At 40.8% G+C, this 72,089-nt stretch overlaps 2 protein-coding genes across 16 annotated transcripts; one reads left to right on the top strand and one right to left on the bottom strand.

The window, feature by feature from the left end:
* Positions 1–1,667: 1,667 nt before the first annotated feature.
* On the bottom strand, positions 1,668–16,746 carry LOC138349459 (major facilitator superfamily domain-containing protein 9-like). Of its 6 annotated transcripts, none has more exons than XM_069318164.1 (9): positions 16,358–16,746; positions 14,244–14,303; positions 12,834–12,965; positions 9,798–9,927; positions 7,387–7,521; positions 6,706–6,780; positions 5,524–5,774; positions 4,781–5,014; positions 1,668–4,253 (listed from the first exon to the last, which is right to left on the bottom strand). In XM_069318164.1, exons 2-9 carry the CDS (start codon positions 14,289–14,291, stop codon positions 4,068–4,070), a joined length of 1,191 nt encoding a protein of 396 aa, XP_069174265.1. In that variant the 5' UTR covers positions 14,292–14,303; positions 16,358–16,746; the 3' UTR covers positions 1,668–4,067. The 6 variants fall into 6 exon arrangements, with proteins under 6 accessions (XP_069174265.1, XP_069174268.1, XP_069174267.1 ...); XM_069318167.1 differs by having other exon boundaries at positions 16,425–16,746; XM_069318166.1 differs by lacking the exon at positions 16,358–16,746 and adding an exon at positions 15,902–16,351.
* Positions 16,747–20,596: 3,850 nt separating this feature from the next.
* Positions 20,597–66,233, top strand: LOC123773330 (5' nucleotidase B). Of its 10 annotated transcripts, none has more exons than XM_045766963.2 (13): positions 20,597–20,958; positions 23,642–23,773; positions 49,009–49,082; positions 49,770–49,887; positions 52,547–52,642; positions 55,095–55,335; positions 56,471–56,647; positions 58,798–58,969; positions 59,969–60,191; positions 61,331–61,478; positions 63,209–63,298; positions 64,530–64,664; positions 65,040–66,233. In XM_045766963.2, exons 2-13 carry the CDS (start codon positions 23,649–23,651, stop codon positions 65,151–65,153), a joined length of 1,713 nt encoding a protein of 570 aa, XP_045622919.1. In that variant the 5' UTR covers positions 20,597–20,958; positions 23,642–23,648; the 3' UTR covers positions 65,154–66,233. The 10 variants fall into 10 exon arrangements, with proteins under 10 accessions (XP_045622919.1, XP_045622918.1, XP_045622925.1 ...); XM_045766962.2 differs by having other exon boundaries at positions 20,598–21,515; XM_045766969.2 differs by lacking the exon at positions 20,597–20,958 and adding an exon at positions 34,786–35,037.
* The last annotated feature ends 5,856 nt before the right edge of the window (positions 66,234–72,089 follow it).

The following is a 72,089-nucleotide window of genomic DNA, read 5'->3' as shown; positions in this document are numbered from 1 at the left end:
GTTCTTTAATAAATTGGTTCAGAGCTACCTTGTCCAGTTACACTGGGTCAAGTGGGGGAGGGGGGGGGGGGTTGATATTACTCGGTCCCCCAGGCTACTATTCAGACCTTTCAGTATAGTTACCACTGAGGTTGCCCATGTGCCTCTTGTTTAACTTTTTTTCCCTGCACTCCCACCCACTGCAGTCAAATTGTTTATATATAATTCTAGGCAGTCCTTACTAGTAATATGGGCCACTAGGCCCCCAACTCTGACTGCTAGGGATATTAAAGCTCCATAGATTTGGTTACGATGGAGCCCACACCCAGTTAAGTCCTATTTACCCTACTGGACAACCCCCCCCCCACATCCTATGCAGGAGACGCCCTGGCTTTGCTTTCTTTTGGTAATTGCTTGGCAAGGTCAACCTCAGTCTAGTGTCAATTACTTTTCACCTTAAATGACTTTGGGACTACTCCAGGGCCCTGCTTGGCAATGATTCGAATACTTCCTGGATTATAAGTTTACCGTCAGTGTTCGAAAGTAATTGTTTAAAAGGTACCAAGCTGGGAAGGCTATGTAGCGCCATCAAGTGTGCAGGATAATCGGAGGGCGCTAAATATTACTGTAGATGCCAATGAGAACAAATGCACAAGGTGAATGATTTCAAAAGTATCTGGTTCACCTAGAATTCTATAGGGACACGTGACTGCAGGGGACGGTCGGAAAGCAAGACAAATGCTCGTCCTGGAAGTCGGGACATTAAACAAGGATATGCACAACTGTAAGAGGAACAATGCAGTTAGTACAATAAGGAGCAGGACATCGCTCCATTGAGTGTCCGTGAGTTTAGCATGTATGGCCAATACGCGTCGTTGCCAGAGCCATTTTCCACCGCCGGTTACAGTGGCAGGAGGAAGGCCATGGGGACACATTTGAGAGTGCGCAGTTTGTTACCAAATTACAGAAGACCAACAACCCTGCCAACGGGTAAGGATAGAGGAATGAATAACCGAATAAGTCGGAAAAAGGAATGCCCATTTCCCGTAAAGGTATTCATTTTTCCGACTTATCTGGTTATTCGTTCCTCCATCCTTGCCCGTTGGCAGGGTTGTTGTACTGTTGTTGGTAACAAACTGCGAATTCTTAAGCGTTGTCCCCCCCGTGGCCTTCCTCTTGCCACTGTAACCGGCGGTGGGAAAGGGCTCTAGCGCAGTTGCATCTTGGCCATAACTCACGGTCACTTAATGGAGCGCTGCCCAGCTCCTTATTGTCCAAATTGCGTTGTCCCTCTTACCGTCGTGCATATCCTTGTCGAATGTCCCGACTTCAAAGACGAGTGTCTTGCTTTCCGACCGCCCCTTGTGGTCACCTGTCCCTCGATACAATTCTCGGTGACTCGGATACTTTTGATATCGTTCGCCTTATGCGTTTGTTCTCGTATTGGCATCCTTGGTGATATTTAGCACCCTCTAATTATTCCGCACATTTGATGGTGCTACATACCCTTCCCGGTTTGGTGCCTTCTTTTTGATAATTACTTATGATTTTTCAGTTTAATTACACACTACTGCACAATTTAAGAAATTCCTATACTAAATGTGCAGAACCTCAATACTGTACATACAAATGCCTTTCTCACTAATATGCATACAATATTATATTTTTCAGACAATAAAACACTATCACACTGTATATACTGTAATTATATATAACTATGAACATGTTTATGCACTGTTGACATTGTTTATATTTCATAATTAAATGTGAGCATGAGCTGCTGCTGTATGCACAACTCCTGTTTGCTCTTGGTACTGAAGCAACCTCACACCCAGGAAGGAGTGGCCATGATCCATCCTTTCCCTCAAGATGGAACCTGTTTAACAGAGGCCTAAGGAAGCAGGTGTTAACCCATGTACTTGCGGGAACTTCAAATTTTATGTAGTACTAACCCTTAACTATTAACATATGTGTAGCCCAACATTTTTACATGCCATTACTTGTTCTAACATCTTGTTACTTTTTTCTATTGCTTTTTGTAGTACAGTACTGTAATATTAATTGTCCTTTGAGAAATTGATATAAAAACAAGTGTGGAACATTAAAATCCTCAAATATAATAGTTTCACAAAGATGTGCACTATATTTGCTTACAACAATAAAATATTGTTTTTGGTATTACACTGTGTACTTTCATGCACTAAACCGTTCTGGTGGATGTGGTAACGAAATCCAAGGATAGCATAATGCCCCTACACAATACTGTACTGGCAAATGAGACAAAATGCATTATAACAGTAATATGCATAATATAATTCTTTGCACACTGTTGCTATTATCAGCACCCTGATGATGATAGTGTGTAATTTGATCAATTTATATAAAATGTGTAGAACCTTGCTATATTGAAAAATACTGTATGCACCCACTTATCCAAATTCTCCTAAACCAAATACAGTATTTGGGTTATCTGGCCAAAATTACATCAGATAATTTTCTGCCAAACTTTGTCATAATCGGAGACGTTACATAAATTTTCAAGATTTACAGTATCAAATAAGAAGCGACTAAAATTTAAGCTGAAGTTTCTTTTAAATTTTATTCTTTATTTATAGGGTGTGGGGGGGGGAAATTTTAATTGTTGGCTGTAGTATAAAAAATTAGGAATACTATGTGGTCATTTTAGGACTTACCCCGTAAGAATTTTGCTTATCCAGCGAGGGCTCCTTGCCGTATAGTCCAGATAAATGAGCTTAGACAAGATTGATTATACTTGGCAAAAGCATAGTTTTCTTGTTTTGTTATTACACTGCATATACACTTTATATAAAACTACCTCCATTTTTGTGCACTATAACAAACCACTAAGCTAGTCTGACGGACCCCATACAGCAGGGCATCAACACGCTAATCGGCTGATGTGACGCCACCTGACTTGACATGATGCCTCCAATATAACACACCTATCGCTGACTCGAGGCACAATTTTGTTATCTGCATTCTGATCCTGAATCTGACCACATTCTGACAACTAAATCCTGAATATGATCATTTTTCTCATTAATTTTCTATTGGACCGTGAGGTTGTTTTGATAAATGCATCAAACATTGGCAGTGCTATGGTTGTATTTGTCATGCTGTGACGATCATAAATTGCATTGTGGACAACACTTGGGTCATAGTCCTAAGGGCCTGGGTTTGATTCATGACCAAGGCAGAAACAAATGGGCAGATTTTCACCTGATACCCCTATTCACCTAGCAGCTGTAATGCCCAGGTACCTATTTACTGCTATGGGCTGCATGCTGGGGATGTGTGTGTGGAGGGGGGGGGGGGGGGGGTTTAGAGAGAAATAGGGTACACCTGCATGCACAACCCTTGGTTGCTCCAAGTATTACTGGCTTCACACCCAGAAATGGTTTCCCAATTTTGTCAAACTGGTGTCTTTCCTAAAGGTCTAAGAAAGCTGATGTGAGCCCCATGTACCTACAGGACATAAATCTTATACAGCATGGTCTAAAGTATTCCTGTATGACTTGAACAGTGTGGCCAGAAGCATCCCTAATGTGACTCTCTGAAAGGGTTACTACATCCCTGGATGTGACAAGCATTTGAAGGTTAACCCTTCAACTGAGTGACACAACCAGGGATGCTCCCACCATTTATCCATAAACTGATACAATCGGGGATATTTTAAATTACCGCATAAGATTTAAAACTCCCGTCAATACATGAACTCGCATCTGCTTCATCGGGCATCCAATAAATTGGTTAAAAGGTCACATACAGGAATAATGGAATGTACTAAGAATATGGCATTAGGGGGGAGAGTTGTTGGCACCTATTAGGGTACTCGGCATGTTTCATAGTTATATGCAAGTGCTGTACGTAATTACCATTACTTGAGTATTGTTGCATTACATTTGGAAAATGTAATAATCTTGTTTACTATACACATTGATGACTAATATTTAAGACAATTTTTGGTATCTTAGACAAATACTTTTCATATAAAAAGTTTTCTTAAAGAAATACAAACAAATATTTTAATAATTTATCGTTAAAACTAATTATGAAGAAAAACCTAATTACTCTGATTTTAATCTTGTGTTGTGATGCAGGTTCCCAGTAAGCGCAGCTCCCACTCCAGCAGACAGGGCTCCTATCATCCCTGGGCCATATACACTCATCTCCTGAGTCATGCCGGCTACGAGTGGCGTCACCATACGAGCCACAGATGCTATGCTCTGCCCAAACCCAGTCACTGATCCAATCTGCAATGGAGAGGGGGCATGAAATTTATAAAACTGCAAATGCAGTTTAAGAATGTGCATATAAAAATAGGGGGAGAAAAAATGTATAGGCATGAAAGTCCAGTTCTGTACAGTTGTTGTCAAGTGCGGTGTACAAGGGTTATCTTAAGTTGGTTCCAAGGATTAAGGTACCCCACAGCCGTACAATCTGGTCACCCTGGCTATTGGACACAACCTAACATAGGAATCACAACGGGGTTAATCTGGAACATTTGAAGGTGTTTTTAAACTTGCCTCTTTAAAACAATGAAAGAGATTGGTTAATTATACATTTATATTTAGGAGTAGGGTGTTTAAATGCCCTGGGATCTTAGTGACTATTGCATGCCTTCTTTTTAATAGGGCTATTATGCATTTAGCCATACCTCCTGGTTTCATATGGAATCATTTCAGACAGGCACACGGAAAAACTTGTGCCTGTCAGTCAGTAAGCTAAAAAAAAAAAATTGATTTTAAACACATTTCTTTGTACAAGGGAACATTCTCACCTGTGATGATTGGCACCGACTGATAGTGACTGCAGAACCGCTCACTCGTATAATAGCTGTGCTGATGCACAATGGTATTAAACAAAACAAAAGTAAGGTAAGTGAAGGGGCAGCAGTGAGTCCAATTAAAGCCAGAGTTAGCAGAATAGAACCATGATAAAGCTCTTGCTGAGGGTCCCTGTAGAACCTTGATACTTGGCCAGTAAAGAATCCTGCCAAGGCACTGATGATTCCCTGTTGAAATAATTGTGTACTGTAGTAATAATAAGTGTGTATTTGCTGTTAAGTTATACATTTGTTTAAATTCATTTACTGATATTTTTCAATAAGGAACAAGCCTTTCCAATCCCCTGTTGCACCCATGATGTCTACTACTAGCTCCATACCAAAACAAAGTTTTGCTGTAATATCTTAAACTGATGAGGATGCAGTTGTTGATCGCCAGCTACGTATTCACCTGCTTTAGTCTGCTGGCTTGAATGTTACCTTTGCTAATAGCCTTTTTCCCATGTGATTAAAATCCCAGACAACCAGTGTACTTTGCTCTCTTGCCTAGCCACTAGTCTTTTTTTTTTTAATTGTATTTGCTTACTTCATGTGAAGGGAAAAGTACAGATAACATGGGACACATAAGTCTGCCAAAATTATTTTAACTACATTGCTTAACCAATAGTACTTCATATTATATGCATACACATACACATATATATATATATATATAAAGTGTTTATTTTATTTCTTACCTGAAATGAAATGAGATATCCAATAACCCTCGGGCTTGCTCCAAAATTTTGAGCGACCAAGAGTGAAAAGTTAGATCTATATACAAGGGAAGAGAAACTGAGGAAAAATCTGATTAGGAAGATATCTCCAAATATCTTCCAGTCAACATCTTTCATTAATGCTAATAACTGACTGCCACCTTTACTCTCAGATTTTCTTGGTGATTGGAGCTGAACAACCCGCGCATCCGGAATGAACAGCCAGCACAGCACTGAAATTAAATATTACAGGCTAATTATCTCAATTATTGAGCATTAGTTAACACAAAAAAATTCTACTAAAAGATACAGCAACTATAATGGAATAAATATGTGCTTATAATGTTATGTGCAAGATCAAAAAGCTTATTATTGTGCATTTTTAATTAACTGGGAGGAGAAATATTTTGAAGATGTTTCCTGGCACAGTTATACAAAATTAGAAGAGAGTCTCTCAGCTGGTGTAACTATGTCTGTAAACATTGAGCAGAAGGAACCTATAACATTATTCATATGTGCTTCTCACAAGGCTTCCTCGGTTCAAATTGAACAGAATAAGCAGATACTCTCAAATAAGCAAGGATGGCATGTGTGGGTGGTGATGATAGTGTGCATGTGAGTGACCCTGAACATTAGAAAATGCTCTCAGATATCAAAAAACCTATAGTAGTTTGGATTTTTTTTTCATAATTCTAATTATTTTGTTTTATATACAGTATATATACAAGAGTTCTTACATTCTTGTACAGTCACTAGCACGCATAGCGTTTCGGGCAAGTCCTTAATCCTAATTTTCCCCGGAATATTACCTGCCAAATTGTTTAACAACCAGGTACCCATTCACTGATGGGTGAACAGAGGCTACACAGTTAAGGATTGGCGCCCAGTACAATAAATCCTCCCCGGCCAGGATACAAACCTAGGCCAAAGTGCTCGAGAAGCGCCAGATGAGTGTGTTACCACTTCACCACAGGGACTGCAACCACCTAATCAATTAACAAATGTCCCAATATCTGTCTGTTGAATATTTGAGACTTATCTGGGTTCTTTATTCTTAATTTAGGCTTTCAAATACAAAGACTCCATTGTGTTGTGTATAGAAGCTGTTTAAAGACTGGAAAAATTTATTAAAATGTATACTGAATTTACAGATTTCTTACTCACCAAAGTTCACTAGGAAGAAAGAAGCACCCAGGTTGCACACAATGTAAAATCCATCCTCAAACTCAGATATATGACCTAAAAGTAAACAGATTATAACAATAAATATCAGGCTTTGAGTGATTAAGAAAAGATCCTTTCTGAGCAAGACATGCATGCTTGAGACAAGATCCATACTGTTCCCATTGAAAAGGATTATGACTGTCTGGGCCTAGTAACCATCTGTAATGGCAGAACGGGGATTTTTTCAAACATGTCCACTAGATCATATTGGAGTAAGGGAGGCTTTGAAGAAAAAGCTTAGTACAGACCACAGAGACTACAGCCGCTTTATGCTACATTCACTCAAAGCGTGACTTTTTAGCCATTACACTCAAATGTTACCTAAGGCAAGCATGAAATGGAAGTGATGTACAGTACTGTACTATAGAAACAGAAAAAATATTGGGAGAATGTTAATGAACTAGAGTGGGATTAAAAGGAACTTTAAAATCTATATCAGATTTAAAAACTTAAGGCAGCAGTCACATTTAGATTCATAGATAAACAGACTACTCTAAAATTTACTTTTATAAATAAATAAAGTACAGATATTCCCAAAATCATAATGAAAACAATCATAACTGAACTGTATGAGACATGCACACTGCTGCTTCATGAACAGAAGTCTGTGATGGGACTTACCTCCGAGCATGGGACCTATGATGAACCCTATGCTGGATGCAGCATTAAACGTTCCAAAAACCTGTGATCTTTCCTCTGGAGAAGTTATGTCTGCAAGCAGAGCACGGCATATTGTCTGACTGTGCTTGAATATTCCTGAAAATAACACAAAAATCAAGCACTGAATGTAGTGAAATGTCCCATTCTGGTCGGCACTTCAGTAGCTTCTTAGAGCTATTAAACTGTCAGATTGTACCATATCTCTGAAGCTTATGCAGGCCTACCAGAAACCAGAACTACAATAAGGTTTTAAGGAAAGAAAATCCAGACGAAACAGAACTGCTTGCTCATCTTAAGCCTTACTCTATCGGCTTGCCCTGGAACATAACCTGCCAATCAGTTTATAATCCGGTCCCCAATTACTGTTGGATTAAGAGGCATAAATAGTTAAGGATCAGTTATTAACTATACCTTCCAGCCCAGGGTTCAAGCGCAGGATGGTATTACTCACAAGGTATGGTGCTACTGCTGCTGCACCACAGGAATTGAGACTATTGTCTTATGCACTTAAACTTTCACCTTTCTCAAAATAGGAATATATGTTTCAATTTGTTAATAGCCCATATGAATCTTGCATCATGTGTTTATGCAAAGTTATAGGTTTTCCGTAATACTGCACTACAATTTCTAATTAATTTTATGACCCTTCCAATGGTTCTGGCATCCACAACCTTCTTTCATTTCATGTCTAAAATTCCTGCCTATGTTTTTCTATGTGGTAATCATATGGCCTTTTTTCTTTCTCTTTATTAGCTTTGGTATATTTAACACCTCCAGCCACTCCTCACATCATGTCTTTGCACCTTTTCTAATTTAATATGCTTCTTCAAATATGGACACTATACAACTACTGCATATTTTAATTTTACTCTCAAACATTGTGAACAACTTTTTTATTTCTCTCAATTCAGAAGCCATTTTGAAATCTGCTAGAGTAGCACAAGCTCCTCGTTGCACGTGGTATGTATGTATGTCTCAGTATGTCTACTATGTGATCCTCTAGCTCCAGAACAGTGTACAATCTAGAGGCACCCCTAGATCAGTTTCTTTGACCTTATTCTTAAGCATCTTTTCATATCATTTGTAGGATGAGTATGGCCTGTTTTTCCTTATTCCACATTCCATTATGTGGTATTTATCCACATTGAATTCCATCTGCCATTTGAGTACAAAATATTAACAGGGAGTCTGACACATTTGCAATAGCCATTTTTTCTGGCAAAATACTACAGTATAGGGTAAAATGAAATAAGAGGGGCTACCCAGAAAATGTATTTCTTTACTCCTAATGCTCTATTTTAATATTGTTGATGGAAATAAAATAGCTATAAAACCCATCAGTAACAGAAAGACAAGGTCTCTTATAGAAAAACACTGAAATAGAAGAATATTATGTATGATTGTGTTAAAGACAGGTATACAGTACAGTACCTGTACTGTATATTGAACACCTGCTCAAATGGAAAACAATACACTGGAAAGCTAGATGCAATGGAAAGATTAATTACATTAGTGTAGTAGAATTGTTTGTTATGCACATGCCACAATATTACAATAGGGTCAAACAATCAGTCATGGCCTCTGGCTTTAATTTTCTGAAGCATTATAGTAGACTTCCGTACAAAAACAATAATGACAGTGAACAGGACATAACGCCTGAACAATAATGGATGAGGAAAATATTTGAACTGATTTCATTACAGGAAAAGATCAACTACCAGGGAGCCTCGTCGGCTCCCTGTAGCTACTAGACTGATATTAGCTAATATTAGTATGGTTCTTTAGTCATATGGAGTTGTCATGCCTACCGAGGACCACTAGCCAGAACATGGTCCTTTCAGAGAGGTGCAGGGAGCAATGGCCTATGAAACTCACTCATGAAAGTATTCATGTCTGCCATCGACCGGGATTGAGCACCCAGAAACTTCATTACACTGTGCACCAAGCGGTGCATGGTGTGATGACGTTTTGCTTGTTTTTCTTTGGAGGAGTTTCTAGCCTTTGTTCAGTCTCAGATTGCATTATTTCTACCAGGAGGGGTCTGTTTTGAAGCACCTACCTTTCTGGGTGCTCAACCCCGGTCGATGGCAGACATGAATACTTTCATACATGTGAGTTTCATAGGTCATTGCTCCCCCCTCGCCTCTCTGAGGGAACCATGTTCTGGCTAGTGGTCCCCAGTAGGCATGACAACTCCATGTGACTGAAGCCCCGTACTAATATTAGCTAATATCAGTCCAATAGCTCCAGGGAGTCCATGAGGCTCCCCCACAGTAAAACAATGTTGTAGCATTCAATGAGAGGGAAAATCTCTGGATAGAAAGCTATGAAAACTATCATCATAAATAGCTACTCCATATGCATGTACTAACCTGCAATAGCTCTGCCCAAAATGATAATGAAGAGAGAACGAGAAGCCCCCATTACCAAGTAACTGATGGCTGTGGCTACCAGGCACACCAGCATTACAGGTCGCCGGCCCACAATATCACTCCACCGTCCCTGCTCAGTGTTCAATTATAACCTGATTCAGCAACATTTATTACATTATGTAATGGTAATATCTTCTCAAAGACATAGCATAGGAAAAAAACCACACTTATGTATTTGTGAATTTTATGTGAGATACATACAAGAGTTGTTACATTCTTGTACAGCCACTAGTACTCGTAGCATTTCGGGCAGGTCCCTGGAATACGATCCCCGCCGCGAAGAATCGTTGTTACAACCAAGTACACATTTTACTGTTGCGTTAAACAGAGGTTACAATTAAGGATTTGCGCCCAGTAAATCCTCCCCAGCCAGGATACGAACCCATGACAAAGCGCTCACGGAATGCTAGGCGAGTGTCTTACCACTACACCACGGAGACTGTAAATGTAAAATTTTAAATGTAAAAATTTATACTAATTATTAGTTGTTGAGATGCAAGTCTTGTTCTAATGACATATGTACTTTACTCAGACCTTGACAAGGCACTCAGGAGAGCCAAAAGACTTTGTGTACATCTTTAAATAACATTCACAAATACACAAGTGTGGGTTTTTATCCTATAATTTACTATATTTATAATAGAAATACTTTCACTATCTTAAATCAGAAATTTAACATATACAGTACATATAACAAACTTTAAAGTGACTATCGGATATTACTGTACCTTTAACTTTAATGTACAAGTGAATAGCCAACATGCAAGTTATATGAAAAACATAACATTGTATGCAAACTTCAGTGCAGACACAGTTACTAATAACAATAAAGACGAATATTATGCACAAAGCAGATATTATAAATACTCATTAAGATTATAAGACTTTACATGCAAAATATAAGTATCTCACGCAGAAAGACCAAGACAGATCCAAGAGTCAGGAGGTCAGGTGGAAGTACTGTAATCTTTAATATATTACCAAGACTAACTACTGCCCATACAGTACTTTTTACATGTACATTTTGTACTGCTATAGTGTACTGTGACAATTATCTTAATGTTGGTTAGGTACTCATTTTGTGGTGTTAAAAGTCTCCGAATTCTTGTAAAATGTTTGATACAGATACAGTATTTGACTGACATGCACAAACAACATTTTTCTCTGCATGTTGTACTTCCTGCAGGCTTTAAGGTGTGCTCAACTGTAAGGTAGGCATTACACATTTCACTGAGAATGTTGTGTGTTAATCAGATATTTGTGTATGAATTTTATGTAAAAATTAAACAATTTGAAAATAAATACTGAAGTAAAAAATGGTAAAACACTCAGAGATCACTAATTCTCAAACAGCTCGAACAGGTCCAGTCCTAATTAGTTTGCTCAAGCTTGGTTACACTACTGTGGACGCATCCTGTAATGCATAGGTCAGTGCTCTCGCTCATTGCCTTATAACTAAGAAGACCAGGCTTCAAACCTTGGGCATGACGACATGACTGGGCACCACTTCTCCACTTCTTGCCTCTGTGCACCTAGCAGAAATTGGGTACTGGATGTAAAGCAATAAAGTGGATCACGTTCTGGGGAAAGCAAGCCAGGTAAGACTAAGAGATATCTTGGAGCAAAATGGTTCGAAGACTTCTGCTCCTGAACCATCTAATATGTAAAAAAAAAAATTAATGGTAATTATCCTTAAACAGAATAAGAAAATTGACATGAAAGATTTTTGCAACCATTAGAACAAGAATAAGAGATCACAATGCAAACTATTAAAATGTAGTGTAAACTAGATAAAGGAATTTTTTTTTACACAGTGATAGATGGTTAGTGAACACTTATTTCTATACCAAAAAATTTACCTTTACTGTACAGCATCAACTTATCTTTGAGATGTACAATGTAACATAGCACCTAACTGATCATCAGAGAATGTTTAAAACATTATTCAAAAAGCCTGATGCATATCTGCCAAGCAGATAATGACTAAAAACTTGTACCATGCTAAAAAGACTTGAAATTTAACTTGATGTATTTTGTTCCTGGTCGATCAAGGGGTTGACACCAGGATTTTCAAAATGCCTCAATTTTTTTATACCACATTTTTATCGACATTTTCTTTTTATTTAACAGAGATTAGAAAATTCTTAAGTTTCATTTACTGTATAGTTTAAGTCCCTAACAACTGCACAAATAATACAGAAGCAATGCTGAAGAGGTGCTAACTTGCATTTTATGTTTAAATAGTTCTTAAACACACTTACTGTACATTACACTAGTTAAATATCAAAGAAATATAAATCTGAATGCATGTTCAAGAGTAATTCTGGTTACGCCACTTCGAGGGAGGTATCACCTGTCAAAAGAAGTCATATATTGCAATACAAACAATATTATGAACATTCTTAAAAACAGAATTGTCAACCCTTTCTTCAGCACATATATTTAACAATATAGACATATAGAGGAAAATAGAAAATGAATATGGGTAATTATAGTAGCTGTTACCTGATGTTGGTTTTAACAGCACTTTTATTCTCCAAGCCCAGCCTAGACCCAGGATTGTTTGGTGACAACTTGCTCCATTAGCCTGCAGGCTCACATATCTACTACAACCCAGCTGATTCGGCACTTCCCACAGGAATTTGGCCAATTGCCTCTTGAAAACATCCGCTTTTGGTCTGGCAGTATTTGTGAAGGAAGTGTGTGAGTTGGGCTAGCAGGGAGAAAAGATGTGGGAGGGATGTATGCGTGTGTGTATGTGTGGTTGTTGGGTGTGAGTTAGTTGGGTTTGTATAATCTGTGATTTTATTTTATCATAAAAATTATAACCTGCAGTAACAAATACAACACCAGTATAATTTGAACAATTCATTATGAAAGGAAAAATGATAAATTGAGCAAATAAAGATGAAAAATAATGCAAACTTGAGACAGCAGATGAAAGTATGAAGAGAGAAGAACATGTTATGAACATACCATGGCAGGGCTGGAAAATAACTGGATCGCACCGTAAATTGAAGTAACACCGCCAGCAACAAAGTGAGAAGCACCTAAACTCTTTACCATTGGTAAGATCAGGGGCAGGATTAGGCTCACTCCAAGAAGATCCTGAAATATGACCTCAATTGTAAAGCTTTTTCTTAATTACAGCTGACTTTATCAAGTACAGTAATACACATCATACTAACAATACATTAAACTTAAGATGTCAGCTTACTGTTCAAGTTTACCGTAATCAATACAAGAGATGTATTTTTGGAGGCGAAACTGTATATGCCTGTATATATTTCTTGTTTCCTTATAAGAAATTAGATGCATTAGTGATATCTTTGTGCTTGTGAAGCACTGTACACAGTTCAGTATCTCACACATAAATGAATGAAATTAACTTACTCTTAACATTCATATAAGTTTAGCAGCACGTTGCAAGCATTCTGAGGCAAGAGAAATAGCAAAAAAATGACTGGCTTAACTGATAGTGTTAAATCTATGACCAATCTGTTATCAGTACAGTATATCAACTATCTGTTACTGTGTGTCAAATATCTATCACAGATGACATACAGGTAATGTGGCAGATACAAAAATAAAAAAATGATAAATAATTACCACAACAAAATATTTATCATTTTGCAAGGATATTTTATCTGACATGCAATTCAATCATATGTGCAATAAAAAATATTTGTGCACAGTCAAATTACTGACAGCCATCTGGCCCAAGGTGACAATAATATATTAGTCATTCTACTAAAAAGTAATGGAGATGAAAGAAAAAACTCGGAACTAATACACTAAGCATCCCAAATTACAATTCTACCATAAAATTAAACAAGCTAGCCATGAAGACACTAACAGAGAAAAAATGAACAGTAGACAAGAATTGTTTGGCACTCAAGAGTTTACAAAACAATAAATAGCAAAAATATAATACCAAGGCACAGAGAACAAATCTGAACATCAAAATCTTAAAATTGGAAGAATAAATACAGTAGACATTAAATAAAGCCACTGACTGTATATGCAAAGTGTTTTGGGCAAAACTTTGACTAATTCAGCAACAATTTTTGTTATGTATATTGGGGTAAACTTAATTCTAAATGAGAAGTAAGCTAACATATGTGAGATTTGCAGATAATGAGTCACAATAATATGACAGAAGATATGATGACCAAACCACATATCATAAAATGATAATGGATAATGGACTTGATAATGATCCAGGATGGACCGAAATGTCTTCGTTTCTCCATTTTATGATGTGTGGTTTGGTCATCATATGAGAGATGTTCAAGAAATTTAGTAATGATAACCAATATAAACTAACTTGTGCAAGTTCAGCCTGAACAATTAATGTACAATAATTACGAGGGAATTATTACTTACCAAGAAACCCATTATATAGACAAGGCGATGAATTCTGGTTACAGTCATTATTGCTTATCACTGTAAAAAAAATTAACATTAATTTGCTAGTTATGATTACATTTTTAAATTAACCATATACTATCCACAACATAAGATTAGAGTTAAAGGGCAAACTTAGGTACTATACTGTAGATTACAAATAATTATACTATATTTTCATTACAGTACTCTATAAACAGAACTAAGTGAAGAATATTACAGGTAATTAATTACAATTATGCATAAAGAATTATTGTAAATATTATCACAACGTAAAAAATTTTGTTCCTAGATAGTATTATTTTTTTATTGGTTATGCCTTCAAAGGATAGAAAATGGCTATTATTCCCCTCAAACTTTACTTTGACCTTTGTCTTACACAGCGTAGGGAAGAAGCCTTAAAGGTACTTGAAGATTGGTGACTCCTTATCTAGAGCTGTGCCAGTGTGACACTTTGTTTCACAAGTCTGCAGCCTTCAAGTACGCTCAAGATGTCTACGCTAAAGTGTCTTAAGCACAGGTCAAAGCAAAGTTTGAGGGGAATAATAGCCATTTTCTATCCTTTGGAGGCATAAGCAATCAAAAAATAATACCAGGTCTAATAAATAATACTTGTTACTGGGTCTAATAAAATAATACTTGTTACTGGGTCACTTCCACACCTTGTTGACCTTCAATAATACTTAATATACAGCCACCCATAATTCTCTTTCAGTTGCATTTCCTGAAGCAGTAATTCTTATCTTATCAATTGTAATCAGTCACTGGTTGTGGACCTTCTGATAATGTATCAGTATTTTGCTGACAATTAAAAAGTATTGGGGAGGGTAAGTAAAATTTTTCTAGGTAGCACAGTCAAGGGAGTTTAACAACACAAAATATGACATTAGGGAATTCTGCAGAAATAAGAGAACAGTAGTTTCCTAAGTTATTCATAAATTATTTATTTAAAATAGGTTAAGAACATCCTTCGCACTGACAATCCTATTTTTGACAATTAATTGAAGCTACAGAAACAGAACCAAGGCTCATATATATCAATCTCAGGAACTCCATTGCCAGTTCCTACTTACTTCTAAGGACTACTATCACCACCCCACACTATTCCTTTGGAAGTTCACCATGCACTGATCACCACTGGAGGACCAACTCCTTCTCTAATCTTTCTCCTATCTCCCTTTCTCTCATCCATAAAGGTTGCAGACAGGACCATATTCACAATCTCTGTCCTCAAAGGATATTTTCATGCCCAACACTACTATCAGCATGTTTATAAACATTTCATATTAGGGTTTCCTCCAAGGTCTGATGGGCAATTTAGATAAGGATTAGGACAAGCTAGACAATACACATATTAATACTATTAATTAAAAGGATCTTACGGGATTTACATACATGGGGTGAACTCCTGTTCTCTCATCTATGTCCCATTTAACAATGTGTCAAGAATTGAACAACCCATCAATTAAGAACACAGCAAGTGTCACAGAAATGAGTCAGGCACATAACCTATTAAGAATATAGCAATGGGTCAAGAACATAACCTGTCATAACCACAGTTGCTGCAACCGAAGTGGTGTTGCCCACATGATAACTTGCTGTTAGTAAATTTTTAAGACTGTAAAAAATGTTTTTACCTGAAAAGATTATATGAGATGACTTCTAAAACTACAAGAACTGTGGAGTGAGGCTCTTGAAAAACTGTACTTAAGTCAAACTTGGTTCTTAACACTCTGGCATTGCCTGGGGATGTTATTATTTATGATGTGCGCAACGTGTCTTGATGACTTTGGTGGCAAGGGCTGGATTCTGTATTCATGCTGTTGTTGATTGAGGGACGATGACGATCAAGAGATCGGATGTTGATGGTTTTGGTGGTGAGAACTGGATAATGTGTTGATGGTTTTGGTGGTGAGGGCTAGTTGTTCTTGATGCTTGGTGAAGGATGGATGATGTTATTGGGTTACAGACATGGCTACAGCACAAGGCGTTATGTACACCGTGTCAGCAAAGAACTATTAATAATCACAAACATCCTTTTGAAACTGGAAACACAATTGGGCATAATGACAAAACTTTCCCATGTTAGTCACCGTATCCCCACCCGAAGAGCCAACCGGAAAACAGTGAGGTGAGATGAGGGGGATTCTTATCAACTACCCTGTGGCCTCAGACGATAAGGTTGTCAGGCGTCGTAACTGCAGCTCGTCGAAGAGGTATGCCTAACGACTGTATCGAGACCCAATAGGCAAAATCGCGTTAAGTGTTCCGGCAGTTCCCGGGTGTCAAGACGTTCGCTCGGCGTCAAGATTGTCGGCGAGCGACGGATGTTGTGTTGATGGCGTCAGCTGACCTCTACTCTTTCCTTGTTACAAGGTTTACGTTTTCTATGGTTGGCTGTTTGTGTAGTTTAAATTGAATGAATAGATGTCAAATGCTACTTGTGTAAAGGAGGAAATGTGTATGTTTATCTCTCAGAATGTTCGGTAATATGTTTATTGTTTGTGATGTGTGTCTATGTATGTATTAACACGATGTACTGAACGGGGTGAGAATAGCTTGAGCTACCTCATCCCTTTGTGTGTATTTTACCTCAATAAACTTATTTCAATTTCAATTTCAATGTCAAATGCATCCCAATTTGGTATTTTATATAAAATTAAACCTTTCATATATGCATAGCTGAAACAGTGTTTTAGTTTAGTTCATTTATTATGCACCCCATACCCATCTTGTGGGCGGTAGTGGAAAGGGTTACAGAGGCACATAATGAGTTCACAATTCATTTAGCTAAGAAAATTACAATCTTGATGAGCTAGTTACAAAATTCAATGCACATTGTGACGATAATCTCTTTCAAGAGAGATTGAGCCTGCTCTTCCCTCCAAAGTACGTCCCATTAACAAATAATATAGAAGATATATCCAACAAGTATCTCCAAAACGTTTTGCCCAGAGAGCAAAACGTATCCAGCACCGGCGCACCTGCTCGCCCCCGCCACCGTTAACCGGCAAACTGCTTGTCCATCGCCTGCCGGTCGCTGATTGGCTGGTGCCCAGTCGCAACTGCCCCACCACCCTCCGCCACGAGTTGATGTCTGGGCTACAGCGACCTGGAGAAGGCAGAATATCTCAGTGCTCCACACAGTTGACACGTCTCATTGGTAGACTAAGCCTTGGCTTACGTGTACTAAGGGAGGTGGCAGCTTGAAGCCAATATTCCTGCACTAATATTTATTTTGCTATTATTCACTTGTCTTAACGTAACTTTTCATTTGCCAGTGATTATTCTTATTATTTTGTTTGTTGATTTGTCTGTTACATTTTTTACTCAATTTTATTCATGTCTTGCTTTTCTAACGTAATTAAAATTTTCTGACCAGGGGGAGAAAGATACTGGCAGTATGGGGCGTTAAAGTTTATTGAAGATTAAATTCTGCAGAACATGTAAATATATAAAGTTCACATAAAGTAAGTAATTATATAAAGTTTATATTAAACATTATTTATATATTATTTATATATATTATTTTGCGAGGGCAGCGGCGAGGGCAGGCGGAGTGAGGCGGAGCCCCGTTGTGCGCCCGTATTTATACGGCCCCAAACTGCCCGCGCAACGCCGCGGGACGCGCTGCGCAAATGTTTCTTTCTCCCCCGCCAGAAACATCCCCGCTTGTGATGCAAGCAGTGACCATTTCATTGTTAAATTTACTTGTATTTTGTGTGTCTTCCCATTACCTTACCACAGACGAAAGTTCCAGCTTTTCTCTTTTTAGATTCAGATTCAGATTCAGATGTTTATTCAGGTAAGGTATATACATACAAGTGATGTTACATTAATGGATTGATATATAGATAGAGCTAGTACATACAATGCCTAAAGCCACTATTACGCAATGCGTTTCGGGCAAGAAAAACATTAATATCTAGAACTTAATACTAATTGAGCATAAAGAATAAAAGATGTTGAGAACAAATACAAATAAAGATAAAAAAAAAAGGGGGAACATGACTGAAAAAGCAGCACAAATACAATAGGTTGACAAACAGTGTTGATTACAAAAAAGAAAAAAAAAAGAAAATAACAGACATGGGTTGACAATAGAGGAGTGAGGTAGATTACAGGGAATTTATTAGGTAGTGTTTAGTTTTTATCTTAAACTGGTTGAGAGAGGGACTGTCTTTAACATGGTTGGGAAGGTCATTCCACATTCTGGGCCCCTTGATTTGCAGAGCATTTCTAGTTTGATTAAGACGTACTCTAGGAATATCAAAACTGTATTTATTTCTGGTGTGGTGCTCATGGGTTCTGTTACAACCTTCTATGAAGCTTTTAAGATCAGGATTGGCATTATAGTTTAGCGTTTTATATATGTATAATACACATGAGAGAATGTGCAGTGACTTAATATCTAACATATTAAGAGATTTGAGTAGGGGTACCGAGTGATGTCTGGGGCCAGAGTTGGATATTGTTCTAATAGCGGCTTTGTGTTGGGTAATTAGAGGACGTAAGTGATTTTGGGTAGTAGAACCCCAAGCACAAATACCATAGTTGAGATAAGGATAGATAAGGGAGTAATAGAGAGTCACCAGAGCAGGGCGTGGTACATAATATCTGATCTTAGAAAGAATGCCCACAGTTTTTGAAACTTTTTTTGATATATTTAGAATGTGTCCCTGGAAATTCAGCTTGTTGTCAATGAGAATGCCAAGGAATTTGCCATCTAATTTGTTACAAATTTGGGTATTGTTTATTTTGAGATTTATAAGACTAGAGGATTTATTGCCAAACAGAATATAGAAGGTTTTGTCAATGTTAAGGGTGAGTTTGTTGGCAGTTAGCCAATGATGGACTTTATTTAGCTCAGTATTTACTGTGGCATTTAGAGCAAGAGGGTCAGGACTGGAGTAAATGAAGGTTGTGTCGTCAGCAAATAGAATTGGTTTGAGGTGTTGGGAGGCATTTGGAAGGTCATTAATGTAGATGAGAAAGAGGAGAGGGCCAAGTATGCTGCCCTGAGGAACACCAATGTTGATGGGTAGGGTGGGAGAAATTGTATTATTCACAGAAACATATTGGAGCCTGTCAGTAAGGTAGGACTCGAGGTATTGTAGGGAGTGCCCTCTGACTCCATAATGATGTAATTTAAGAAGAAGGTTATGGTGGTTGACAGTATCAAAAGCTTTACGCAGGTCCACAAATAACCCAACAGGGAGCTCCTTTTTTTTTCTTTATGTGACGAGGCCATGCCCCTAGCTTTTGAAACAGCCGAACACCAACGCGTTACCGTCACAACATCCTCACATCAACAATGGGCTCGAGACCGACCACAGGTACAGTTTCTAAATTAAGCAACTGACATGTGCTAACATTCCCCCAATATATGTGCCTAAGACACACAACTTCACTATTGTAATCACTGCTATCATTTTATATCATGATTGTTGTGTTGAACGCGAACTTTACTACAATGTACCTAGAATTAATCCTTAAATTATGGTACAATGTACCTGTTGATAGTTCTCAAATTTTACTATAATGTACCTATTAATTTTCTTCAAATTTTCTTACAATGTACTTGTTAACATTCTTCAATTTTTTCTACAAATTACCTACTTAAAATTATCTGTTAGATTAAGGACCTGCTCGAGGGGCAACAACTCCAAGTTCAACAAGCCACAATGTGGAACAGAAAACAGGAGATACTTTTTTACATATCTATACCATGAGAGAATGTCTGTCTATCTGTGTAAAGTTGGAGGCCAGACGCTTGGGGCTAGCCTTACCCAAATTTGCAGGGGAAATGGTCTGGGGTACGGTACGGACATAGGTTAAGATTTAGATTTAGATTTTTTATTCAGGTAAAGGTACATACATTGAGTTACATACATAATGTTGGATTTAAAGATAGAGATAGTACATACAATACCTAAATCCACTAATACGCATAGCCTTTCGGGCTTGACCTAGGTTAAGCGATTAAATAAATATTAGTAATTAATGACACTCTCCGTCCAATTCTCACGGATTCAATTCTGATCGAATGTGAAATATTGGTTGAAATACCCTAAGAATTTCTCGTCGTCAGAACAAAATTCCTTAATATCACACAGTAGTTTCATTACGCCCCAATATTATATTTTATGAAAGGGGAAGAAGGGCTAAGCAAGGGGAGGGACCACGGGGTGAAGCTGTGGGGAATGAAATGCAAAGGTGTAATTTGATAATCAAACATGAGGTATTTATAAACAACAACAGTAGCAAGCAGACAACACAATAGGGTGTATCAGCCAGCAGACAAAAAAATACAGCGGGGGTGTAGCAATCATCAGACTATAGACTAGGTGCAGCAGCCAGCAGAGAACATGGTATGGTGCAGCAGCCAGGAGACAACACAGTAGGGTGCAGTAGACAACACAGTAGGATGCAGCAGGTGACACAATACGCTTGACCAGCCAGCAGACAATACAGTGGAGTACAACAGACGACACAACATGGTGCAGCAGACGACACAATAGGTGCAGCACCCCAGCAGACGACACAACGAGGTGCAGCACCCCAGCAGACGACACAACTTGGTGCAGCAGCACCCCAGCAGACGATGCAGTAGGGGTACAGCAGACAACACGGGAGACGGGAGTGACGCGCCGAACCCTCTCCAAGAAGCAACTTACTCTCGTGTAATTTATCCGTAAGAAGCCTGAGCGTGGTATTGATTTTGGTAACAAATGCCGGTCCGGAGTGTACAATAGTGGTGTGACATAGAGCCTGCAGAAGGTGGTGGCTCAAGGGAAGAGAGGCTCTGTGCCGATACCTCTGTGCTTCCTTCCCTGGGGTCGCCATCAGGGATCTGTGTCACCCTCTAGGGGTCTGTGGCTCCGAACTGTGTCACCCTCTGGGGTCTGTGCCACCCTCTGGGGTCTGTCTGGACTGTGTCACCCTCTGGGGTCTGTGCCACCCTCTGGGGTCTGTCTGGACTGTGTCACCCTCTGGGGTCTGTCTGGACTGTGTCACCCTCTGGGGTCTGTGCCTCTGGACTGTTGTTACCCTCTGGGGTCTGTACCTCTGGACTGTGCCACCCTCTGGGGGTCTGTACCTCTGAACTGGGGTCTGTGCCTGTGGACTGTTGTCACCCTCTGGGGTCTGTGCCTCTGGACCGTATCATCCACAGGGTCTGGGGTCTGCCACTGGTCTGGGAGACCTTCAACAACCCACCCGACCAACATTCTTGCCGACATCTTGCAAAACGTAAGAACATGATCGCGTTTTGTGTTCTTGTTACAAGTCAAGGCTATTTTGACACATAATTATATGGAACTAACACAGGAAGGTCCTAGTTTGAATAGGCCTAGGCCAAAGCAGCAATCTCTAAGGAGGAGGAGGAGAATAGGTTAGTTTAGTCAGCAGGTTTCTGTATAGCAGGCTCCACCAGTCACCCCAACTCATCCTGTAGGCCTGTGTACAAATATAGCAGCACACTAAAGTCTTGTCTCTAATTTTACAGTGCCCTCATGCATCTTTATCCAATTTTACAATGTCCAGTGCATCTTTATCCAATTTTACAGTGGCCCCCTGCATCTTTATCCAATTTTACAGTGGCCCAGGCATCTTTATCCAATTTTACAGTGGCCCAGGCATCTTTATCCAATTTTACAGTGGCCCAGGCATCTTTATCCAATTTTACAGTGGCCCAGGCATCTTTATCCAATTTTACAGTGGCCCAGGCATCTTTATCCAATTTTACAGTGGCCCCCCTGCATCTTTATCCAATTTTACAGTGGCCCAGGCATCTTTATCCAATTTTACAGTGGCCCAGGCATCTTTATCCAATTTTACAGTGGCCCCCCTGCATCTTTATCCAATTTTACAGTGGCCCCCCTGCATCTTTATGCAATAAGCACAGCACCCTGCATTCCTGTATCTGAATGATAGGAAGGCAGTTTACTGTACAGAACATATACAACACTGGTACCCCACATTGGCCTGTAGCCTATCCAATTTATTTAGAATACTGTACTTATGTAAGAGTTCTCAAGGTTTAAATGCTTTTGATTTGTGCCCCGAGTTATGGAATTGGATACTGTATCCTCATTGTGGTCCACTCCAAGCAACAGCCTCTTGGAGGACCAAGTTATCACACATCAAACCTGGCCCCAGACTGGGCTTTGGGAGTAGAAGAACTGAAATCCTTCCCAGGTGAACTCCAGTAATGTATTATACATTATATAGTACTATAGTTTTGTAAAGCAAACAATATTGCTTCAATATTTGCAGTGTGTGCGATATTTGGAGAATGGCATCAAATATTCTTGTAGGGTTCAATAAGTTGTTTCTTGGGACTATGTGTGGTTCTTCTGCCCCTTGATGGCCTAGTCCCTCTTGTTCATTAGCACTCTGGCTGTTGCTGCTTGGTTGCCCCTGTTCTGTTCTGCTGTTCTGCAGTAAAGGTCTTTTGGTAAATTTTGTTTTCTTTAGTCACTGTTGTTCATGGTTTGATTCGGGCTCTCGGCCTCGAGCTTTGTGAGCCTGCTTCCACTTTGCTCCAGTTGTAGTGACATCTTGTTTCAATCCTAGCTGTTCTCCTGGTTTTAAGCCAAAGTGTTGATAGAAAGGCAGTTTAAATCTTTAATATTGAAATGAAGGTGTTGTTTTAAATAAATGTGTAATTTTCTAGGTGTATAATGCTTATGAATTGAATTTGCTTTGGAAAGATTTTCCATCAGAAACACTGGTAAGTAGATTAGAGGAAAATATGCCAGACCATAGGGTTGGCAAAAAAATAAATGTATAGTTTACATTGGCAAAAAAATAAATGTATAGTATATAAAAAATTTTATACTAAAATAATTAGTATAGCTATAATGCTATACTAATGGTTTATCCCATGCAGATGGCATACATTAAAAAATATGGCTGTTGGTAAAGCTGCCAAAACAATATACAGGTAATTAATAACTGCCTTGACTGATTTTCTGAACTCTATTGCCTCTCCAAAAATGCTTGGTACAAAATACAGTACATCAACTTTGTACTTTCCTTTGATAATTACTTGGTACAATACACTTACGCTATACATATATCTTTCTTAGTTGATAAAGTGCTTAGATTAGATTACACCAAGTGAAGATAGGGGAAGTAAGTAATTATCAAGAGAAGGCTCCAAGCCAGGGAGATTAGAAGATAGTGGAAGATGCAATCCTCATGGGGAGAAATTGTAAAACAGTTCAGCAAGGATAAAGGAAGGCAAATCAATTACAGAATTAGATTTTAGAGCAAAATAAAGAACATTGATATGTATATATAGTATACTGTTTGCATTTTTTATACTGTATATATACTGTGTTCATTTTTTTATGATATTTTGAACTATTCAGGACCAAGATGAGTGAGGAGTGTGACATAGTAACACCACTAGAGCCACTCACCCCTTCTTCCTGTGGTGGCATCTCGGCCTCCTCCTCTTCAGAGTTCTCCCACCGCAAGTTCCACCGCCAGGTCCCACACAGGTTAGTACTGTACTTCATGGTGTTATTGTCGGACTGAATTCAGGTAAGTACAATACCTGTCTATTGCTATTGCTTCTGTTCTGCTAAGTGCTGAAGCTGCAGTACAATTGTAATGTACAGTTGTAATGTAATGTGAAATGTACAATACAGTACAATTTGCTATGCTGGTTAATACAGTACAATACCTCTCTGGTGCTACTACTAGGTCTGATATACAAGCATCCTCCTAAGGTTTCCCAACATCAAGAAAACGGTCAAATTAAAAGTGTCCTTATCCTAACCTACCAGAGGACCCAAAACAGAAAACAGAACAGTACATCTCTTTTGGGAGCTGCTTCCATTTTCTAGTACGACAATGTTTGGCCTTATGTAACACCTATGAGCGAAATGTGACTTCTTTGTAAGAGGACAGGTTGGATATAAATACAGTACAGTACTATGTATGTCAGTATCTCCCGTGGACAGATGCTAGGTCCATCACAAGTTACTACTACAAGTACTACAGTACTTCCAAGTTCAAAATAGGTTAGTATCGCCCTATATTACTATTAGATCTTTTATAGTTTAATACATACTTAGTACTACTGCCAGGTCTCAAAAGTTTGTTCCCTCTCAGTACTACAGTACTGCCATGTTCCACACAAGTTAGCATCTCCATAAAACTATTACTAGATACCACATGCTAGGTGAGTGTACCTGTCGGGGAGTGGGGGTCTAGTTAGTAATGCGAGGCGTGTATGTACCTGTTGGGAAGTGGGGGTCTAGTTAATAATGTGAGGTGTGTGTACGTGTGTTCACCTAGTTGTGTTTTGCGGGGGTCCTCTTTTCTCTTTCGGCCCGCCTCTCAACTGTCAATCAACTGTTTTTTACTAACTTTTTTTTCCACACCACACACACCCCAGGAAGCAGCCCATGACAGCTGACTAACTCCCAGGTACCTATTTACTGCTAGGTAACAAGGGCATTCAGGGTGAAAGAAACTTTGCCCATTTGTTTCTGCCTGGTGCGGGAATCGAACCTGCGTCACAGAATTACGAGTCATGCACGCTATCCACCAGGCTACCAGGCCCCTAACACACACACACACACACACACACACACACACACACACACACACACACGTGTGTGTGTACGTGTATGGGTACCTGTTGGGATTGGGGATCTAGTTAGTAATGTGAGGTGTGTATGTACCTGTTGGGGAGCGAGGTCAAGTTAGTAATGTGAGGGGTGTATTCCTGTAGGGGGGAGGGGTTCGAGTTAGTATTGTGAGGTGTGTGTTCCTGTAGGGTGGAGGGTGGTCAAGATAGTTATGTGGGGTGTGTGTTCCAGAAAGGGAGAGGGGTCGAGATAGTATTGTGAGGTGTGTTCCTATGGTGGAGGGGACAGTTTTGGAAGCTATCGTTTATGTCTATTAATTAATGTATCCATGAAAGGGTCTTCACATTAAATTCATGACTGTAATACCAGTTTTATCATTTGCATAAATGTGTACAGTATTTTATATATACCATTCCATCTACGTATATAAAAGAGAACATCTGTCTGCTTGTCTGAGGCTGGATGCCAAATGCTTGCAGTTAGGTTTGCAAAATTTAACATGGGGGTTGTGTGTGTGTGTGTGTACTCACCTAATTGTGCTTGTGGAGGTTGAGCTTTGGCTTTTTGGTTCTGCCTCTCACCAGTCACTCTACTGGTGTACAGATTCCCGAGCTTCTCGAGCTCCATCATATCTTCATTTGAAACTGAGTATGGAATCAGCCTCCACCACATCACCTAATGCATTCCATTTACTAACTACTCTGACACTGAAAAAGTTTTTCTAACGTCTCTGTGGCTCATTTGGGTACTCGGCTTCTACCTGTGTCCTCTTGTGCATGTACCACCTGTGTTAAATAATCCATCATTGTCTGCACTGTCACTGTCAGTTCCCCTGAGAATTTTGTATGTGGTGATCATGTCTCCCCGAGCTCTTTTGTCTTCCAGCGATGTGAGGTGCAGTGTGGTTCACACAGCCTTTCCTCATAACTCATGCCTCTTAGTTCTGGGACTAATCTAGTGGTATTCCTCTGAACTTTTTCCAGCTTCATCTTGTGCTTGACAAGGTACAGGGTTCATGCTGTGGCTGTATGCTGCAGGATTGGCCTTACATATGTGGTATACAAGGTTCTGAAGGATTCCTTACACAGGTTTCTGAAGGCAGTTCTGATGTTAGCCAGCCTCACACACGCCCCTGATGTTATTCTTTTGATATGGGCTTCAGGAGACAGGTTTGGCGTGATATCAACTCCTAGATCTTTCTCTCTGTCCGTTTCATGAAGGACTTCATCTCCCATTCGGTATCAAGTGTCTGGCCTCCTATTTCCTCTGCCTAGTTTCATCACCTTACATTTACTTGGGTTGAACTTTAGTAGCCATTTGTTGGACCATTCTCTCATTTTGTCTAGGTCATCTTATAGCCTCATACTATTTTCTTCTGTCTTAATCCTCCTCACAATTTTTCCATCATCAAAAAAATAGGGCTGGGTACCTTATCTAGTACCGTATATAAACACTCTTGTTAGGCATTCTGTTGAACAGTGGTCATTGCAATGAATTCACAACTGAAAGGCTCTGGGTTCTATTCCCACTGCAGAACAGAAACGTCTGGGCACGTTTCATTTCACCTGATGCCTGTGTTCACCTAGCAGTTAGTGGGTACCCCAGGAGTTGGACACCTTTTTATGGGCTGGCCCCAAAAAACAGTAGTTGAATATTGAGACCTTGATAAGCATAACAGGATTCCTGTCTCCTGAAAGGACTGGATTGTTATAGAAGTTCTAATTCTATTTTCTTGTTGGCAAATTCAAGAAATGTAATAATCCTGAATCTTGAGAGGGGGGAGGTGATGACCCCGATCGACATCTTAAACTTTTAATGGTTAATAGCATTTCTCCAAACATGTCCTGATGTGAAGTGATTCTCCAGTTGGTGTACTGTACACATTTGTACAGTACAAATATATATAGTTTCTCTCTCTCGCTCTCCCTCTCTCTCTCGCTCTCTCTTTCTTTCTTTCCCCCTACAGCCACTTTGATGTGTTATACTTAGATCCAATTTCAGGATTCCTTCAAATTATGAAGGGGGAAGGAAGGAGCGAGTGAGGGAGGGGTAGGACAGGAGTGGGGTAGAGTGTGAGGTGGGGAGACCAGGTATGGTGTAAAGAGTTGAGGGAGTGAGATGACAGGTGTGTGGTGGAGAGGGAGTGGACCCGTGTGATAGAAAGTGAGGGAGCGTACAGGTGTAGTCGAGAGTGGGAGGTCAGGTGTTGGGGGAATGCTGTTGAGTGACCACATGTGAATGTGGTTACGTGGTTGTGGCTTCACAAACCAGTTCTGCTATTATTTTTTGTTTTTGTTTTTTTGACTGGGCGTAGGACGTGCGTCACTCCGTCCACCCTGCCACACGCTGGCCTGCCTAGTGTGTCACGCTGAGGCGCGCGCTCGCCTGGCTAGTATGTATAATGCCTAGGCGCACTCGCACCTAGCTAATGTGTCACATTGAGGCGCGCGCGTCATGCCTGACCAGTGCGTCAGTTTTGGGAGCACGCGTACCGGGTTAATGTGTCATAGTGTTGTGCGCGCGCGCACCTGGCTTATGCGTCAGTGTGATGCGCACACGCGCCTGGTTAATGTGTCTCAGTGTGGTGCGTACGCGCACCTGGCTTATGCGAAAGTGTGGTGCGCACGCGCACACCTGGCTTATGCGTCAGAGGTGCGCACGTGGCTAATGCATCAGTGTGGTGCGCACGCGCGCCTGGTTAATGCGTCAGTGTGGTGCGCGCGCGCGCTCCTGGCTAATGCGTCACATTGCAACCTGCCCTCTTACAAGGCACGTCGCTTTTCGCTCGTATGCGTTACATAAGCCCAAAAATTGTCGTACTAGAAAATGGAAGCGACTGGCGAAAGTGACGTACTGTCCCGTTTTCTGTTTTGGGTTCTCTGGCAGGTTAGGATAAGGGCACCTTACATTGACCGTTTTCTTGACCTTAGGAGGACGGGCTGCTTCATTGAGGTGCGCACTCGACAAAGGAGAGCGAGGTTGAGTCAGGTGGGGTGTGGGGGTGGAGGTTGACTGAGGTGGGGGGGGGTGGAGGTTGAGTGAGATGTGGGGGTGGAGGTTTAATAAGGTGTTGGGGGGGGGGTTGGCACACCCCTCCACCACCACGACACAACCTATGTTAAACTATTGCTAGAATATATATAATCGGCCTAAAATCCGCACCTTGGCAAGCAAAAAAAAAATATTGAAAATGTAGATTTTCATAGATTTGCTAGATAGAATAGATTTCATTCATAGATTTCTATTTGATAGAATAGATTTTATTTATAGATTTCTATTTGATAGAATAGATTTCATTCATAGATTTCATAGATTTGCAGCAAGATTACCGGCTTGGTGGCTTCTTTTGGTAATTACTTATTTGCGATAAGATTAGTGCCAAACCTAAGAGGGTAGATTAACTAACTCTTCCAACCCAAGAGGAGAGAAGAAACAGAGGGAGTATGATCTTAAGATACTGAGAGGAATAAACAAGGTGGGTCAAGGACATATTCTTTAAACTGAGAAAAGCAAGTGGAAGCTGGAAACACAACCGAGTCTAAGAAATGTAAGGAAATACTCGTAGAGTGTAATGGTAGTCAGTAAGTGAAATGCAATGGTGGAAGTCGTGGAAGCCACCTCCACCCGTAACTCTAAGGCCATAGGGACAAAGAATTGGAATACCATGAGAGTAAATTATATCGCCAACAGATGCAAGAGAGTTAGGAGGCGATGCAGAAGGCGGTAGAGCTCACCTTCCCGTAGTCAGGGTCAGATGAACACTACTTTCCTCGCCACATTAATCTCTCCTCGTCACGTTAATTGATCAGTTGGCGGAGATGTGGCAACTGGTGGGAGGGGGGGGTCTATATAAGCGTGTTGGTTACCACTCGCCTCATAGCGCGAGTGTGAATCACAGCTTCTCGCTGACATAGAGTTGCGTTCGTGGAACCCACAAGTTGGTAGTAAAGTGGGCGTGGTGTCTGTGCAGTGACCTTCATCCCGAGTGTTGACGCAATGTGGTGTACTGATATAGATCCTAGCAGAGAGGTGTATGGTGCGAGTTGCCTCACAGATATACACCCAACCTATTTCCTGTCCACGTTCCCGAGAGATGTGTCTCGCGCGTTTCACAAGTCCTAACACCTGTTAGTCTCTGTACACAGACACCTGTGGCCTGTGTACACCGACACCTGTGGCCTGTGTACACCGACACCTGTAGTGTACACCGACACCTGTAGTGTACACCGACACCTGTAGTCTATGGCATGGATATGGGCAATCTGATGAATGGGGTAACCATGGTAACGGGGACTGGCAAAGGGAAAACAGAGTTTATCTTTCGATGGTTCCAAGGATCACCGTGTCCGCGGCCCGGTCTCTAACCAGGCCTCCTGGCTGGTGGTGTGGTCAACTAGAGGACAGTGGGGGATATACGGAGACAGATAAAGCAGATCACACGGGAATATAAAGGTTAACAACACCCCGAATTCAACGAGAAGGACCAGCGATAAACATGATCACTGAAGCGAACGTATAAATTCTAATTTAGCACAATACAAATGGGGGAATATACGCGGATTTTGTAATGCCGCTGTAGAGCCTCGCGCCACAACCTCAGATAGTCTTCTCTGAGATGAGAGACAGAGAGAGGTCCTGTCAGGCGGGTCCCGGCTTCCATCCCCGTGTGGGTGAGTGTCAGACGCGTGCCCTGCTTGCTTTTAACGCCTAACAGTGACCACGAGCAGGGGGTCCAGCTCTTTATGCCCCCGTCTCCTAACCCTGTTGCTGCGTCGCTGTTACTGTGTCACTGTTGCTACGTCGTTCTTGCGTCACTGTTGCTACGTCGTTGTTCTTGCGTCACTGTTGCTACGTCGTTGTTCTTGCGTCACTGTTGCTACGTCGTTGTTCTTGCGTCACTGTTGCTACGTCGTTGTTCTTGCGTCACTGTTGCTACGTCGTTGTTCTTGCGTCACTGTTGCTACGTCGTTGTTACTGCGTCACTGTTGCTACGTCGTTTGTTACTGCGTCACTGTGGGTGCGTCCGGGCGCGCGCGCGCGTGAGCCAGGGTTGGCTGGTCCCTTGGGTCACTAGCAGTGTAGTTTAGTTCATTTATTTGCACCTCACGCCCATCCTGTGGGGCGGGCGGCGGGTAGTAGACCGGCAGAGGTAAAAAAAAATGGTCACAGTGGGAACCACTGTTAACTCCACATGTCCTAATTATAGGCTGCCCAACCGGTCATACCCGGCCTTCCTATCCAGCCAACCTGCCTAGCCTACTCAACCTATCCTACCTATACCTACCCCTACATAGCCTTACCATCTTAAAAAAAGCTTATCAAATCTACCTACGCAACTCAGGCTATATGCCATACCCAGTCTACCCTTTCTACTTACCCTAACGAGCCTGCCTACGTAGCCAACCTACTCAACCTAGTTGACCTAATCAAGCCTATCTATCTGATACAATCCAGTCAACCTAACATTGCCAATCAACCACCAGTCGTGTCTTCAGCATATAAAACTCGTGCTCAGTTGAATTCAGCTCGGGTGATTAACTTTGCCAGTCAAGAACATTGTTTGCTTTTAACTGGCCAAGAACAAGCCAAGAGAAGGTGTGTTTGTCCCTGTGCAGGCGATGAGTCACAATAACGTGGCAAAAGTATGTTGACCAGACCACACACTAGAAGGTGAAGGGACGACGGCGTTTCGGTCCGTCCTGGACCATTCTCAAGTCGATTGTCGACTTGAGAATGGTCCAGGACGGACCGAAACGTCGTCGTCCCTTCACCTTCTAGTGTGTGTGGTCTGGTCGACGTGTTTGTCCCTGAACAACTCTTTGGGAAGCTTTAGCGGTGTTTGGAGGTCATTGTCATGCTGCATGGTGATAAGCGCCCTTCACTGACGTTTGGTTGGATGTGAGCAGACGCCGTGTTTCTGCACACTTGACAATTCATCCTGCTGCTGCTGCTGCCATCAGCAGTCACACGAGCCAGTGCTCACAGATGAGGTGATAGGCTTTGAATCATGAGCAATTGCTCATCATCTCCGCACGTTCGTCTTTTCATGACTATTATATAGCCGTTGTGTTCGCGAGACTAAATGGTTAGCATCTGGTGTTGAACCCTCTGAGGTCATGTTGGCCTTGTCCTTATAGTAGTCTACAACGCCTCTATGCCTGGAGGCGCGTGCTCTTAATCTGCTCCACAACTTAAAACTTGGTTTACTTTGCAGTTGTTAGTATTCTTCGATCATCCGCTATAGTGTTTTTTCCGTGTTCTGCCTGGCCGTTTGCTATTGCTGAGCTCGCCAGCTGAGCCGCGAGAAACTGTGTGTGGGGGGGGGGGGGGGGCGATCGCGTTATTGTGCTTGCGATGGGGGGGGGGGGGGGGGTTACGCGATTGCGTAATCGTGCTTGCTGGGGATAAGCTTCAGCTTTGGTCCCGCCTCTCAACTGTCAATCGACTGATGTACAGGTTTCTGAACAAATCTACATTAGAAACTGTGTATGAAGTCTGCCTCCACCACTTCACTGCCTAATATCCACTCCATTTGAACAATTATTTATATTTCCTTAGCTCATTTGGATACTCGGTTTCCACCTTGTGCAAGTATCACCCATGCTACATACCTGTCTTTATCTTCTTCTATCAATTCCAGTGAGAATTTTCTATGTGATAATCATGTCTCTCCTACGTCTTCTGTCTTTCAGCGACGAAGTTCAATTCACGCAGCCTTTCCTCATAACACATACCTCGTGGTTCTCGAACTAGTCTCGTAGCATACCTTTGACCATTCTTCAATTTTGCCTTGTACTTAACTAGGTATGGACTCCACACTAGATCCGCACGCCAGCATTGGTCTGACATGTGGTATACAAAATTCTAAATGCTTCCTTAAACAAATTTCTAAAGGCAGCTCCGATGTTAGCCAGCCTCACATATGCTGCTAATGATATCCTTTTGATGTGTGCTTCAGGGTAAGGTTCGGTGTGTATGTGTGTGTATGTACTTGTCTAGTTGTGCTTGCTGGGGTTGAGTTTTAGCTCTTTGGTCCCACCTCTCAACCGTCAATCTACTGGTTTGTGTGTACTTCTTTGTATCTGTCTATCCCGTGTCTGGCAGTGTGTACATACTAAACAAAAATGAACCCGAGCGTAAAAATCTGTACACATAGGGTACCGTTAATTAGCAAACTCAACAGTTAAATACTGTAACGCACCCGAGTACATGCTGTGGAATGCTGCACTAATAACGCTTTATCAGTGTGTAGTTAGTGTAGTTAGATAGGGTAGGTTTATGTTAGTTCTTCCCTGAGGGGTTTGAAGCAGGAGTCGAGCAGAACAGCCGTCACAGAGACAAAACTACAGGTACAAGCCAGGTAAGTTATTATGTCATCTAGGTGTTTGGGTTATCAGTGCTGGCATCATTTCTGATTAACTGATTAAGTATTCTAAGCAACTATTGGTTATTAAAATCGCCAGCAATAACTGTGTTGTTTAGAATTAGTTTATCTTTGAAAAATAGCTTCATGTGCTTGACTTTGGCAGGGAAGCCTATACACAGCTTCAGACCCAAATTTAGCATGACATTAAGAGCGATATATGGGAAGCTGTAAGTTTCCACATCTTACTTTTGAATCTTTAAACGTATCTTTTTATGCTAAACATCTACCTCGTTCTTGTAGACGCGTAGCGAGCATTGGTGTTGTGGACATTTTTCTGGGAAGTGTTAGGATTGTGATGCGCGCGCACACATCCATATTACATTCCTCTGGGTTGAGTCTAATATTTCAGGCGTCTGACTAGAGGACCTGGACACTGTCTTGCGAGTGTGTGTTCAGACAGGTTGATGTCCCACAAGGATGGGGGGGGAGGGGTTCCTATTTTGAACAATTGGTGTCAATCAATCCCTTCTTATCCCCCCTCCCAATGCCTCCCTGAACCTGTTCTCCTTAGCTCTAATTGAATTTGTCGTTCTCCTAGGCTAGAGATGTTCTGGAACTTGCCGTTCAGCTAGGCTAGGCTTCTTCGAGCAGCCGTAATCATAGGATGGTGTGATAGTGTGGTGTGTAGGCTCTTGGTGGTGTGATGGTGTGAGAGTGGCGTGTAGGCTTTTGGTGGCGTGTAGGCTCTTGGTGGTGTGATGGTGTGATAGTGTGGCGTGTAGGCTCTTGGTGGTGTGATAGTGTGGCGTGTAGGCTCTTGGTGGTGTGATAGTGTGGCGTGTAGGCTCTTGGTGGTGTGAGAGTGTGGCGTGTAGGCTCTTAGTGGTGTGAGAGTGTGGCGTGTAGGCTCTTGGTGGTGTGAGAGTGTGGCGTGTAGGCTCTTGGTGGTGTGAGAGTGTGGCGTGTAGGCTCTTGGTGGTGTGAGAGTGTGGCGTGTAGGCTCTTGGTGGTGTGAGAGTGTGGCGTGTAGGCTCTTTGTGATGTGATGGTGTGAGAGTGTGGCGTGTAGGCTCTTGGTGGTGTGAGAGTGTGGCGTGTAGGCTCTTGGTGGTGTGAGAGTGTGGCGTGTAGGCTCTTTGTGATGTGAGAGTGTGGCGTGTAGGCTCTTGGTGGTGTGAGAGTGTGGCGTGTAGGCTCTTGGTGGTGTGAGAGTGTAGCGTGTAGGCTCTTGGTGATGTGATGGTGTAAGAGTGTGTTGTGTAGGCTCTTGGTGGTGTGATGGTGTGAGAGTGTGGCGTGTAGGCTCTTGGTGGTGTGAGAGTGTGGCGTGTAGGCTCCTTGCTGGCATATCTGGCCCAGCTGACGTTATCAGCTTACTCAGAGTACCTCTCACCTTATCACACACTTCACACCACCACCACCACCTTACGTAAACTGCAGTTAACATTATCGTGACTGTGCACACGTCATCCAGATGGATCTGTGTACATATGTGATTTGCGGTTTAATACATAAATAAAATAAATAAATATATTCCCGTTCCTGGGAATATATATATGTCGTACCTGATAGCCAGAGTTGCCTAACAAGCCGAATTTTCTTGAAATATTTAATTTTTCAAACAAAAAAAGTCTTGTGAATTTATAGTTCATATTATCTTATATATGATTGCAGTTATATGTTATATGAGTCAAATCTAGCATATAAATGTTATCAAACCCTAACCTACCTAATGTATCCAAATCTATCCTAACCTACCTATCTAACCTAACCTATTTATCAAACCCTAACCTACCTAATGTATCCAAATCTATCCTAACCTAAAATAACTCGGAAATTCATGTTCCTAATATAACTGGTTCTTTTTCTAGCAAAAATAATCTATATATGGTAAGAAATATTTGAGAATAACGAAAATTATTCTCCCTGTTAGGCATATCGTACCTTGCATACTAGGCCAAGAAGTGCGGTTCTGGCTATTAGGCATGACATGTGTGTGTAATATATATAAATATATATATATATATATATATATATATATATATATAATATATATATATATATATATATATATATATATATATAATATATATATATATATATATATATATATATATATATATATATATATTCCGGTCTTGTTCTTACTCTCATGGTGGGTAGAGTGAATAGTTCAGTTATTTGGATATTTATTGTATTATTTGCCGTTCACGTACGTGGAACAAGCAAGAATAAATACCCAAATAATGGAACTATTCACTCTAGCCACCACGAGAGGAAGAACCAGACCTGAACGCGAAGATGCCAACATTGACAACTCAAAACAAAACTTGAATATTCTAGAACATTACTACTATATACAATATATTTCATGGTGTGTAATACAGGGGTACAGAGGGAGCAGCCACGGTCTGTGTTCCATGGTGTATATAACATACAGCCAGGTACTGTATTTCGTTGTATAACAATATTCCTTGCAATTAAAAAAAAAAAGATCGTCAAATTATTGCAGTAGTTGCTTGATACTCTTATCACCAATTTGCTGCAGGTCTGACACACACAAGGAGCGAACAAAGTAGTTACTTGATGCGCCATAACCCATTTGCCACAAGACTGACACACACATACGGAGAAAAAGTAATTGGAGAGTGCGCGCATTATTGGGGCAGTTAGTGATTGTTTAGTGAGCCCCCGGGGCAGTGAGAAGTGGGCGGCCCTCGCCTCCTGCCGGCCCTACACTACGAGTCCCCGCCATGTCTGGCTCCTGCTTACGCCAGGACCACCATGTCCCTATTGAGCGGTGAGTACCTCCTCCTCCTTGTATCCTCACTACTCTCTTGTCTACCCTCTCTCCTATACTCTCTACCCCCCCCCCTCCCATACTCTCTCTACCCCTCCCTCCCATACTCTCTCTACCCCCCACCCCCCACAACAGTAAAAATAACCCATTCTCTTCCCCCTCACTACGGTAAAAATAACCCATTCTCTCCCACCTCAATACAGAATAACAACTCATTCTCTCCCCTCATTACAGTATAACCCATTCTCTCCCCTCATTACAAAATAACTCATTCTCCTTCACTACAGTATAACAAGCCATTCTCTCCCTCATTAATAACAAATCATTCCCCCCTCCTTCCTCCCCCACTAGCCAGTATCAAGTGGAATGTATAACAAATATTGTTTAAGAACATAAATGTGGAGGTGAAGAAACTGGCTAAAGGAGAATGTGGGGAACTGCCTGGTGGGATGAAGAGGTCCCAAGACGGACTGGTAATAGGTGAACGAGTGCAGCTTTTGGGCACAAAGTGAATGAGAGAGGCAAGCAAGAATATGGTGAGAATGAAAGCCGTATGAACAAATATTTGATCTTAAACCCAAAGGAATGAAGGAACACAGCAGTTCCCGTGGCGTAGTGGTAAGACCCTCGTCTGGCGTTTCGCAAGCACTTTGGCCTGGGTTCGTATCCTGGTCGGGGAGGATTTACTAGCCGCCAATCCCTAATTGTTGCCTCTGGTTACTCCAACAGTAAAATAGGTACCTGATTGTTAAACAATTTGGCGGGTCGTGTTCCCTGGAATATTAGGATTAAGGACTAAAATAAGAGTAAATATGGGGAAAATTGAATTAAAATTATAGGAAATTTTGAGAGAGAGTTTTGGAAAGTAAGTAAGTCCGACGGGGAGACTGAAGGAAAGGTAATTGTTAAAGTTAATGACAAACTTTGACGAATGTTAAATTATGAAAATGAGAACAGTAGAAGAGGGAGAGAATACTTGGAGAGTCTAATTTGCGAAGTGATTTGGGAGGTTTTAATGTAAGCATGATTGTATGAAAGATTGTATGAGGTTGTATGCTAGATTGTATGACAGCTATGGAAAGATGTGAGTACATCAGTGAAGCTGAAATGTGGCAGAACTGGGCTTTAGTATGTATTTTTTTGTATTAATACACGAGGTACAGCTGCATTAGTGCAGCTACCCTAGACTATATGAAGTGGAGTACAGTGTGTCAAAAAAGCTAACTAGGTGATGCTAAAAAATCCCCATCACACAGGATGGTTAGTCATACAGAGGCATGTGATAGGCAGTCTGCATTGGCAGACTATGTATACTTCACCAGTTTGCGAACATAATCTACGGGTTTACACTACCACCGGTGTCAATATGTATACCCAAGATGCTGTGGTTGACCAATAGCGCGAGGGGGGCTTCCCTGTATTCAAGTGCATAAACTGGTTGGGCAGAGTGTGACGTTCTTACTTAATTGTACTCACCTAATTGTGCTTGTGGGGGTTGAGTTTTGGCTCTGGTCCCGCCTCTCGACTGTCAATCAACTGGTGTACAGTATCCTGAACCTACTGGGCTCTATCATATCTACATTTGAAACTGTGTATGGAGTCAGCCTCCACCACATCATTTCCTAAGGCATTCCATTTGCTAACTACTCTGATGTTGAAACAGATCTTTCTAATGTCTCTGTGGCACATTTGGGTACTCAATTTCCATCTGTGTCCCCTTGTGCGAGTTCAACTCGTGTTAAATAATCGGTATTATCTACCCCTGTCAATTCTCCTGAGAATTTTGAATGTGGTTATCATATCTCCCTGAACTCTTCTGTCTTCCAGCGCCATGAGGTGCAATTCACACAGCCTTTCCCCTTGCAACTCATACCTCTTAGTTCTGGTACTAGTCTACTGGCACACCTTTGAACCTTGTCTAAATTCGTCATATGTTTAACAAGTGACCAGTGTCCTCGGAGGGGAATGTGTAGACCGGGTTATTGTGAGTGTGCCTTACACAGGTATAAATCACCAGTGTACATTTGGATCTATGCATGTCCAAATGAAGGTTTTATATGAGTGGGACCTGTCTTCCGCGGAAGGAGAATTCAGGTCACCTACAATAGCTCACTGGACAACTATGCACGAAGTAATCACGTTCTGAACAGAGTTCAAGTGTGAATTAAACTCTACATATACAGAATAGTGAGATAAACCTCTCGGCTTTTATATATGTATATATAATATATATAATATATGATATATATATAACGTGAGACGAAGATTCCAGAAAGCAGGATATATGGTAATTATTGAGGTTTTTGGCAACTATAGAGAGAGGAGGTATATATAAAGGTCGGCGAGGCAAGCAAGGCTCCTCAAGTTGAGCACCACCTGTAACTGTGAACTATTTGTCCTGCTAGATATTCGTTAATTGGTTACTCGGGTTGTGGAACAGAATTATTACCTAGAATAGTTAACCTGGAATATAGTGGATGAAAGTGGAAGCTGGTGCACTGATTCACAAAGTGGAGAGTTTGGATTACTGTGTTGTTTAGAGATCTTCGTAGTTCCTCCTCCATCACCACCACCACTGTACTCGCCACCACCACCCGTCGCCACCACCACCATCTCCACCACCACCATCTCCACCACCACCATCTCCACCACCACCATCTCCACCATAGCCTCAGCCAGTCGTGTCACCGAGCTAAGAGATAATGCAGGACACGTTTATCCAGCCCTTCAACAGCAAGATTCGCGCCCCACACAAGCGGCTGCTGGTCCACCGGTATTGTATTGCTCCCACAGGGGAGGCTAGTGGGGAGGAGGGGGGGGGGGTATTGCTCCCACAGGGTACGCTGGCGGGGAGGGTGGGGGGGGATGTTCCCACAAGGGAGGCTGGTGGAGGGGTAAGATCCTATCTTTAGCAATTACTCAACCACTGTGACAAATCAAGGCAGCATTGAAAGAAAAACAGAATGCAGCTGTAAACACACACTTTGCAAAGGCATTTGATAAGTGTGACCATGGAGTGCTTGCCTATAAAATGAGATCAGTAGGGATAACAGGTAAAGTAGGGTGATGAATTTAACATTTTCTCTCAAACAGACTGCAAAGAGCAACAGAAAATTAAATAAAATAAAGTCCAAGCACAGTGAAGAGCCCTGTACCCCAGGGCACAGTCCTTGCACCACTGCACTTTCTCATTCTTATCTCGCATATAGACAAAAATACTAGTCACAGCTTCGTGTCATCTTTTGCAGATGATACAAAAATCAGCATGAAATCTTCCTCTGTAGAAGACAGTGACAAACTACAAGCCGAGATTAATGAAGTCTTTCATTAGGTAACGGAAAGTAACATGATGTTTAACAGTGCCAAGTTCCAGGTACTCAAGTATGGTGGAAATGATGAACTTAAACGAAATACAGGGTACACGACACAGACTTACTCATAGAAGGAAAACACCACGTACATGATCTGGGAATTATGATGTCTAACGATCAGACGTAGTGTAAACTATTGCGTCAGCCAAGAACGTGATTGGATGAATTATGAGAACGTTCAAATCCAGGGATCTGGTCACAGTGCTAATACTATTTAAATAATTGATGCTGTCCCGTCTTGATTAGTGCTCTGTACTCGCTTCTAATTTCAGAGCAGGAGAGATCTCCGAAATAAAGGAGGCGAGAGAGAGGTACCAACTTCTATATAGATAGAAGATACTGGAAGACCAGGTCCCAAATATCCACAGTAGAATAACAAGGTACTGGGGCGAAAGATACGGAAAAAATGCAGAATAGAACCAGTGAGGAGTGGAGGTGCCATAGGCACAATCAGAGAGCATTGCCTGAACAATTAGAGGTCCACGGCTATTCAATATCCTACCAGCAAGCATTAGAAATATTGCCGGAACAAAGGTGGATGTCTTTAAGATGCATTTAGACGAGTTCCTGCAAGAAGTGCCTGACCAACTGAGTTGTGGTCTGGATATGTGGGCCTGCCGGCTACTCCAAGCTACAGCCTGTTGGATCAAGTTAACAGACGACAAGCCTGGCGCCAGGCTAGGCTTGGTGAGTATAATTCCCAGAACCCTCTCTAGGTATGCTCCCACAAGGGAGGCTGGTGGGGTTACTGCTCCCACAAGGGAGGCAGAGAGTGGCCGGTGTTTGGGAGAGGTAATACCAGAGTAGCTATGTGTACTCACGTAGTTGTGCCTGTAGAATCGAGCATTAGCTCTTGGACCTGCTTTTCTAGTCGCAGTTGTTTAAAAAAATGTTTCCTGTCATATTTCCCTATCACATTTTCTTATAAAACTATGAATCAAGTTTGCTTCCACGTCTTGGAAGTTCATTCCATTTTCGAGTGTCAAGCTTCCACCCATGTCTCCTTGTTCTGGTGATGTTCATTGTGAACATTTAATCTATTTCCACTGTAACGTCCCCTAAATATTTTAGACGTTTCTATCATGTCTCCAAGCCCGTTTTTTTCCTAGTGACGTCAGGTTTAGTTGCTTCAGTCACTCCTCATACCCTCATCCCTCTCTCTTCTTGGACGAGCCTCGTAGCAGATTTGTGAACATTTTACAGTTTCCTTACGTGTTTCTTCAGGTGGGGGGTGGGGGGGGGGCTCCATGATGGGGCTGCATACTCTTAAGACTGGTCTCGCGTAGGGGGATGTGAAGCACTCCTTACATACGTTCTTGAATGTTGTTCTAACGTTTGTTAACGTAGAGTACGTTGCTGACTATCTTATTTATGTATGCCTCCGCAATTAGATTTGGTGTTATGTCCACTGCTTGATCTTTTTTTTTTAACGAGTCGTCACGGGTAGTTTCCTTTCATTGTGTACTGTGTGTGTGTGTGTGTGTGTGTGTGTGTGTACTCACCTAGTTGTGCTTGCGGGGGTTGAGGGGGTCCCGCCTCTCGACAGTCAATCTACTGGTGTACAGATTTCTGAGCTTCTCGAGCTCTTATCATATCTATATTTGAAACTGTGTATGGAGTCAGCCTCCACCACATCACTTCCTCTGTGTGTGTCTCTGTCTGTCTGTCTCTCTCTCACTCTCACTCTCTCACTCTCACTCTCACTCTCACTCTCTCTCTCTCTCTCTCACACACACACACACACACACACACACACACACACACACACACACACACACACACACACACACACACACACACACACACACACAAGGGGCCTTGTAGCCTGGTGGATAGCGCGCAGGACTCGTAATTCTGTGGCGCGGGTTCGATTCCCGCACCAGGCAGAAACAAATGGGCAAAGTTTCTTTCACTCTGAATGCCCCCTGTTACCTAGCAGTAAATAGGTACCTGGAAGTTAGTCAGCTGTCACGGGCTGCTTCCTGGTGTGTGTGTGTGTGGGGGGGGGGGGGAAGTAGTTACTAAACAGTTGATTGACAGTTGAGAGGCGGGCCGAAAGAGCAAAGCTCAACCCCCGCAAACACAACTAGGTGAATACACATACACACACACACACACACACACACACGAACAGGGGTGAAAGGGAAGGTACTCCATTGGATAAGGGAGTACCCAAGCAACAGAAGACAGCAAGTCACTGTGAGGGGTGAGGTCTCGATTGGCGAGGCGTCACCAGTAGAGTCCCGCAGGGTTCAGTCCTTGGACCTTTACTTTTTCTGATAAATGTAAATGATCTCCCAGAGGGTATAGAATCATTCCTCTCAGTGTTTGCTGACGATGCAAAAATTATGAGGAGGATTAAAACAGAAAGTGAGTAGGAGGCTACAAGATGACTTACACTGAATGAATGGTCCAACAGATGGCTACTAAAGTTCAACCCGAGTAAATGTAAGGTAATGAAACTAGGCGGTGGAAACAGGAATCCAGACACAGGATACAGAATAGGAGATGAGGTACTTCATGAAACGGACAGAGAGAAAGATCTAAGAGTTGATATCACACCAAACCTGTCTCTTAAAGCCCACATAAAAAGAATAACGTCTGCGGCATATGCGAGGCTGGCTAACATTAGAACAGCCTTCAGGAACCTGTGCAAGGAATCATTCACAACCTTGTATACCACATATGTAAGACCAATCCTGGAGTATGCGGCCCTAGCATGGAGCCCATACCTTGTCAAACACAAGATGAAGCTTGAAAAAGTTCAGAGGTATACCACTAGGCTAGTCCCAGAACTATGAGGCATGAGTTACGAGGAAAGGCTGCGTGAAATGTACCTCACGACACTTTAAGACAGAAGAATAAGGGGAGACATGATCACTACCTACACAATTTTCAGAGGAATTGACAGGGTAGATAAGGATAAACTGTTTAACATGGATGGTACGCGAACAAGGGGACACAGGTGGAGACTGAGTAACCAAATTAGCCACAGAGGCATTAGAAAGAACTTTTTCGGTGTCAGAGTAGTTAACAAATGGAATGCATTAAGCAGTGATATAGTGGAGGCTGACTCCATACTGTTTCAAATGTAGATATGATAGAGCCCAGTAGGCTGAAGAAACTGTACACCAGTTGATTGACAGTCGAGAGGCGGGACCAAAGAGCCAAAGCTGAACTCCCGCAAGCACAATTAGGTGAGTACAACTAGGTGGGTGTACACACACACACACACACACACACACACACACACACACACACACACACACACACACACACACACACACACACGGGAGCCGGTGGCCGAGCGGACAGCACGCTGGACACGTGATCCTGTGGTCCCGGGTTCGATCCCGGGCGCCGGTGAGAAACGATGGGCAGTTTCTTTTACCCTATGCCCCTGTTACCTAGCAGTAAATAGGTACCTGGGAGTTAGTCAGCTGTCACGGGCTGCTTCCTGGTGTGTGTGTGTGTGTGGTGTGTGAAAAAAATAGTAGTAGTAGTAGAAACAATTGATTGACAGTTGAGAGGCGGGCCGAAAGAGCAGAGCTCAACCCTCGCAAGCACAACTTGGTGAATACAACTAGGTGAATACACACACATAGGGAATTGAATTGGGTAGAGGAATTGATAGAGTAGATAAAGACAGGATATTTACCACAAGGGCCACACGCACTAGGGGACACAGGTGGAAATTTAGTTGGCACCCAAATGAACCATAGAGACGTTAGAAAGAGTTTTTCCAGTGTCAGAGTAGTAGACAAATGGAATGCATTAGGAAGTGATGTGGTGGAGGCTGACTCCATACACAGCTTCAAGTGTAGATATGATAGAGCCCAGTAGGCTCAGGAACCTGTACATTAGTTGACTGACGGTTGAGAGGCGGGACCAAAGAGCCGGAGCTCAACCCCCCCGCAAGCCCCACTAGGCCAGTACCCCCCACACAGTGTGACGCACTTGGTGAAGGTTTATCAAGTGAGGTGCGCCAACACCTCCCCGGCCTCTCTTGGCTCTCACAGATAACTTTCTCCGCTGGTGTTGTTATATTTCTTGGTCCAAGGCCGCCTGGTGTGGCAGTGCCGCTCACCTGTCTTGTCATACTGGTGCTCCTCTATGGCAACTTTCATCTCGGCCCTGGTGCCAAACATGGTGCCGCTGTATGCCAACTTATCCCGTTGTCGCATCAAGGTAATCGTGAAAAGAATGTTGTTGGGAACAGTTGTGTGTGGACCTTGTTTTATTTAATAATATATCAACGTGTGAATATTGTTCAAATCATGGCGACATTATGGCAGCTTTTGCGTTCTAACTGGTAATGCAGCTTGTTCTACTAGGACTCACGGTGACTGTATGGCAGCATGTTCCTCTATGACTCACGGTGACTGTGTATGGCAGCATGTTCCTCTATGACTCACGGTGACTGTGTATGGCAGCATGTTCCTCTATGACTCACGGTGACTGTGTATGGCAGCATGTTCTACTATGACTCACGGTGACTGTGTATGGCAGCATGTTCCTCTATGACTCACGGTGACTGTGTATGGCAGCATGTTCCTCTATGACTCACGGTGACTGTGTATGGCAGCATGTTCCTCTATGACTCACGGTGACTGTGTATGGCAGCATGTTCTACTATGACTCACGGTGACTGTGTATGGCAGCATGTTCTACTATGACTCACGGTGACTGTGTATGGCAGCATGTTCCTCTATGACTCACGGTGACTGTGTATGGCAGCATGTTCCTCTATGACTCACGGTGACTGTGTATGGCAGCATGTTCTACTATGACTCATGGTGACTGTGTATGGCAGCATGTGCCACTATGACTCACGGTGACTGTGTATGGCAGCATGTTCCTCTTAGTGTTATGATCCATGGTGACCTTGTATGGAATATTGTCCCCAGCGTGGGCGCACCTATAGGCCGCCGTGACCAGAATATATAGAGTACATAGTTATAGAATCGTCTATACACACACATACGCACGTTAGCGTTGGTGCCGAGTCGTGGCCAGGTGCTGGCTCTACTCTAGCAACATCTGCGATTAATTAGTGCTGTTGCCTGTGTCAGCTGTAGGCGAAGCTGACATGGTACTCGTATATGGGGGAGGTATGGTCTATAGCAAGGGTTGGTTGCCCACTCAATCCCTCCCCTCCCCCCCCCCCCCTCCCCCCCCTTCCGTAGTGTACCTTGGAATACCTTCACATGTTGGCAAGGATTATATATTCTCTCAACCCGGAGAATGCATGAACTCTGTGACGGCCCAACTTCTCGCCAAAAGGGCCTGTGGTTCTGATAATATGAATATGTACTTGTGTATATATAAGTACATATAAGGTAGAAGTATGTACTTTTACCTAAATAATTATTATTATTACTGTTATTGGATGTGAAGACAGTAAGACAGTGCCAAAGACTAAGTCGATCAACCGGAGAAAGATATATATATATCTTAATTTGCTTGGATATTTGTTAACCAATTGAGGGGGGGGGGGAGAGGAAGGAAGGGAGGAATTATCAGGGGGGAAAGCGCCAAGCTAGGACGACTATATAGCACTTGGAAGGGGTCAGGATAAGGATTTGCGGTGGGACGGGCGGGAAGGAATGGTGCCCAACCACTTGGACGATCGGGGATTGAACGCTGACCAGCATGAAGGGAGACAGTCGCTCTACCGTCCTGGGTGGGGGGGGGGAGGAGGGTTACAAGCAAGTTGAGATACTCCGGCAATTCAGCCTTCAACTGAGTTATACACTAATTCATGGTGGAGTCATATTTACCATAAACCAGACCCACACTCTGGAAATTGTAAAGTAATGGTGCACCTGTGGCTTTTATGTACATTGACTCGTCGCGGTACTGTTCCAATAAGTTGTTGGTGCATCCCACGGTACATAAATGTATACATTTAACATAGTATCTTTGCTCACATAAATACAGCAACACACGCACTGGTTCTGACCATGCCACTGTGGAGTTCATATTCATTAATTAAGGCATTACAACCATTATTTTCAAAATCTGTATTAAAAAAAAGCTACCTTTTGAATTGAAAAAAAATCTGAAAATGGGTTTATAAATGAGTCACTGACTATTGTGAACAAAATGCGGCAACTAGTATATATACATTGGTTAAAATTTTAGTAAACTTGCATATGTCTTAAAGGCTAAATACCTAGTAAATAAAAATATGAAAACATCGTTTGTACTTTATATAAATAAGTATTCATGACATATCCAAACTGTCAAATTCATTTTTTAACCAATTCATCGTTACTCATTACTAGACCTGTATATGCATCCTTTTTCTCGATCATGGCGGCTCTGTTTATATCCACTAAGCATTGTATGAGCTCGGAAGTATTACGAGGATTTTTATAACAATAAATGACCTTGGATTTAAAAGTTTGGTACTCGTAAACTGGTAGATAGTTTACAAGGCCTCCATGATTGAGGACAAATGGTCAGGTTGCGTAAGTGGTTACGTCAATTGCTTGATGGATCCTTGTCCAGGTTGACAGCCTACACCCCTCTTACACCTCTGATAACATCACACGACCTCCACTCAGCGAGCGCTGCTTTTTTTTTTTTTTTTTTTGTACAGTATATGTTGACAAATATACTCTGTCATATGATAAAATGCCAAGCTCATCTTATATTGTCGAGGCAAACTGGGTATGGTGGGTAGGTGGAGCACTAAACTGGGTATGGTGGGTAGGTGGAGCACTAAACTGGGTATGGTGGGTAGGTGGAGCACTAAACTGGGTATGGTGGGTAGGTGGTGCACTAAACTGGGTATGGTGGGTAGGTGGTGCACTAAACTGGGTATGGTGGGTAGGTGGTGCACTAAACTGGGTATGGTGGGTAGGTGGAGCACTAAACTGGGTATGGTGGGTAGGTGGTGCACTAAACTGGGTATGGTGGGTAGGTGGTGCACTAAACTGGGTATGGTGGGTAGGTGGTGCACTAAACTGGGTATGGTGGGTAGGTGGAGCACTAAACTGGGTATGGTGGGTAGGTGGTGCACTAAACTGGGCATGGTGGGTAGGTGGAGCACTAAACTGGGCATGGTGGGTAGGTGGAGCACTAAACTGGGTATGGTGGGTAGGTGGAGCACTAAACTGGGTATGGTGGGTAGGTGGAGCACTAAACTGGGCATAGTGGGTAGGTGGAGCACTAAACTGGGCATAGTGGGTAGGTGGAGCACTAAACTGGGCATAGTGGGTAGGTGGAGCACTAAACTGGGCATAGTGGGTAGGTGGAGCACTAAACTGGGCATAGTGGGTAGGTGGAGCACTAAACTGGGCATAGTGGGTAGGTGGAGCACTAAACTGGGCATAGTGGGTAGGTGGAGCACTAAACTGGGCATAGTGGGTAGGTGGAGCACTAAACTGGGCATAGTGGGTAGGTGGAGCACTAAACTGGGCATAGTGGGTAGGTGGAGCACTAAACTGGGCATAGTGGGTGGGTGGAGCACTAAACTGGGCATTATGGGTAGGTGGAGCACTAAACTGGGCATAGTGGGTAGGTGGAGCACTAAACTGTATACATTGGGTAGGTGGAGCACTAAACTGGGCATAGAGGGTAGGTGGATCACTAAACTGGGCATAGTGGGTAGGTGGAGCACTGAACTGGGTATATGGGTATAGGTGGAATCAAATTCGGGGCTATAAAAATAATAATACTAATTTGAATAATTCATTGTGTTGGTGGACATGAAGCCAGAGTGTATTCATACACGTTAGGCTTATATTGAGGTTCCCTCCCCTCTTCCCCCAGGTCCAATTACTGACCCTGCCCAGGATGCAACCCCCACAACAAGCTGACTAAACTCCTGAGTACATACTGCTACGTCAACAAGGGCATTAAACGATTAGAAAATGTGCCCAACAATTATGTCCCGCCGGGATTCGAACCCGGAATTCTCGATTGCGATTTGAGAAAGAACCCGACTTTACTACTAGGACCTTAATAATAATAATAATAATAATACAGTACTGTAATAATAATAATAATAATAATACAGTACTGTAATAATAATAATAATAATAATAATAATTTTTTTTACCCAAGTGCATATGCATATATATATATATATATATGTACATAAGGATGTTGATCTGGACAACTTCTTCAAAAGGTCAGATGTAACACAAACAAGGTGTAACAGTTTCAAGCTCAACAAGCCACAGTGTAGGACTGAAAACAAGAAATGTTTTTCCACTCACAGGGGTTATAATTCCATGGAACCACCTACCCGCCAAAGCCGTAAATGCCAAAACTGCTGAACTTTAAAATTCAGCTTGAAAAATGGCCTGACCATTGACAAGCTGTCGGCTTCCTGTCTTCATAGAGGCCAATAGAGTGTTAGTGGCCCTGAGGTAAATGAAGTATTATAACATAGGTAAGACAAGTACATTGCATAAAGCTACTAATACGCAGTGCGAGTTTCGGTACAATTTAAGGTAAAAAAGTTGAATTGTTTACAGGTTTGATGAGGTAGACAATACCAACCAAAGCAGGCTAACATAAAAAAAATTCAAGACATTCTGCAAATGATATACAGCTTTTAAGGAGGGTATAAGAAAAAAAGCAAAAAATGAATAGGCATTATTATAAAATATGTAACATTAAGGGAGATATGGGAATATTATTGAATTGTTGAAAGTTTTGAAAATAATTGACAATTATGGTACTGTATACTGGAATGGTAGTACTGTACAGTATTTCCTAACGGCAAATGAGGTAATTGATAAATAATGTTCACAATAACAACACACAGGTTGACATGAAAGATAATTATAGATAGTATATATTATAGATTTTATAGATGATTATAGATTAGGATGGTTCTGACAGTTGACGCTGGGTGGCGATCACTTCCTATTGTTAACTGTTGGGTTCTTTTTTGTCTCCCAACTGGGAATCCCAGGTTCGAATCCCGAGCAGGACAGAAATAGTTGGGCACATTTCCTTTCACCTAATGCTGCTGTTCATCTAGCAGTAAATAGGTACACCTGGTAGTTAGTCACCTGTTGTGGACTTTCTTCCTGGGGAAAGGTCAGTAGTTCGACCTTGGTGAGAGTGGGAGTGGGGGGGGGGGAACTTGATATAAGCCTAATGTGTATGTACATAAACTAGCAGCCTGTCCCCCAACAAAACCAATTATATACAGTACAGGTCATCATGGAAGGATCATCTCTTTTTGTTTTCATTATTCGTTGTTATAAACGGTGAACTCTGTGAAACTTCTAAGATCACAGTCGTTGTACAGTAGTTATGATTGACTACATGGTAGTTGAATTTACACTTGAGCATCCAGCATTACCTCAGCATAGACAGTGTCACAGGGGCTAGGTCTCTGGTTCAATTCCCATTGCAGGGCAGAAGCATTTGGGGGCATACTCATGCATGAAACACAACCACATAAATAGGTGCTCACACCCTAATGTTCAAGAATGAACCATGTTGCATATCTTTAGATCTTGTTCTGTTTTGTTGTTTTCCTGTGTGAACTCATGCTTATGAGTAGGTCTCACATAGGTTGTATATAGGACTAAGAAAGGTTCCCTTGTCCAAAATCTTTAAAGCTATGTGGACCTTGGTCAGTTTGGCATATGTCAATGAAGTTTCCCTGCTATTGTGTGCCTTTGGCATTAGCTTTGAGTTTGTCTAATTTTTGGTTATTCTGCTTTTCTGATGCAGAAATCTGTCTTCCCTTTATTCTGTATTGCTGTATGGGTTTTCTCACTCCTCTCCTCAAAATTTTGCATTTATCCAACCCATCCTCCTGTTTAGATACAGTAGTACTGTACATTGTGATTGTACTATTGTGACGTCCGTCAGTAGTCGTGAATTCGTACGTACTTAGTTTTTATATAGTAGTATACTGACCCGTAAGGAATTCTTTAATAAAAAATGAAGCAAAAAACACAAAATCTTACATATTCCTAGGCCTAGTACAGCACATAGCACACCTACCTTACCTTGAGAAGTTTCGAGGCTTAGCGTCCCCGCGGCCCGGTCGTCGACCAGACCTCCTCGTTGCTGGACTTGTCAACCAGGCTGTTGGACGCGGCTGCTCACAGCCTGACATATGAGTCACAGCCTGGTTGATCAGGTATCCTTTGGAGGTGCTTGTCAAGTTCTCTTTTGAAGACTGTGAGTGGTCGGTATCTCATACTGTAACCCTATGCTTCCTCCCCAAGATTTATTCCCTCATTCACTTTAGGACTCCTCAAGATGAAGTAACCTGTTTATCTAACATAAGTAGAAGTCTCATATGTGAAGCACTACCAAATATATTCTTTAACAATCGAGGAATATGCAGTCTGCTCATCCTTCTCTCGTGATTGATTTCTATGTTTTAGAGATAGAAAGAAATGGGTAATTCAGACCAGTTTAAAAATACTGTTAATAATAATATAAATATTTACACTGATATACAATTTATTATGAAATGTTGGAATACTATTAATTAAGATGTTCTGGCTTGCAAGTGTTCATACTAAATGTAATCCTTTCTCCCCAGAGTGCTCATCAGTAATGTGTTCCCCTCTCCCCCAGGATATTCATCATTAAATTACTCCTCTCTCCTCAGAGTGTTCGTCAACCGCAGTCTCCACCTTGAGAAAATCCGATTCTATGGCTTCGACATGGACTACACGATCGCAGGTGCACTCTTGTGAAACCCTCTACCTCTGTTGTGCCCCATACCCCTACCTTTGTCATGCCCCACACCCTGTATCTACGGTACTGCACACCTTGCCTCTGTCTTGTCTCACAGCCTGTATGTGTCATACCCTCACACCCTGCCTCTGTTCTGCCTTTAATTCATTGCTAAGCTAGTTTTTTAGAGATAACAAGTTGCATCACAGGTCTCTCAAAAGTTTTGGAAATGAGGAGGATCAAATTAATATGATTGAGTGAAATCTATCTACTTACTATCAAGCTCCGTTCTATTTAATGTAGATTACAGTACTTGTGCGCTGATCATTTTCACAAAGTTTGAAGTGTTCACGACATGTTAGGTGTTCGGAACTACTACAAGGTGATTGTGTATTCCAAATTACTTTTGATGGTCTATAGATCCAAGTTATATTATCTTATGAATATAAATGCTTAAAGCAAAATGAGAAGGCTTTGGAAATCTGGATTTGTGTGTACGTTCTCTTGGGTTAGGAGAGATCAGCGAATGCTTTTGAGAATGAGTCACATATTGAATATCATGTAATATTACTGGTAAAGTGAGTAACTTTGATAATGATTATTGTATTGAGAATGAATAAGTGGTGAAGCTAGATGAGATAAATTAGTATTGAGTGGTTATGACTTAATAATGGATTACCACCCACTCCTCAGAGTACAAGTCGCCGCAGTATGAGACTCTGGGCTTCAACTTTCTCAAACAGCGACTCATTGTTATGGGGTACCCGGAGGAAATTAAAGAGTTTGAATATGACCCAACCTTTCCAACCAGGTATGTCACCTTCCCTACCAGGTACAGTAGTATGTCACTTTCCTTACCAGGTCCAGAGTGTCACCTTCCCTATCAGGTACAGAATGTCTCCTTTCCCCGCAAGGTATGTCACCACTCCCACCAGGTACGGTGTGTCACCTTTCTCCAGCATGTGTGTTGCCCTAATTTTAGGTATATAACCCTCCCATTAGTTTCACCCTCATCAGGTGTGTTGCCACCAGGCATGGGTCAGGAGCAGTTGTGATAAGTGGTCATGGCTAGTAAATGCAAAACTACCATGCCTCATGATTTGCATAAGCCCACTGAAAACCAGGACCAGAATTACATGTGCTTGTAGAGAAAAGTGGAGCACAGGAATCTTGAGGTTAACCCAAAGCCAAATAATACTGCCCAGAAAGTACAGGTGAAGCAAAACAGTTTTGACTGGTATCAAGCACATCACTACTCCTCTACTAGGACTGACACTGAGCTAAGTGGAGATAATGCTCCTTTGGACTTTGTTGTCCCATGGACAGCCATGCTTAGTATTTATTTTTCATTACACTTGAGGATTGTGTTTAGGCTTTTCATTTTACATGTGTTTAGCTTATGTGACCTTGTTATAGCTTAATGAAAATTTTGTATAGCATGTTTTTCACATTTCCCTACAAGAGTAATCTTGTTTAGGTAGGTGTGCCACTGGTTCCAGATTTGGGAGCTCACAGTATTTCTCCTGTCAGCCCTCTCATGGTCAGCTTCAGAGATGGAGTGGTAAGAAGACATCGGGAGACCTTTTAGTGGTTGTCATCTGAGATGTTTTGCACATTCTACCTCATGTCTTGGAGCCTTTGTTGGGCTTGATCTTATCTATATAGTGCTCCGGCTTCCTTCACAGCCATTTACTTTTTCCCTTTACACTGTATCATTTATGATTTGATGAGCAGGGGAGTATTTTTTTGTTACTTCACCCCTTCGGGTGATGTCTTGGCTGTTTTTCAATCCTAGGTTCATCCTTTCTCTTTCCTTTCTGAATACTGTACTCAGATTTCTTATCCACATTTCTGGATGACCACAATTTCTCAAGTTTGACAAGGTCGTTTTGAGCTGGTCTTGGCTCATTTCTTTGGATCTGCAGAATGCTTTCTGGCATGTTTTGATACACCCACAGTTCAGTAATTGGCTGAGGTTAAAAGTAGGCCACATATGTTACCACCTTGTCTTATGCTTGAGCTAAATTTGGTGCCCAAAATCTTCACCAGACTTGCTCAGATAGTGTTTTGTCACCTCCAGTTCTTGACATCCATGTTTCAGTGTACTTTGATGAATGACTGGTATGGGTTCTCAGTTTACCAGATTTGTCTGCTTGTCAAGGATTTGGTCTTATCCCAATTGGCACAATTTGGATTCCTTGTTGTCAACTGACAAAAGTTTCATTTGACTCCTTCCAGGTGGGGGGAGGGGGGGGGGGGGGGTGATCTGGGACTCTAGTACCATTTCCCATTTTTCCTGTCTCCTCTATGGTCAGCCATGTTGCTTCTGAGGGATCATCTTTAACTTTTGTTACCAATTTCTCACCTTTTTACACTACTACATTTGAATTTATTGCTAACAGATTGCAGCATTTGCTGGTTCCAGGTGCCAGTTTTGGAAGTTAATGGACTTGATTGAACATTACACAACTTTACAAATGAAGGTCACATGTTGAGCAAAGGCCTATTTCATTATATTCAACCACTATCACATTTTGCAGCCCAAGGGTTAAATGTTTGTTATTTGCCTACAGATCTACCACACAATTGCCTCCTAACTCTTACAGCTTATTCATTTATGATTGTTTGCCAAGGCACTGTAAAGTCAAGGATAATCAAATACCATAGTTTAAGGATATCTACAGAATGCCCCACTTGTCATCAACCTCAGAAGAATACTAAAGGCATCTGGGTTGCACCAATTGATTTCTGGTAATTTTCATAGTCGTGCTGTTGCAACTGTTTGTCACAAAGGAGCTTGTCTGCTCAGCTCTTTAAACAGACAGCTGGATAGACAAGCTCAGGTACTGTATGATAAACATCAGGTAAGGTTTTCAGGTAAACTCAGGCAAACATAGATAACCAGTCCCAAGAGCAGAATTTTATGAAATTCACCGAAAATCAAGTAAATATTTTTAATTTGATTCATATCTTACCTTGCGATGATTTCGGGGCTAAACGTCCCCGCGACCCGGTCCTCGATCAGGCATCCATGGTCAAGTCTAGGAGATTTAGGCCATGGCTAGACTCAAGTTAAGGTTGTTCAATACAAAGTACCTAACCCCACATTATAACTTGCACTAAACTACCTTTGGCCATTTTTGCCAAGTAGGTGCTACTCTAGTGATAGCTTCTCATTTTATTGATTTATCTCATCAAGTGTTGAAGAAAATGTGTTTCTTGGGCATAAGGTATACAGTATATCACCTTAGAATATATTAGCTGTATTATGATGTACATTATTTATTCTGGTATATATTTAGTCTTATTATTAATAATACAGTAATTATTAATATGTATGTATTAAGAATTATTAGTTATCTATATGACAGTTTTTGGTAAATATACATACTATATTTGCCAATGTATAAAACATTAAAGTATGTGTGAAGATTGGGCTCTAATGCTTTTATCTTGTCCTGCATTACTAGAGGCCTGTGGTTTGATCGGCTCTATGGCAATCTTCTCAAAGTAGATGGTTTTGGCAACATTCTGGTGTGTGTTCATGGATTCAAGTTCTTCAAACCGTAAGTTATACTATAGAGTTAATTTCATGTAGATAATATCTATCTTTACTAATCCATAACATGTTTGTTGACTATTGAAAATTGCATTACCCTTGTGCTGCTCATGGCAGATGCTATTAATGTGGTTTTTCAGTAAGTATAAAGCTTAGGGACTGGCAGAAGAGGAACTGGAAGAAGAATATGCCTCCTACTACTAAAATTACTTTTCACAAAATCCCTTGACTAAAATATAGTCCGCTAGATTAGAAATATGCAAATGCCACCTATATTTAAAAAAAAAGGCAGAAAGAGCTTAGGGGAAAATTACCGTCCAATCAGCTTGACATCAAACATCTGCAAGCTCATGGAGAGAATCTTTCAGTGAACAATCTTGTAAAATTGACGCAGCATGGGTTTGTGAAAATGAATCCCGCCTTACAAACTTGCTCACATTTTTGGAATGATAACCAGCTACTCAAAGAACTTCCAGTTGTTGTTGTACACATGGATTTTGCAAAACCTTTGATAAGGTACTGTATCACATGAAAGACTGGCAAGGAAATTACTGGCACATGGAATAAATGGAAGAATACTAAAATTGATAAAACAATGGTTTAAAAAATAAAAAAATAAAAAAAAGAGTTGTGCTAAATGGGAATGAATCCGATTGGAAAAATGTGGTAAGTTTAGTACCACAAGGGGTCCATCTTCGGCCCAACCCTTTTTGTCATATACATCAATGACATAGATGAGAATATTACAAAACACATCATCAATTTTGCAGATGACACAAAGATTTATGGTAAAGTGGAAAATGATAATGATGTTGAAACCTTGCAAAAAGATTACATGAACTACACAGATGGTCAGATGACAGGCAAATGCTTTTTAATATTGATAAATGCAAGACCCCTGCATGTGGGGCATAACAGCCCATGCCACATCTACCAAATAAATGGCATTACATTACAGCAGATTGATAAAGAAAAGGATCTTGGAGTCAAAATCCACCACTCAATGAAAGTTTCACAGCAGGTATGGGCAGCAGTCCAAAAAGCTAAACAAACACTTGGAATAATCGAGTGCACCCTTGACTTTAAGGAAAAGAAGGTAGTGATTCAATTGTATACATCTCTGGAGTGTCCCCATTTGGATTACTGTATAGAAGTGTGGAGACCACAACTTCACAAGGACATAGCTGCTCTGGAACAAGTGCAACACTGAGCAACAAAAATCATTCCAGAGCCAAGTCAACTCTCATACGAGGAATGGTTGAGGGCCACAGGGCAAACAACACTGCAAACCTGGCATGAGAGGGCAGATCTCATTGAAACTTATAAAATACTGAACAATTTGGAGGATGTTGATCTGGAAAATTTCTTCCAAAGGTCAGATTTAACAAACAAGGAGCAACGGTTTCAAGCTCAGCAAGCCACACTGTATAGGACTGAGAACAGGTGATGTTTCTTCACCCGCAGGGTTATAAACCCATGGAACTGCCTATCTTGGTGGTGGAGGCCAAAAACTGCTTGGTGGTAGAGGCCAAAACCATCAGTAATTTCAAAGCGTTATATGACAAATAGTGCTGGGAAGATGGGACACCACGAGCGTAGCGCTCATCCTGTAACTGCGCTTAAGTAATTATCCGCCAAAGCTATAAATGACGAAACTCGATTAATGTTTAAAGTACAGCTGGAAAAGATCATGAGGCAAATGGGTGGGGAGGGGGGAAGCCTTTGTCAAGCCATGGTTTCCTGTTCTCGTCGAGGCTACTAGTGTTAGTGGCACTTTGGTAAACTCTTCTCTCTGTTCCCCTCTGCTGGAATATCCAAATCCCCCTCCCTCCCCCAGGGGGGTAATTCTACCCTGCTTGGGAACTGTTGGTTATAGGCAATCCCCATCTTACGAATGGGATGCATTCTGAAAAGGCATTCATAAGTCTGCCATTTGTAGACTTATGAATAAACCAAAAGCAGATTTTTCATAAGCATAGTTATGTTAATAGGGAATACATTTTCAGAAAACACTGAATGATATGGGGTCGCCCTGCTTGTCTAATACATTGCTTTTTGAAGAAAAAAGAGGTCTGATTAATAGAGGTGCTGGTGGTGGTAAGCAGAAATGATGATACCATCAGCACACCTTATTAGCCATTATAATGGAACTTTTCATAAATTTATAGCTGGAATTGTTTGCTTTTGTGTGTGTGTATGTGCACTTTTATTTCTCTCATTCTCTTAGTTAAATCAAGATCACACTAGTAGATAAGGAAGTTTGACTAAACAAAAAAATTAAGTACTTTGTTCTGAGTAGTTATGGGGTAGGGAGGGGTACTTCCTCTTGTAATGTCTCTTACATGCATTTACTGTATTATGTTTTGTGCCCACTCGTTAGTTTTCTGTAGAAGTTTTAACTCTGGAGACGAGTATTGTTCAGCTGGTAATACTGATCTTTCTCATTTTCTCTCCCACAGATCAGAGGTTTATGAATTATATCCTAACAAATTTATCCAGCTGGACGAGTCGAGGATCTATGTGATGAACACACTGTTTAACTTGCCGGAGATATACATGATCGCGTGCCTCATTGACTTCTTTAGTAATTCTCCACAGTATGTTAAGATGTCTGAAGGCATCAAATCTGGAGATCTATATATGAGCTTCAAAAGCATTTTCCAGGATATAAGAACAGCTGTTGACTGGGTTCATATGAAGGTATGAAGCGGCAATAGTACTGTGTTACAGTACTATATGTATATATATGTGTGATTCATGTATTCTGTGCAGTATGTGAAACTTTTTTTGCTTTCTGCAATTATAGCAAGGTAATGCCATAAAAATTAGCATTTTCTTCTGATTAGCTTGTAAAAATAAATGATTTAATTATGAAATTAATTAATTTTGGTTTACACAAAGATTATACTTTTAAAAGTGTAGGTATATATATATATCTATTTATTCATGAATTTTATCTAAATATTTCAAATGATTATGGACCATTTTTAATGAAACTTTGCACACTGACTGCAGTTTAAGACAGAATTATAAATATTAAATATTTTTTACTTCAAAGAGACCTATATCAATGCCAGCAAGCAACGTCAAGGTCACAGCATTATATCAAAATAAGCGTACCAACTAAACCATGCTTCATTACCCACTGCTGCCATAAAAAGATTGTTTTAGTGTACAATAAATTACAGTACATAATGTGATGTGTCTGAAAAATATTGAAGCAATGTGTATAGAACTCTAGTCTGTGGACATCCAAGACTCGCACACCCCTGTCTAGCAGTGCGTACAACTTCTGTTTGAGATACTTTTAAGCAGAAGTAGACACTGTTTAATACTTAGGGTCCCAGTAGTACAGTCGGGTTCGATCTCGATACACAATCGAGATTTCCGGGTTTGAATCCCGGGCAGGACAGAAATGGTTGGGCACAGTTTCTTTCACCTAAGGGCTCTGTTCACCTAGCAGTAAGTAGATACTCAAGAGTTAGTTAGCTTCTTGTGGGGTTCCATCCTGGGTGGGGTCAGTAATTTGACCTTTGAGGGGGGGGGGAGGAACCTCGATATAAGCCTAACTTGTATGAATACACTCTGGCTTTCTGTCCCCCGACACAATGAATTATTCAATTATTATTATAAGCTCATCAAGGTTCAGTGAGTAGTGTGTGTGTGTGTGTGTGTGTCTGGAATGTCCAGGGACACGAGTTCTATCCCACCAGAATACCTCAATAGTTTCTCATTGTTCTAGTTAAAAACAATCTCTAACATTGGTGCTGCTTAGTTGTCACTTCACAGTATGCTGTCTGAAGGTCACATTTGTGTTGTTTATTCTGATCAATAGGGAGACCTGAAGAAGAAGACTGTGGAATGTGTAGATGAATATGTTCACAAGGATGAGCGTCTACCACTCCTCCTGGACAGACTGAGGGATTCTGGAGCAAAGGTCTTCCTCCTCACCAATTCAGAATACTGGTATACAAATGCCATCATGGAGTACCTTCTCAATTTTTCAGACAAGGTAAATAATACAGATACTTGGTACATCTGAAGCAAGTTGCCCCATTATGCATGTTGCATTCTTCACCTCAATGAATGGTAGACTATTATCTACTCGTTACAGTACTTATTCTTGCTTGCGAGATGGCTATTATAAAATTGCAGCCCAGGAAACTCTTCACAGCAGTCCAAAAAACCTCCTCTCAGCCATCCAGGAAAACTCATCGTGGTAGTTCGAGGAGCTCCATGTCACAGTGCAGGATACATTTACTCAGCATACCAGGGTACTCATATGGCAGACTGGTTCTTTGGTCCAGATCTGTGTATTCTTAAAGGCAGATAGTTATGTGCACTTGCATCTAAATGCATGGTTTCTAATAAGGAATGAGATTCCTGACTTCTTCAGAGATATTGAAACTTGGATTGTGTATCCCAAATTACAGTACAATTTTCCCCTTTTATCTGGTCACTACCCTGCATATTTATGTCCTGGCTTCTCACCATTTATGATTGTAGTCCCTGTTTCTTTACTCACATCATGGTCCCCTGTATTAAAGCCCATCTCTCCCAGGTTCTTTGCAGACTGGTTAAGCTAAGTTAACTTAAGGTTTATTTTCAACCTCATGATCTCAGTACGTTTGCCACCTTCAATCTATTCTTCTCTTTAGTGACTTGTCTACATCCAAGCTCAGAGGTTTCATAGGTCAGATTGTACCTACACCATCCATTATATGCCAAGGCTTTTCCAAATCCACCAGTGTTTAGTTCTAGGCTGATCTGAGCCATGAATCTAAGGTTCCTGTGCTCTCACCACATTGGCACAGCTTCATTAGATTTTCTGGGGACCTCCAGGATTCTTTAGGCACTGTGCTGCAGTTCAGGCAGGGCTTCACTTTATTAGTGTTTGTAGTTTGATTCACCTTTCATATCAAATACTGTACTCATCTTTAGGGGTGACCGAGGGGATTAGTTCAAAATACAGTACAGTACCAGTCTCCATGGTGTAGTGGTAAGACACTCGCCTGGTGTTCCACGAGCGCTTTGTCATGGGTTCGTATCCTGGCTGGGGAGGATTTACTGGGCACAAATCCTTAACTGTAGCCTCCGTTTAACTCGACAGTAAAATGAGTACTTGGTTGTAAAAACGATTCTTCGTGGTGGGGATCGTATTCCAGGAACTTGCCCGAAACGCTACACGTACTAATGGCTGTACAAGAATGTAACAATTCTTGTATATATCTCAAAAAAAGAAAAAAAAGGCTTTGAGATGGTATAAAAAAAAAAATCTGAACATACCCTTTTCCCCAGCCACTCAGTCACTCTCCATAGCATTTCCTGCTGACCTTAGTATGAAAGAATCTTTGCATTAAGAAGTGGATGGCTGAGATGCAGTGTTGTAGTGTTGATGCTGCTGCCTGGTTTGTTTAATCTCAAGTGCCTGGGGGGAAATAAGTTCTTACTAAAGTGACTTGTGAGAGTTTTTTTTTGACTGGTCAGGGCCTGAACTTTTAAATTGTGGGTATTAGAACTGACTTGGTATCATTAATACTTGTCAAGAGTAGTTTGGCATTAAATAGTACACTGAAGAAGAAGTATTGTAACGTGGACAAAAAGGCAGTATTAATGTTGAAAAGCAATTGTGCTGGCAGAGGTGTGTTATGCTGGCACTACAGTAGTTTTGGTCCTAACAAAAAAGTACAATTACATTTATAGATTTCAGCATTCATTACCAGGAAAGTGAGTTTTGGTAGCAAAAAAAAAAAAAAAAAAGAGATAGAGAGAAAGTGCTCAGTAGCTTAAATTTTGATGAGTTCAATCCCAACAGTTTACATGAAGAAGTTGGTTCTGTGGTACTAAAAGGTAAGTGCAAACTTAAATTTTATTATAATGTGTGTAATTTTAAAATATATAAATCCTTGTTTGTATTGGTTGAGTGTAAATATGCACAAAAATATGTAATAGGTATTTTTAAAGGAAAAGAACTGATAAAAATAATAAGGACTTCAAAGTTTGGAATTTTTCAAAACCCCAAAAGGATCCAGAACAATATAGTCTGAGTTTTAAGGTAATTATACTGTTGTTAGGACCTTATATGATAACATTCATAGCATCAGATCCTATATTGTACTAATAATGAATATTGACAACTCCACCTTTTCCATTCCTTTACAGAATGGTGATGTTAGAGACTGGAAAACTTTCTTTGATTTCATAGGTGTTGATGCAGGCAAACCGGGTTTCTTTCTTGACGGAACAATCATGAGACAAGTGGACACTACTACTGGGGCGCTCAAACTGGGAACACACACTGGAAAACTAAAGCAAGGACAGGTTTATTCCGGAGGTGTGTTTTTAAATTATTATTTTTATATTTTTTCAGTACAGTATCTTACTGCTATCATCAGTGAGCCTGTGTTAATTTGATACAAATATTAGTGAACCAGAACATAAAATAGTTTTTTCCGAACTATCACACTTTGGTATTTCGTAAGATAAAATCCTTTTAGAGCCTTGGGGGACAGGATCTTGTCGGTAACAACAGGTAGACACACACTGTAATGAAGTCACAGGGAGCATTTCAAACATCTCTACTTCCATAGTGATGTAACTGGAAGGGGGAAAAGAGCAGGGAAAGTGGTCTGAGTACATTCTTCAAAAGTGGAGCATTTTCAAGTTTTTTTTTAAATCTTTAGTTCACTTGTGCAATAAAACTCAAATCACATTTTGTATAAGTATTTTTTATTTTATCACATGGCATTGGAAGAATTTTCTGAACTCCTTCTTTTGTTCAACCAACTTCCCAGTGTTTTGAACTGTGTGCTTAGTCCCCTGTGATGCGGTGATGGCCGCTGAAATCTTGGGAACCAAAACAAACCGCGACATCATAACCACTTCTCTAATGCTGGATAATCCCTTGGAGTTTCATCTTTTTTGTACCACAAGTCAAAACCCCAGATATATACACGTTTCATACATAATGACACTATTACTGAAACATTAAATTAATGAATGTAGAATACAGTTATATAATTAATAATGAAATATCTTGTGTGTGGTAGTAGGCTACTGTCTATTATATATTGCAAAGGCAAGTGTAAGTTGCTTTTTTTAGTGTTTATTATGAGGGTGTTATATCATGATGTACTTTTGATGGTGGTGGGATTATATCGTACAGATTCTTCATGCAGATCATCCATACAGATGAGATGAAATAGAAGAGACAGGTCACAAGCACTTAAATGTATGTGAAGAATTTACATGTGTCACCTTAATTTTTAATGTCGGTAAAAATATACTTTAAATACTGTACTTAGATGTATAACTTCAACCACTTAATTTCCAGGAAGCTGTGATGTCTTCACAGAACTTATTGGGGCCAAAGGGAAAGATGTCCTTTATGTTGGAGACCACATCTTTGGTGATATCTTGAAAAGTAAAAAGATTCGGGGTTGGCGTACCTTTTTGGTAGTTCCAGAGTTGGTTCAGGAACTTCATGTGTGGACTGAAAAATGCTCACTCTTCACCAAACTCCAAAACTTAGATGTTATGTTGGGCGATCTTTACAAGTAAGTCATTTTTCCAAAAGTTTGTGTTTACTGAATGGTACCATCATAACAGTTGGTATACTGTTGCATTTAATATCAGTGATGAATTATTAATTTATTATATATGTAATTCAGAAGTTATTGACAAAGTGAAGAATGGGAGGGCTCTACTGGGCTCCCTGTTGTTAACACCTGCATAGCTTCACACACATCAAATCAACCAGGCCCTTGCCAGCTATGAAAAGCCTACTGGGTACCTGATGTCAAAACCTAGTTCCCTCATTGAGACGAGGAGAGTGCTTTGAGAAAATTACCACCAGAAAGGTAGGCCAAGATAAAATGGACAAACATTAACAAAAACAGAAAGCAAGACATAATAGTTGGGTAGTTCAGCCACTTGTTCCACTTCCCCACCGCCGGGTGGCAGGAAACTGCTGGCTCAGCCAATGAACCCTCCTCAGCCAGGAACCAGCCAAAGGCAAACTGATGCACCAGAAAGGGAAAGGGAAGGGTCCAGGACACCAATGATGTTTCATTGCATTCAATGCTGATTTTCTGGGAGACTACAAGATGGCTCTCTTTTGGCAGTTAAGAATTACCTAACTGCATTGTGTGTGTGTGTGTTTTTTGTTTTGTTAACGTTTACCTCTCTTTTGTCTGTTTTGTCTTGGTCTAACTTTCTGATGGCTAATTTCTTTGAGTGATCAAGTATCCTGTGCTTTCTCTACCTCTATGAGGGGGCCAGGGTTTGGCCTCTGGTCCCCAGTAGGTTTTCCATGACTTGCAAGGGCCTGGTGTGGTGTGTGTGGAGCTATCCAGGTGGTTAGCAACAGGAATCCACTGAGAACCCACCAAAAAGAAAAAAAAAATCAGTACATTCAATGCTGGATTTTTTATATTGGGTAATAGCATGGTTTACATTTATTGCTAGATTACATAGTTATTTCTTCTGCATTCTAAAGCCAAAAACTAGACCCATTACAACTATTATTGTACATTTGTTGCAAACTTGTTTTACTGCAGTGATTTAATTGCTTATAGCTAGCACAGAATTGTAATATAAATTTTTAGAAGACTTGTTACATTTGTCAACAGATAGAGCCTAATAACCATTATTATGTAATAGAAGATTATTTTTTTGTTACTACATTTTTGCCTAGGAACTTGGATTCCAGCACCTATGAGCGACCAGATCTAACTAAGGTTAGAGCAGCCATCAAAGAAGTTACCCATGAAATGGATCTGAGTTATGGCATGCTCGGATCAGTTTTCAGATCTGGCTCTCGGCAAAGCCATTTCTCTACGCAAGTGAGTATTTATAAATTATAGTATGTGTAATTAAAAAATATATATATATATAATCATGACAGAACTAGATTTTACTGCTTCTGGGTTATCAAGGCCAGCTTGTGCTACAAAAAGGCAAGTCAAGAAATTATTGTAGGAGTGGCCCCTCTGTGTCTTTCTGAGTAACTGAGTTGGTAAACTCCAATGATTCATAAGTGCCTATGAGCCTATGAGGCCAGTACCAGAGTCTGGCCCCATCAATTGAGGCAAGGGGAATCAGGGGTTCTAGACCACTACAGTAACCAAAGGAAAAAAAAAACAGAAAAGAAAGATGCAACAAAATGAGCAACTGCATGGACAACATTAGCAACCCTATCATGAAATGCACATGCTTGTTAGCAGCATGTGACTGCTAGTTATCCACACTTGTTAGCTTCCCCTCATTCACATCCCTGGTGCTCAAGGTTATACATTGCTCTTTGGGCTCAATCATCAGCTAAGATTTTGTCTTTCTTTGGACTCGAGTCAAAGTACAGAGGCTTGCATTTGTGCTTGTTCCTTTTTTAGGTATCATTTGTATATATTTTGGCCTTCTTGTTGTGTATGCCCCCGATTCTTATTTTGCAGTGGCTACATTTGGTTAGAGTTCTCTTCTCTAGTTACTGCTGTCATTGCCTCTGCCTTTGGGCCTGGGTCTCTTCACAGAGAACGTTCTGGAGTCTGCCCCTGCCTGCTCATTGGGGGCTTTCTTTCATGTTGCAGGTGGGGACAGGTTTCTACTAGTTTGTGGATGGTCTCAGTGTTTTTCAGGCTTTTTGTTTGCTGGGCTTTTATGACTGTGGGTTTGCTGGCATGTTCTTGCAGATGGTCTCTCTTTGTCGTCGGTCCTTGTTTTTATCAGGTTGAGCAATTATTGATGTGTGCTCCCATTAGTTTGCAAGTTGTTCAGTCTTCCTACAAATGCCCATTTCCTTTCACTATAGGCATTGGGAAATTTTCCGTTTTGTCATATTGTTTCCTGTTGGGTGCATGTCTCATAGCTGTGTTTGCTTTCTTTGGAGTTGGTTGTGTTTTTATCTATTCTCTCCAGGTTGTTGTTTTCCCCATTCAACCTGCCTGGTTCATTTTGTTCTTGCTGGGCCTGCAGGGTTTTCTTCCTTGGTCGTCAGCCCTGCCATGGTTCCTGGTCCTTTGGGCTTGGTGTTGAAAACCCCCTTATTTTCATAGTTCATATTTTGGCACTGGCTTCCAATGTGTGTGAATCATTGAGGCTGGTGCAATAACCTGGGTTTGGAGTTTACCAGCTGGGTATCTCATGAAGCCATGGAGGGACCCAACAGGTGGTGGTGGTCTTTCATAACATTCAATGCTTTATTTTTTAAGCATGTTGTAATTTTATGTACACAAAATCATTTTTATAAATGAAATGTCTGTATATGCCAAAATATTTATTATATATACCTGTATTTGTTATAAGAAAAAATTGGGTAATATTTATTGTATTAGTAAATTGCTTCCCCTAAAAAAATAATTATATAGAAATTTGGATCTGGTCTGGATTGACGAATTTAGATTTTTTCGGGGTACAATGTACAGTACTTCATTGTATAATATTACAGTACAGTATTTGCAGTACTCTGATGTTTTCAGTATGTAGTGAACCTGTACTAAAACTTGTGGTGTGTGAAAATGGGAAATTAATATACAATAAAATATAATATCATTAATTTTACATTTCATTTGGTGGGCAGGTATCAAGATACGCTGATGTGTATGCCTCTACACTCCTCAACCTGATATATTACCCCTTCAGCTACATGTTTCGTGCCCCGGCCATGCTGGTTAGTGAATTGTATTTAATAATAAACTACTGTATTAGACTCCTGAGGTACTCCTTGTTTGACCTCAAGATCAAAATGGTTAGAATATTTTAATACAGTCAATGTGTATGAGTTGTATTATTTATCAGACGGGTAACGTGAGTGGTACTAAGGGTCCCGGTAGTACTGTCGGGTCATAGGCTTGTATTGTGGTTCCCCCCTCCCCCCTGGTTGAATTATTGACCCCGCCCAAGATGCAACCCCACAACAAGCTGAATAACTCCTGAGTACTTACTTACTGCTAGATGAACAGAGGCATTAGGTGAAAGGAAATGTGCCCAACCATTTTTGTCCCGCCCAGGATTTGAACCCAGAATTCTCAATTGTGCGTTTAAACGAACCCGACTGTACTACCGGGACCCTGACCTACTAAAGTCACTCATTGTATTAAATTTTATCCATGTGACAGGACAAGTAGTGTATTCAATTACAGTACATGTAATTTATTGAGAATGTCACCTAACTTCAAGCATGGGTGTATGAAAGACTAATTAATTTTGACTCTGGGGATCTTTTCATGTGCACAACTTGGGAAGAATTAAGGGTCAGCAAAAAAAGAAATTCAACCATGCTCTGGATGTTAACCCTAGTTTTTTCATATAACCTATAGCATCATAGACAAACAAGGACTACCACACAAAGTTCAGAGTTTTTTCAGAAGTATGCCACCAGGCTAGTCCCCAAGCTGAGGGGTATGTGCTATGTGGAAAGACTACTGAAACTAAACCTCACGACACTGGAAGACAGAAGTTAGGGAAAACGTGATCACCACCTATAAAATTTTCAGTGGAATTGATAGGGTAGATAAAGATAAACTATTTAGCACAGGTGGTATGCAAACAAGGGTACACAGGTGGAAAAGTAATCCCCAAATGAGACACAGAGACAATAGAAAAAACTTCCTTAGTGTCAGGGGGGGTAGTTAACAAATGGAATGCATTAAGACATGATGTGGTGGAGGCAGACCCCATATGCAGTTTCAAATGTAGATATGGTAGAGCCCAGTAGGCTCAGGAACCTGTACACCAGTTGATTGACAGTCGAGAGGCAGGACTAAAAAGCCAAAGCTCAACCCCCATCCACTTCCCCAACACAATTAGGTGAGTACACATGCATGGTAAATTTTGTACAGTGGAAACTGACACAATCACTTGTTTATTTTGTTGTAATAAATTCTAGCATATTTTTCCAGATGCCTCATGAATCAACAGTAGCTCATGAACAGCGATTCCAAGTTGGAGATGGACCAGTTTCAACTCGTTCAAGAGCATCCAGTATTCAAGTAGATAGTCCAGATAACCTACAGTCCAAGAGACCAAAGATTAGGGTAAGCAAGTTACAACTACTTTACTCAAATGAAGATAGTGAATTTTTGTATATAAAATACTGTGATTCAAAATATTAGAGGAATGTATATAGACCCTTATTTATCACACACTTTTACTATAATAGTTTTCATTTAGTTACCAATAATTCAAACTACTCGTATGTTTGTGCACACACATGCACACTAAAGTGTATTTGTACGGTAATATGAGTAATTTCCAAAGTGTAGTTACAGGATGAGAGTTACACTTGTGGCGTCCCATCTTCTCGGTACTCTATTCTGTCGTATAACACTTTGGAACTACTGACAGTTTTGTAATGTGTTCGGTGTGTGTAAATTACAATGATAATTCACCAAATATTCTCTTGTGTTTAGGTACTTGAGCGGGCAGAATCCATGGTGCCACACGCGCGAGCAGAAACACCTAAGCGAGTAACTCATTACCACGATGAAGATGACTCGGAGGAGGAGAGTGACAAGTCTTCCTAGAACTGCCTCAACTTGGAGTAGTTTACTCTTATGCTTTGCATCATCATCTATTACTAAAAGGTTCAGGATAGTTGCATGAACAGTATTCAGATAGTATATAATTTAATTGCTAATTATAATACTGTGTAGTATGTAAATATCCATCTTTTTCTTTACAGTTCAGTCATTTAATTCACATTGAGGCAGACTCTATTGAAGTGTTTAAGTTTCCATGGTCACTTGTTATATTATTTCAATATTACTTTAACAAATAATAAAATAATTCAGTAATATTACTGAAAAATATTAATAATTGGTAAGAAAATAAATTTTATGACATATTTAAAGGTTAATCTAGGTTCACTGAAAGGTTATTGCAATGTCTGCCACCGGGGCTTATCAGTTATTGCAGTGTGCCACTGGGGCTTGTCAGTTATTGCAGTGTCTGCCACTGGGACTGACTGGTTATTGCAATATCTGCCACTGGGTTCACTTCAATTATATGCATACAGGGTAACAATCTCATGATCTATATTCTGTTCAGTCTTATTCCTCATGCTTAATTAGTGCATGTTATCACATACAGTCCTTGAATCTATCTGCCACGTTGAGAATAAGGCTTGACCTAAACTAGTACTGTGGTGTTTTTTCCGAGGCACGCTCGAAAAAACTTATACATATACTGTGCTGTACAGTACTGCTGTATGTAGATGCCAAGCAGTTCGTGCTCACAACATTCTAGTCCTAGGATTCCATCTATCAATCAGTGAACCGAGCCAGTCAATATTTAAGTCTGTGACGAATATTAATACAGTATTTTATATTATCATTTAACTTTTTTTGTTAAATTTATTATTATTTTAACTTTATATGTAGATATATCTAATGGGTTTTCAAATACATTTTACAATTATATATATATATATGTAGCCAGTTCACTAATTTTACTGGATTTAAATCGAATTTTAAAGCAAGCTTGTGCTTGTATGAATCACTGCATATCAATTTCCACCAAATTCCATAATTGCTGTTATTATTATTCACAACAATACCACAAAAGATTATTATGAATATAAAAATATATTCTCTAATAAACTGTCACAGCTTAAATTTATTCTCCTAAAACATTACGGTAATTTATTATACCCAGTGTGGGGTAGAATAGCTGCTTATTATTTGCTTCTTTTTGGAAAAGAAAACTGAAGGTTATTAGGACACACACACACATACGTACGACATATGTACATACAAATATGTGTGTGTGTGTATATATGTATATGTATACTGTATATAGTATATATAATATATACACACACACACACACACACTAGTGACTTAGCAGGTATACAGGACCCCACTACAGGGAATGCAACACAGTGGGGTACCATGGCAAACCCAGCACTCAGACCAATGATGTTGAGAACCAAGAAACAATCCAGCTGGGACAGTCCCATTGTAGACAAAGAAGCCATAGTGGAGGCAACAACAACCCCCAGTGATCGTGCACGTCTCACAGCTGTGCAGGCTTCCCATGCAGTGGACTTCCTTTTGGCAGTCCCTATGTCTGTAACAGGCACACATCTTGATTTGCAGCAGCTCCGTATTGCAGTCGCTCTCTGCCTTGCTGCTCCTATCCACACCGTTCATAGGTGTATTTGTGGCGAGGCAGAGGCAGACAAATATGGATTGCATGGTCTGCACTATGGGAAATTGGCGGCTGGCACTCTCGACACAACGAAGTCAGTGACATCATTAAGAGGAGCCTTGCCTCTGTCCAGTGTCTGGCAGAGAGCCCCACAATCTATTGAACCGTAACTCTGTTAGCTTTACCGGCCGACCAGATGGAATCACACTGCACCCTTGGAAGGGTGGCAGACAGTAGGCGTGGGACTATACTTGTGTATCCACCCCTGGCAATCGCATACATCCACCTCTGTCGGCTAAGCAGGGGCCACGGCAACACACAGAGAAAGAGACAAGTCAACCAAGTACTGTACATGGAAATAGATCACCGGTACAACTTCGTTCCAATATCATCTGAGACCCTTGGTCCATGGGGAGAGAGTGCAAGAAGGTTTCTTAAGGATCATGGTTCCAGGCTCATTGTCACTACAAGAGACCCTAGAGCAGCAAGTTTTCTCTTCCAGTGCCTTGTGGTGATCCAGAGGGGAAATGCCTGTTGCATCCTAGGTTCCTGCCCGGTGTCAGAAGAGTTCAAAGAAATCTACAGCCTCTAGGAAACAAACTTCCCCTTATTTCCTCTCAATGTTCACTTTGTAACCAATCAGATATGTAACTGATTGGTTACAGAGGTGGGGTGCATGCCCAAGATACAGCAATCATTTCCTCTCTTGATCACAACACTGGGGTGCCGGAACAGGAAACTGGCCGCTCTTGAGTCTCTTAGTTTGCCTAACGAGTTTCTCGCCCACCTCCTAATCATTTAGGAACTTAAGTGCACATTTTCCCCAGAGTCTCGGAACCTGGTGGCATGAACCTGTAATGTTCTAGGTCCCTGTACTTTATATATACTGTATATATATATAAAATTTAAATATATATACAGTATAAATATATGAGAGACTAATTTGCCTACTGGCTATGTAAGTTCTTAGTCACCATTTTTGATTACTGCACAATATCATGTGTTGAGATTAACCTCAATAATATTCATAATTCTTGAATTGGACATTATTTATACAGACTAAAACGTACAATTAGTTTATTACGTACACATTCTATAATTATATTTACCAAATTATTTTAAAAGTTATGTTACTGATTCACATAACCAGTGTTATTCTAATGGTGGCATTTGTTACTGCTATTGAGCTGCATGAATTATATGCTGTTTGAAAGAGTGCACTTCGTGTGCTTTAGATTATACTGTAGGCCATTTCTTGTGGGCTTTCTCTACGAAAACTCATTATCTTTACATTTAAGGCTGTTGTATATAATAGTACAATTCAATAATCCATCACAATTTTCATTTTTCTACCTCTAGGATGCTATAATAGACGAGGAGTCTTTAGGACTGTTAATTGATTTATAAGGCATTGACTTTATGGCTTGCTCAGTATTGGATTTGTAAAATGTGTGATATTGTAACATTAATATGAAGTAAATACATTTAAAACCCAATTTATCTGGGCTAGTTAATCATGGTGGATTTATCAAACTTGTATATGTGTGACAATATTAGGAATCAAAACACTGTGACCTCTACACTTTAAAACACATTTACATTTACCCATTCAATTTTCTTTGAACAATTAAGATACAAATGTGTTTAAAATTTAAGCAAATATCCTTGATGCTTTTTGTAGCATACTTGTGCATGCCAGTTATGTTTCTAAAATGTTTGTGATGAAAATTTTGAAAATCCAGTTAGAATATTTAAAATGAAATAGTATGTATATTACTTTGTCTATGGTAATGTTGGAGATATTAAGATACTACATTGAGGACTAGCACCCCCTACACTAACAAATTTGTGATTTGTAATATTCCCTGGAGTATGCTTGGGAATGCTCATAATTTCAGGATGGAAAATGCAGACGAAAATGGTTTTATAATTGTTTGCTACAGGATTTTTAAGAGACACATAAGCTAATCTATATCTAAAAGAGAATGTGAGTTTGAGGTTGGAGGCTAGATGCTTGGGGCTAGCCTCACCAAACTTTACAGTGACTGGTCTTTTGTCCAGGAATGGTAGCAGACGGGTTATTGTTGACCCTCATCCCACCCGTTCTTTTACATGATGGTAAATTATATTAATTTCCAAGCTTACTAAATACTAGACTCCATCCTCATTAAGATTCATCAAGCATATTTTCTACATGATTAAATTTTAGTTTTGTGTAGTATATAAACACACTGTGTGTAGTGAAAATGGTTTCAGTGTAAAGAGAAAGGGGTGAAGAGTAGCAGTGGTGGTGAAGGAGAGGTAGGGTGATGGAAGAGAGGTAAGGTGGTGGTGAGAGAAGATAGTGATGATGGTTGTAGATAAGGGATAACCAGTGGTGCCCAGGTACTGAAAATTGTTAATGAAGATAGTGATGATGGTTGTGTGTAGTAAAGGTGTGGTGTCTATTGCTTGAGCAAAGCTGGGAATTCCCTTCTAGTGTGTATACGCAGGTCTTAAGTGAGCAATAGTGTCCTGCTAGCATGGTGAGCAGAGGGCACTACACACCATTCCTCACTAACAGCAGTGCATTCAGGCTCTTCATCTGAACCTCCTCATTCCCATATTTTTTTATTTTCAAGCTTTTTGGATTGACTTCTTGCATCATGCCACCTATGTAACATCCTGCATCTCCTGCTGTATCAAAAGGTGATGACATGCAAAGATGAAAGATGATATTAATGTTAGAAACGATGCAATATAATATGCTGGCTGGAGAATGGCAGAGCTACCATTTCCATCAGGCTGCCACTGTAAGATCAACAGATCTAGTACTTGTACCATCAGGGTGAGTCAAGTATTTTGTGACCGAGATATCCTGTCATTGAGAAACTGAAGATATTTCTGGCAACATTGATGGAAGTGCAGAATCTTAAGAGGCTGCTGCTTAATTTAAATGTGAAAATGTATGAAAGATATATTAAGTCCTAGTGCAAGAAGGTTAACCATCAAGAAGAAAATTTAAATGCCAACAAGGGATGGTTGTATAATTTTACAAAGCACCAGACTGTAGATGCTACAGGCAGAAAGTGTAGCATCAATGTGTGCATGACCTGCAATTTTGATATTGCAGCTACTGAAATAGTTAAAATTGCAGTAAGGTTTGGAGGGAAAGGATATATATTAATCTACAAGGTGATGACTGCAGGAAGATCATTTAGTCCCATGAGGAAGATCTGTCTGTAGATGACTTGGTGTAGCTAACAGATGAAGCCGAGAAACAGCGGCAGCAGTAAGACAATAGTGAGAGAACTTCACAAGCCCAGGAGATGACTTACAAAGAACTTACGTGCTTTAGAGTTAACAGGACAATGCAACAGAAATTTATCCAAATTATCAGTGCAGGTTACAAATTGGAAGGGCTATGAAGAGTGCTATTTATTATGAAATTGACATGGAGAAGTGAAGGCAAGTGAGCATAAAGGACTATTTTAAGCCTGTCAAGTCACCTGATGTAACTCCTCCTCCTCCAGTCAGTCCAACACATGCAGTTTATCTCAAGACACTCGTCAACTTATGTAAATTTGATATCAAATGATAGCGCAGAACCATCTCATCTTCACCCTTAGACATAATACTCCTACAGCCACTTGTCAGGCTAGAGATGTGAAATGTGCCAAAGCTAGAAGATAAAGGAAAAAAAAAGAGGCAACATGATCACTACATACAAAATAGTTTGATTTGTATGTAGTGATCATAGTGAGAATCAAAACAAATCTGGAAGATTTATTTTGCTTCTCCCAAGGAAAGGAGCTTCCTCATGGCTTCATAACTTTTACTGTGTTGTGCCAGTTCCCAGATACACTCTTAATCCTCGTCCACTTTTGTGGTTGAAGTGTCTTATCACATCACTGATGGCGACTAATTCCTTGTTTTTTATGCCCATTTCTTTGCTATTTGTCATGACAGGAAAGAGGGGCATGGCACTGTAATCATACTTGGTTTAACCCCCCATTCCTTTGTATGCTCCTACAATTTATGTTTGGTGCACCTTTGTAAATCAAATATTGTTGTTTCTTATACTGACGAGCTAGCAATACTTTCATCTCCACCTGCAATGTACTTGAATCGGTTGGTATGGATGTTGCTTTTCGTTTCCAAGTTTGATTTTGTTGTCAAAAGTCCAATCTAAAGAATAGGCTGGCCTCGGACTGGGCTTGGGGAGTTGAACTCCCAGAACCCCATCAAGCAAGTATCAAGTAGGCTAACTACCTAGCTACCTTGTGCATTGGTAAGATTTCAGTTTAGGTCCTCCAAGAACCCTTCAAGAATGCAAGAGTCAGCACTATTGTTCTACCAAAACTCACTGTTGGGAACAGGGATCTTCGAGATTGCCACGGGGCCATCAAGATCATCTCGAATTCCACGATTACATACTCTATTATCCAAGTAGATATAGTCACACTGCTCATTTGCAGCAGCCACAATAATCCCATCTCCAGAAATTCTGAGGGTAGCATTTTGTCCCCTCCCATGGTTTTACTGTCAGTGTATAAGGTCATTGCTATTTACAAATCCCTGGTCCAATGTTAATTGGTTCAATCCCTGGAAGGGATGGGGGGGCAAGCTTCCTTAAACCTAATGCCTCCATTCAACTAGCAGTAAAATAAGTGCTCAGGAATTAGGCATTGTTATCGATTGCATCTTAGGAAGGGTAAGTAGTTGGCATAGAGACCTCGATAAGCCTCAATGGCCAGGCAATGGAAATTATTACTAACACCAATGAGGCTGCATTAGAGAGTAAAAAAAACAAGTAATTGTGAAGTTATAATTTAGGTAGACTGACTTGTGTTAAACTGGGTACCCAGGTGCAAATTCTAAAATACAAATTTTGGAGTAATAAAAGCTTAATTTCAGGCACAAATGCTGAAAAAAGTGTCTTCAAGAGTAGGTTTAATTATCTAAACTTTGACAGCAAACTTCTACACAACTAGCAAAGGCACTTTCATCACACCCTTGAAAGCTCTGCATCTTTGAATGGTACAAAAGTAATTCCAGTTTATAATCACAAGCAGCATTTCCTCCAATTAAGTGTTGAAAAGTATTTTGTTACTTGAAAGCCAGAATGCTTTGTTTCTCTGACATGTATGAACTGTCAGGCATTTTCTCGAAAAAGTTCAGTTTCGTCTACATTACATTTAAACACAAGCACTAATGTTACTTTCAATTATTTATGCAAATTTCTCAACAAATTCCGCTTTATCATAAGCACTAACAGCTTCCCTACACACTTTACTAAACCTTATGAAGACTTCTGTATAAGGTTAACATAA

This window comes from Procambarus clarkii, chromosome 89 (genome assembly GCF_040958095.1).
Source record: "Procambarus clarkii isolate CNS0578487 chromosome 89, FALCON_Pclarkii_2.0, whole genome shotgun sequence".
Lineage (NCBI taxonomy): Eukaryota > Metazoa > Arthropoda > Malacostraca > Decapoda > Cambaridae > Procambarus > Procambarus clarkii.
Note: the sequence above shows the minus strand (reverse complement) of the source record. Positions and strands in the feature narration are given on the sequence as shown.

Coding starts and splice junctions, on each gene's coding strand:
- LOC123773330 (XM_045766963.2), top strand. CDS start 23,649: ATGAGTGAGGAGTGTGACATAGTAACACCACTAGAGCCACTCACCCCT. Junction 55,336..56,470: donor TTGACTGGGTTCATATGAAG/GTATGAAGCGGC, acceptor TCTGATCAATAG/GGAGACCTGAAGAAGAAGAC. Junction 64,665..65,039: donor CCAAGAGACCAAAGATTAGG/GTAAGCAAGTTA, acceptor TCTTGTGTTTAG/GTACTTGAGCGGGCAGAATC.
- LOC138349459 (XM_069318164.1), bottom strand. CDS start 14,291: ATGACTGTAACCAGAATTCATCGCCTTGTCTATATAATGGGTTTCTTG. Junction 9,928..12,833: donor TATTTTCCAGCCCTGCCATG/GTATGTTCATAA, acceptor AACACTGAGCAG/GGACGGTGGAGTGATATTGT. Junction 7,522..9,797: donor TTTGGGCAGAGCTATTGCAG/GTTAGTACATGC, acceptor TGTTATTTTCAG/GAATATTCAAGCACAGTCAG.